The sequence below is a fragment of the Chrysoperla carnea genome, chromosome 3, assembly GCF_905475395.1.
Source record: "Chrysoperla carnea chromosome 3, inChrCarn1.1, whole genome shotgun sequence".
NCBI lineage: Eukaryota > Metazoa > Arthropoda > Insecta > Neuroptera > Chrysopidae > Chrysoperla > Chrysoperla carnea.
In genome coordinates, this window is record NC_058339.1 from 70,802,617 (window position 1) to 70,874,705 (window position 72,089).

At 29.0% G+C, this 72,089-nt stretch overlaps 8 protein-coding genes across 11 annotated transcripts; 6 read left to right on the forward strand and 2 right to left on the reverse strand.

Moving 5' to 3' along the window:
- Positions 1–9,827: 9,827 nt before the first annotated feature.
- On the reverse strand, positions 9,828–27,643 carry LOC123296220 (coiled-coil domain-containing protein 170). Its single transcript, XM_044877682.1, has 10 exons — positions 27,554–27,643; positions 19,386–19,472; positions 18,895–19,326; positions 16,232–16,544; positions 13,673–13,845; positions 13,397–13,597; positions 12,414–12,557; positions 12,203–12,274; positions 10,965–11,237; positions 9,828–10,364 (listed from the first exon to the last, which is right to left on the reverse strand). The coding sequence occupies exons 1-10, from the start codon at positions 27,641–27,643 to the stop codon at positions 9,828–9,830; spliced, it is 2,322 nt and encodes a 773-aa protein (XP_044733617.1).
- A 642-nt stretch (positions 27,644–28,285) lies between these two features.
- LOC123295625 (cytochrome c oxidase subunit 7A, mitochondrial-like) lies at positions 28,286–29,031 on the forward strand. Of its 2 annotated transcripts, none has more exons than XM_044877038.1 (2): positions 28,286–28,446; positions 28,678–29,031. In XM_044877038.1, exons 1-2 carry the CDS (start codon positions 28,375–28,377, stop codon positions 28,969–28,971), a joined length of 366 nt encoding a protein of 121 aa, XP_044732973.1. In that variant the 5' UTR covers positions 28,286–28,374; the 3' UTR covers positions 28,972–29,031. The 2 variants fall into 2 exon arrangements, with proteins under 2 accessions (XP_044732973.1, XP_044732974.1); XM_044877039.1 differs by having other exon boundaries at positions 28,744–29,024.
- Positions 29,032–29,972: 941 nt separating this feature from the next.
- On the forward strand, positions 29,973–34,185 carry LOC123296221 (polyphosphoinositide phosphatase). Its single transcript, XM_044877683.1, has 6 exons — positions 29,973–30,154; positions 30,226–31,725; positions 32,048–32,409; positions 32,491–32,841; positions 33,679–33,864; positions 33,927–34,185. Exons 1-6 carry the CDS (start codon positions 30,080–30,082, stop codon positions 34,183–34,185), a joined length of 2,733 nt encoding a protein of 910 aa, XP_044733618.1. The 5' UTR covers positions 29,973–30,079.
- A 958-nt stretch (positions 34,186–35,143) lies between these two features.
- Positions 35,144–35,986, forward strand: LOC123296411 (ubiquitin-60S ribosomal protein L40). Its single transcript, XM_044877876.1, has 2 exons — positions 35,144–35,280; positions 35,497–35,986. Exon 2 carries the CDS (start codon positions 35,507–35,509, stop codon positions 35,891–35,893), a length of 387 nt encoding a protein of 128 aa, XP_044733811.1. The 5' UTR covers positions 35,144–35,280; positions 35,497–35,506; the 3' UTR covers positions 35,894–35,986.
- A 3,363-nt stretch (positions 35,987–39,349) lies between these two features.
- LOC123296410 (leucine-rich PPR motif-containing protein, mitochondrial) lies at positions 39,350–44,619 on the forward strand. The gene is made up of 4 exons (XM_044877875.1): positions 39,350–39,513; positions 39,587–40,126; positions 40,283–43,239; positions 43,695–44,619. Exons 1-4 carry the CDS (start codon positions 39,377–39,379, stop codon positions 44,174–44,176), a joined length of 4,116 nt encoding a protein of 1,371 aa, XP_044733810.1. The 5' UTR covers positions 39,350–39,376; the 3' UTR covers positions 44,177–44,619.
- A 3,622-nt stretch (positions 44,620–48,241) lies between these two features.
- LOC123295014 (syntaxin-5) lies at positions 48,242–51,404 on the reverse strand. The gene is made up of 3 exons (XM_044876213.1): positions 50,782–51,404; positions 49,796–50,163; positions 48,242–48,613 (listed from the first exon to the last, which is right to left on the reverse strand). The coding sequence occupies exons 1-3, from the start codon at positions 51,194–51,196 to the stop codon at positions 48,242–48,244; spliced, it is 1,155 nt and encodes a 384-aa protein (XP_044732148.1). The 5' UTR covers positions 51,197–51,404.
- A 366-nt stretch (positions 51,405–51,770) lies between these two features.
- On the forward strand, positions 51,771–52,384 carry LOC123295682 (barrier-to-autointegration factor). The gene is made up of 2 exons (XM_044877103.1): positions 51,771–52,043; positions 52,105–52,384. The coding sequence occupies exons 1-2, from the start codon at positions 51,918–51,920 to the stop codon at positions 52,249–52,251; spliced, it is 273 nt and encodes a 90-aa protein (XP_044733038.1). The 5' UTR covers positions 51,771–51,917; the 3' UTR covers positions 52,252–52,384.
- A 1,305-nt stretch (positions 52,385–53,689) lies between these two features.
- LOC123295248 (striatin-3) lies at positions 53,690–58,841 on the forward strand. Of its 3 annotated transcripts, none has more exons than XM_044876517.1 (3): positions 53,690–54,155; positions 55,556–56,288; positions 56,427–58,841. In XM_044876517.1, the coding sequence occupies exons 1-3, from the start codon at positions 53,922–53,924 to the stop codon at positions 57,518–57,520; spliced, it is 2,061 nt and encodes a 686-aa protein (XP_044732452.1). In that variant the 5' UTR covers positions 53,690–53,921; the 3' UTR covers positions 57,521–58,841. The 3 variants fall into 3 exon arrangements, with proteins under 3 accessions (XP_044732452.1, XP_044732454.1, XP_044732451.1); XM_044876519.1 differs by having other exon boundaries at positions 55,556–56,209; positions 56,420–58,841; XM_044876516.1 differs by having other exon boundaries at positions 55,556–58,841.
- The last annotated feature ends 13,248 nt before the right edge of the window (positions 58,842–72,089 follow it).

The following is a 72,089-nucleotide window of genomic DNA, read 5'->3' on the forward strand; positions in this document are numbered from 1 at the left end:
TGGAACCATACTTTGTCTCTCATTCGCTACGGAACTGGCCTGTGTATTGGTATAAACAATTTAAATAATTAATAAATTTTAATAACATTTATAATTATAAAAAATCATAATTATTTTTGATTACCTTATCCATCTTAAACATTTTAAATTTTAAGACATTACAAATTATAAACAAATCAAAAAAAAAACTTAAATAATTTTAGCAAATTAGTTATTTTTCATGTATTTTTAAAATATATTGCAGTTACCAATGTTAGAAGCATGTCCAGCGGTCAATTTCTAACATATTTAAATCGGTATCTGACACGAAAAACGTGTCTGGAATTTGATATGGACGCCATTTATGTCAATTGTTCGCATTTTGTTCACTATTATATGAGCTTTTTTGGCGATTTCTTCAGCTTTTGGGTAACTTGTTGTTTGGCTTTCTGGTTTCCTTGGAAATCAAGGCGCCGTATTGGTATTTCATGAACAAGATTTATTTAAACATTTTCTCCAAAAAGCACCCTTCATTTTATTAAAGAAATTTCCTCAAGGGTAATTTCATTTTTAGGCTATAAAGATCGAGGACATTTGGTCCAGACACCACATATATGTACAAATTTCTATGCCACCGTGTCTAGTTAAGTAAATTGTTATGTCACATACAATAATATGTCACAAACATGCAATTGTTATGAGTATATCGGTATGGTTAGAGACCGTGTGCCCACGATTTTATTCATTATACTATTATTTTCGTAATAGCCAGTACATTTCAGCGAATATTTTGAATTTAATAATAATAATTTTTGTAATTTTGTATCATTAATTTTGCGAATTATATAAATTCGGTTAAAAGAGTTTAAATAAAAATATCGAGTCTGCCGAATTTTTACCGATTCTACAGTTTTATAAAAGTACTATCTAACTCTTTTTGGTCGGACAACATTGGTGCCCATAAATAATCGAATTTCGAGGAATTTTTTGTTTTCCATTTGGATGATCGATAAAGGTAAGTTAGGTAAAAAAAGAAGTGGTTTTAACCGTAACTGAGTGTTGAATTCATGGAAACCGAGTTTTTGGATTTTTTTGTTTCAAACTTCATATTTCGTTTATATTAAAAGAAGTCGGCCTATTAGCTCTGTTGGTTAAATCGTAACCAATTCCGCAAGCGATACGCTTAGGGTAGCACAAGCTCGATTCCCACCGTCGCAACGAAATTAATTTAATTAATAGTTGTGTAGTGCATGTTATATGCATGAAGGAGGTACACTCAGCCTTTGAAATTGAGGAGCTGATAAATGAAATTATCAGCAGAAAGGTAAAACACATATATGGTATCACAATGTTTGTCCTTCGTGGACAGCCAATAAAACCTAACCTAACCTAACCTAAAAGGTCATTGGCAATACATTACATCGAAACCACTAGCTATAATTATATAACTGTTGGAGGATTTGAGTTCTGGTTATCTGTAATTTTTTCGCTTCTTTTCGATTCAGGTGTACAGTCTTCTTCTAATATGTTAAGTGGTATAATGTATTGAGAAAGAAAAAGCTATTAAAAGTATCATGTATGAGAAACGTATAAAGTTCACACAAAATTTTAAGTAAATGTAAAAATTTCGTTTCATAATAAAACAAGTGTAAACAAACAATTGACTGAGTTAATTGTTGAAATACCATGTATAGATTGCGTTGATTACACTGTCACATTAGACATGCATATATGTTACACATACATAACTGATATTCCCATATAATACATACTATATAATTTGCGCCTAAGTTGGCTCAATAACACTGATGGTTACGACCTCACTTTTTACGTTCTGAGCACACTGTAAAAATTTCAGCTTGATTTCATTTTTCGTTTTTCGAAAATGGGCCAATTAGATTATTTTATGAACACCTATACCAATATTTTGGTCGTAGCACCAATATTTTTAAGCGTTACAGACTTGGGACTAAACTTAATATACTATGTATATTTCATATATGGTATAAATATGTAACTGAAAAATTGAGTTAAATTTTTCAATGTTCCTAGCAAGTTGACAGTTCAAAGCAAACTTGCATTCGTTTCTCGTGTATTTGTTTCAATGTATTGTGATTAAACTCTCATTTTTCTGTATTACTAAACTTACTTTTACTAATAATAATACTCCAAAAAAGGCAGACAAAAAAAATTATAAAAATTTCGCTTTATTATGTGCACACGATCTAACATTTAGTAAATAAATATTGCCATACACGGAATTAGATTGCTATTTCCGCAAACAATAACATATAAACAACGTCCTTTTGTATTTTATTAATAAATAATTTAATTGGTGGCTTTTATAATAAACATACTACCCACTAATACCTACGACTACGATTTACAAAATGTTCATTCGATTACTCCACTTGTTATAGTACTACATATTACGATTATTGTGTTCACCTAAAAAATGTTTTTAATATTTTTATGGCCACATGACATATTGATATAATTAGATCCGTTATGTTTTGTTTTGCATACAAAAGTGTTGGTTACAATATGATCCAGGATAATATAATGGGGAAGACGACTGATATCAAATTTGGTACATTACCCACAAAATTGTAAAAGTAAACTTGATACCATAACAAAATTGGAAAGTTAAATTAAAATTGATTAAAAAGCGAAAAAGCTATGAGCTAATATTTGCAAATATCTTTCTTGAAAAACAAAGTTTTATATGCAATCTCTATGGTGATACTTAACAATGACGTCACTTTTTCAGCATCCTTATCTTTGTTTAATTAGGAATTTTAAACGTTCATATTTTGCGTAATATTAAAAATTTTCAAAAACTTACTTCACTTTTCTGTCCGTGCTGTGAGAATTCTTCACTCTAAGCAATAAAAAATTTTTCTCATCATTCCAAAACGGGTAAGCTCGGATCACTCTCGGATTGATTGTCAATGTACTTTGTTTTCGAATAATTTTAAATAAAATTTTTTTCGAAAAAAGTAGAAAATTAGACTTTTTAATTTACAAGTTGGACCATTCCATATTGTTTTATAAATTAAACTTAAAATTATTGATAAGTTGTTATACCATATTCCAGTTTTAAACATTCAATTTTGAGTAGATTAAATTTAGAAAATACGCAAAGTGATGTACCTTGAATCTAACCACCATATGTACCTTGAATATACCATTTATACATGTTTGTATATGTAGACATTAAATTTTACACTTACATTCTTTAGTTTTATTGATCTCCTGGTATACCAAAGCGAAGTATAAGTAGATAACAAAAAGTCCCATCCCGAATTATTTAAAATACCATTTGAAGCTGTTGATGAGGAAACGTTTAGAGTCTTGAATAACACAAGAGAGTGGCATTTGAGGTACGAATGATGTGAATTCTTTTAAAACTCAAGTGTATAAAAAAAGTGTATGCAAATTGTATAAATTGTTGACTCCAGAAATTATCGAAATTCTAAATTTATTAGGATTCAAAGGAATTTACTTTGCTGTTTTCTTGATATCTCCTGAAGACACTTCCAAAAGTTTTTCAAAATGTATTGTTTACAGGCGTCACCAATTTTTACCTCAAGAAACGCAAAAACCTTAGCAAAAAACAATTAAATTTTAATATTCAATTCGGTTCTTCTTCACTTAAAAAAACACTCATTTACAAATATGATCTAACTAATAGCTTATGTTTTTTCCGCAATGATTATAATAATGCTAATTTTTTTTTTACTAAACAATTAGGTCACCCGGTCGTTTATTTCAGTTTTTTACAACTTTTAACCTTTAACACTTACATGATTTAGTCATACATATGATTAATTTTTAAATTAATCGTGGTCGTTTTAATGTTGAATACAAAAAAAACTATTGACATTTCATGGTTTTATTTTTTCAAAAACAGCATATTCAAAAACAAATATTATAATTTAAATCATGTTTTCATTTTACTTTTGTGTGGTATAAAAATTCTTAATAAATAAGAAGTTTGGTAAAATTTACAAACCCATATAAAGAAATTATGATAAAATTTTGGCCTTCTTTTGACAATCCAAAGTAGAGCACCGTTCTTATTATACAAAACATAATTTAATATTCTGAAGGCACTTTATGATTTTGGTTTATTTATGAATTTACCAAAATAACCATGTCACTCACCGAATATTTCTACTATATGGGTCATACTTCTGCAGTTAAAGTTTACAAAACAAATCAAAATTATTAAAGTAATTATAAGAAAAAATTTTTATATTTAATTAGTGGTATTGCATATTTGGCTTATTAAAATAGAATAAAATTTGAATGTGATAGAGCAAATTCAAATTTTTTGGATTTTAATGACTATAAAAAGTCAAGTTTTTGGATATCTTGTCCAAATTTTCATCAATTTGAATGCATTTTTTGTTGAAAATACTAACTTTGGGCCGTATTTTTGTGTTATTAATTCGCTTATACCACTCCTTGGGCCAAATGTGGAAACTATGATAGTTAAAATTTGACAAATATTTCGGAAACGTTAAATTTGACCAGTAACTTGAAAAGTATAGCCCTAAATTAGTGGGATTACATATTTGGTTTATTAAAATAGGATAAATTTGAGCGTTATATAGCAAAATAAAATTTTTTGGATTTTAATGACGTCATAGAGTATAAAATTCAATTTTTGAGATACCTTGGTCAAATTTTCATCAATTTGAAAAAAAAAATTTTCAAAACAAACTAGCTCTGGGTCGTATGTTCTATTTTTGTGTTAGTAAGTCGCTTATGCCACTCCTTAAGCCAAATGTGGAAACCATGACAGTCAAATTTTGACAAATATATCAGAAACGTCAAATTTGAAAAGTATGGCCCAAAATTAGTGGGATTACATACTTGGTTTTTAAAATAGGATAGGGTGTGATAGAGCAAAATTATTTATAAAAAATTTTAAATAATTTTCCGTGATTTCATCATCACCACAAAAAATTTACGCACATTTAATTAGACATCAAATTACATTGTATCATCCTATAATTATTTGACCACATTTGTATTAATAATATTTAACAAAAATAATAACATATTAAGTGAGAAATATTTATTTAAAAAAATTAAAAATGAAATAAATAGGTAATAGAAATTAACCACACGCGATATTTTTTTAATAAAGAAATAAACAAAAAAAAAATTAAATTACTAAAAGATTTAATTTATTTTTTTAATATGATGTTAAATTTGTATATTAATTCATGTATTAAATTCATTAATTATTTAATTACGTATAATTATGAATTAAATTATTAAATTAATACCCGATTTTAAATGCGAATAAATATTCGCTCACAATATTTCGTAAATGAAGTAGACTAAATATTTGAGTTAGAGTCAAATTATCTTTATTTTATTCAATCGAGTTTTTTTTTATATCTGAGAGATGATTAAAGTAAAGTCACCTAAATCTAAATTTATATTCGATAATAAGAATAATAATTTGTGTCCATAATTGTATTATTTAAATTCTTCTTCTAGATGTGAAAACGGAAGCAGAAAAATCTCTAGTTTTTCTTTCTAATGTACCTTTAATGATATGATCCTTCATTGAGCTGAAAGAGGGTATCTTGGATCAACTCAATTTCTGCTTCTGCATGTTTTCTATCCAAAAGATTACTTTATTACCCGAACGATCATAAAAGGGCGGGCACTCAGTAAATAAGGATAGAGCCATTCGGTAGTATAGCTGTACCGAGGATAAAAGTTAACTACTTTTTTTTTAATTTATTCGAAAGATGCCTTAGCTAAAAGAAAAAAATATTTGTTAACTTCCCTCAATTTCGAAATCGAAAATTTCAACATAACTATACGTTTCATGGTCAGGGCAAGGCATTAACACCAATTTGGAGAAGAAGTATGTATGTGTGTACGTAATTACATCCGCTCGAAGTCATTTTTTTCGTCATCGATATCGCGCGAATAAAAATAATATTGACTTCGTAGAAGTGTCGATCGAAGTGTATTAACAAAATGATCTGAAAAGAATTTCATAACATTCGAGTCATTTCGAGTCGGTCGAGTTTTTATTATTTTTTATAACTGATTATTTATGCTGGGAAGTTATCCTTGTGACCACAGGGGTCGCACCAGACCGTATCCACGAATTAGTATTATTTGTTTTCATTAGCTGGTAGACTGTTTCCTTGCAATAAGTCAACTTTTACTATTTCAAAACAGGAAAAGTATACTTTGCCTGGGTACAGTTAACTCTGGCTAGTACATGTTGATCAAATTTCAACACTTTTCGGTTTTTGTCAACTTTTACTGAAAATACTAGTAACAGTCGACTTTACATAAGAAGAATTAATTCTTACTGGAGTCTCAACTTTTCCAACAAATATATAGATTAGATTATAAACACATTATATTATACACACAATTAACTATGTTAGTTATTAAGGATGTATGAGCATGGTAGTGGGGGCACAAATTTAAAAATAGATATTTTCAATTTTGATGATAAATTTATATTATTACTTGACGATATACGACGAAAAGTAAGAATAAAATTTTTCGATATCTGACTTAATTTTCAAAATATCGAAAATTGAAAATTTTGTTTAATTATTTAGCTTTCGATATTTTGAAAACCGAGACACACATCGAAAAATTTTATTCTTATTTTTCGTCTACATTCATGAAGTTATAACAAAATTCATCATCAAAGTTGAAAATAAGATAAAAATAATTTCAACCCTTAATCTACCCTGCTCTTACATCCCTTATATGGACGGCGACACTTTTTTTCACAGTTTTTTTCTTTTCTAATTCATTGCTAATAAGTTTACTTTCTATTAAAAAGTTTTTTTTTAATTTGTTTTCATTAATTCCAAATGAAAATTATCAAAAACTTCCAAAATATGTCGTTTTTTGAGATTCCTCCATAAGAGCCAATGTATTTTATATCGATCTTTAATGACTTTTTTCTTAAAAATTTGCACGGATACCTAAGCTGAAATTTTAACCACATATTCTTTGAGTAAAAGACTACCTACAAACAAATTTTGAGCCTTTAAATCAAACATTGTTGTCATGCTCATACATCCTTAAGTCCTTTGTTTTCTGTTAAAAAAAAAAAGACTTAACGAAGTCATACAAATGTTACGGAGTCTATTACTACATCATTTGGCACACAGATGTGATGATTTGGCTTCACCTAAAAATGTTCATCAAAAAAATTATGAAATAATATAATATTTCTAAGAAAAAATCAATTTATATTATGTATGGTTATATGGCGTATCAAATTTAATGTCTAGAAATTTGATTTTACTATGCAAAAAGCATCATCACCGATATTATATTTTGTTGAAGAATAATAGAATGTTTAAACTTGACATTGACCTCACAGACATAATATATGGTTACAAGATTATCGTGGTTAATGTCTTGCATATTATGAATTAATAATATTATCCAGTTAATATTTAACTTAGAATATGTTAAAATGTTACTTAATAAATATACACGTTTGAAAAAGTATAAAATATTATTAAAAAATCATTTTTTGTCAAGGATGAGTGTGGAATTTTATTAAAGCCTTCGAGTCAACCTTACCAAACAACTAATGCTACTCCAAAAGTTGGAAATCCTAACTTATATTATAAATGTGAAATAAATGTCTGTCTGTTACGTTTTCACACCTAAGCCGCTCAGCCAATTTTAATGAATTTTGGTATAGAGATAGATGAGACCTTTGGAACGAACATAGGTTAATTTTTAACGTTAAAAGACACTCCAAAAACACACCGTTAAAACTACTCTTTGCTTTTCTATTCACTTTGGAATGGTGGAATTTTTTTTCATTCTACTCATAATAAAGATAAGTTAATGGAAAACTTTTAGTATCTACGCCGCAATACCCAGAAAATGGGGAAAACACCCCCAAAACTATTTTTCCTGCATATGCTAGAAAGATGCTTTGTATGTTCAACATGAAATTCCATAAAACTGATGGTAAAATCGAATACCATTAAATTTTTAACGCAATCCATATCCTATCTCTCCTCCCCGAAAATCGAAAAAACTTTCCTTAAAATTATTTTTGTTATTTTATTTGCTGTTTTTCCTCATTTATTGTTCTTTTTTATGATTCGGGGCCATACATTCTAAATTCATGTATTAAAAAGGTACGAGCGCATTGAGCTCCGTGTTTGAAAGCCGTAGGCTGACTTATTGTCCAAGAGATGGAAGTAAAGTCGGTGTTTATGGGGCGTGGGGCGAGTAGAGCCAAAGCAAGTGGCTTCAAATAAAGCTCGTAGTGGATTAGTCTTAAAGAGGGAATAAATGAAGACAAGGTCCGTATTCTAAATGAATCAATAATTCCTTAAATGAAATAATTTAAAGAATTTAGTGAATTCATTGAAATGAATCATCGCGAACTAGTTGATAATAAACCAATAACCCCAGCTAATTTTTAAAACAATCCTTATTATTAAAGTAGCAGATTAAACTAGATTACAGTCTTTATCGTAAGTTTTAAAATCAAGTGTTAGAATATGTTTAATCTAGAAAACATTATAATATCTAACTTATTGATTTGCGGGTAATGAGAGAGCCCAACTTTAAACCAAAAATAATATAAGTACAATAAAATGAAACACCAAGGAATCAAAAAGTAATCAGACAAATAGAAGAACCTAAGACATATTTGTCAACTTTAAATCACCCAATTTTCCAAATTCAAAGCTTAAATTACAAAAATAAACTCCATTCTTAAATAGTATTCAGATTAATAGGGTTATCTTTTTTAAATCATATTAAGCCCTGTACAAATCAAAGTGCAAATGTCGTTAATGACTGCTTCTCCAAAAATACGCCGTTGTATTTGTTGTTTTTAATAGTTAGAGGATTTATTTCGCCTCGCATAACATAAGTTGTTTTAGAAAAATATCCTGGAGAGACGTCAATACAATTAATTCCCTGAAAATAAAAGTATGTCGGGAAAATAATGCAAAAAATAAAGCGAAGTTTGGTTATAAGAAATATAATATATTTTCAACAAAATTTTATATATAAAGTGTTTTTTAGTACAATTTGTTAAAAATTTGTTAAAATAATTATTATTGGAAGATTGAACAAACTTCTTCAAATACATAAGTACTTTGAAGTGTTTATGGCAGTGATATTATCTTTCAATACAATTCCACAAGAATTTATGAAATTAATTCTGTAAGCACTTGAAAAATATGTTGAAATAGAAAATAATGATTAACTTAATTTTGAAAAAAACATTTCTAATAAATTTTTAACAAAAATTTTTGCTAGAATTGGTTATCTAATATTAACTTTCTATCAGAATTCATAATAGCTCAATAATTAGTGCTTCAGTGCTAACATATACTTCAAATTTAGCCCGAAATACAATAAGTCCATTTTTTAGTCTGAAGAGTAATCTAGTACTCGCATAAACCTAACCAGACAGATATAATAGAACCATGTAAACAATATTGTCCTTGTTTTATGACCTTCTTTTTAAGTGAAAAGCCCGATTAGAAAACCAGGATAGCATGTTAGACACTAGGTTATTATGGCTTAAGAAACTGGACTCATAAAAAACTTCCGTGGGGGATCCGTCCTACATCTCTTAGCAATTTCATAAACTGCGATTAAAAAAATAATAACAAACGAAAAGAGCTTCGGATTTTTGATTTCCTCAAAGAATTTTTCTTATCGTCTTCAGTCATCAAAACTTTTCCAATATTTATCTCAAAACTACCAATTAATATAATTCCTCATTCAATATTCCTTGCAATTTTTCCATCATAATTCCAATACTTTTTTTTCGATTACACATTAAAATGTGGATGTCAAATTGATGGTCGTATTGGTCTTTTATACAAATCATCGTCCATAAAATCCAGTTCAGGTGCGTCAGCATAACCAGAATCATCATATCGCAACGATCGATCCGGAGTTCTTGTACATCGACTCCCACCCGTCGGACTTCTCGACGTCAATCGTAATATTGGATCATCATATCGACGTGATACTAATGTAAAATCATGATGTGCATCCACCAACTTTTGTAGACGTGATATAATTTCAAAATCTGGCAAAGCTGGTGTGCAACCAAGAATTTTCGCTATAGATGTTTTGAAATTTTGCAATTGACCTTCACGTCGTGAGCAATCATTTAACTCATCTTTTATACGTGCTAAATCATCACGTAACACTTGTATTGTATGCTCCGTCATTGATCTCTGTTGATCAGATGTTTCCGTTGTGGTTCGTACCTGATCCTTTAAAACAGCAACTTTACGATTGTACCGTGTGCGTAGCATTTCTGATTCAACTAAACGTTTCTGTAATTCATCAATTTTTCTTGCACGTTCTAATGCAGTTATCTAAAATTAAATTGCTCAAATATTATTTAAACATCGGCATAATAATTTTTTAAGACAGAGAAGCATATTTTCATAATCAAAAATTTTCAGTTTGTCTAATAATAATTTTTTGTTTGTTTTAGTACGAGCCGTGGAGCTATTATGTGAGTCGGGATAATGTATGGGATTACATCGCCCACTAGGAAGATTCGACTTTTGCGAAAAGAAGAGTCTTCAATAAGTAAAACTGGATTCGGAGTCGGCTAAAAGAAACTATCACGCAAAATCGAGGATTATCAAATCCTACAATGCAAACACTTTCAATGCTCGGTTCTAGGCAGATTCTGCAAAGCAAGACGACTATACCAGAAGAACAAAGAGTCTCGATAAAAAGTCTTTGAATCCTCCTTTTAAACAACAATATACTTAGACTAGAGGAAAGTGCACGCGAAATGAACATACATAGAAAAAAGCACCTCAACGTTTGGCGAGACGAAAAGGTAGGTAAACAAAAACTCGTATCTAGTCTATCTCTTTAAGGTCTTGATTACTGTGAAACTCTTAAAAAAATTACTTAAAACGAAATATACTAAAATTTCAAAATTTGTTTCGATAACATACCTTATAATCAGCAGCCTCGGCTAATTGTGAATTTAAATCTCGAATCTGTGCTTTTGCGTCAGTCAGTTGTAGCTGTAAACGATCCACTTGTTTTTGTAATTTTTTCGCACGTATATTGGCTTCGTCACGTTCAGTCTGTAGCAAACATTTAACTTTTAAATTATCTTCTTGCAATGACAATTTACGCCGTAACAAATCTAAATGTAAATCTTTACGTTGAACTTGTTCTCGAAGTGTTCGAACACGACGTTGCAATTGATACACTACTGATGTCTAGAATAAAAAAGAATGAATACAGTCAAAGTTTGTGTAGCTACAAAAATTAAAAGAAAATTGATGGTTTAACTTAATTTTTAAATTTGCAAAATTAATACTTTGTGGTGTGCCAAGCTTTTTTCAAATGAAGACTATACCACGTTTAATGAACTGGAAGCAAATTTCTAAAAGAGGTCTATCAATGAATCCCAAATTTATTACTAAACGGGGAAATGATTATTTAATAAATGAATTAATTTTGAGGCCAATTGATTTGTTTAAATTACCTAAAAATTGTGCTCTTTTCTAAAATAACAAGTCATTGTTCTCGAAAGATATGACTGGATAAGAAAATTATTAAACAAAATATACATCGCATTTGGATTTTCGATACCAAAATATAAAATACGTTTTCTGAAAAAGGCTTTATCCTTTTGCCTTGTAATGAGACCTATTAGAGACAAATTAATATCCAGGATTAAATTGAGGAACGCGGACCTATCACAACCAAACATTGTTGGTGATGGACAACAATCTTTGAATGCTTATAACTTCTTCGTTTTTTAATTCCGCTTTCAAATTACGTGATGGTATCAAGTCTAGTTTTACATTTTTATGCGAAGTATGACAAATTCGACATCAGGCAACGATCGTATTGGTCTAGCTTTATTCGCTTGGTGCTGTTGCGTGCCGTTTTCGAAATCCTTACAATCAAAGGGAACCTATCGTAGTCACTCTCTTATTAGAAACAAAAAAATGAAATGATTTGGATCCGAAAACGTCAGTGTTTGTCTAAAAATGGTAAGTACTGAAATTATGTGTTGTGGAAAATGAAAATATACTACATTTAGTGACTTGATGATTCGTGGTGATAATATGATTGATAAAATCCTTTTCGGGTGCAAAAAGCGTATTATTATTGTGCCCTACAAATTCATTGCAAAATAGCATCTAATTCATCTAATTTCGTGTGGCATCCTTACTTCTCGTAAATCTGGATATGATCTTTCTCGTCGTATTCTCGGCAAATGGCCATAATAACCACAGCAAAGCAGCTTTTTAGATCAGAAGAATGAAAAACATTGAAAAAAAGACAAAAAACAAAAAGAATTCTTACATTCAAAAAAGAATCGCACATTTCATACAACCAAGAAATATGTACAAAAAATGTATAAAATTATTTCACATAGGTACCTTATCAACAAGTTTATCACTTTCTTGGCGAGATAATTGTTCGGCACGCACTAACAATGATTCCGTGTGAAGATCAACACCAATTTCTTGTGATATTTCATCCATATTTAATGCTCTACCAAGTCGTTCCAAAAATGACATGAACTAAAACATATCAATTAGAAATATTGTGAATTCGAGCTTCTCCATTTTTTGTTTACAAATTTTTAAGCAATTTTGACGCGTCTTGCTTCCATTAATCCGTTAAATCACAACCTTAATGATTTTTATAATGATCGAACGTACAAATTAATATTTTTAATAAAATATTTAATAATAAAATTAAAAAGAGTCCAAGAAAGAAACAAGCCCAATAGTTTACATAGCGACTTTAACTGTTGGGGCCCATTATTGGGAAGATTTGAGTCGGTCTAGACTTTAATGGGCCCCGACTGTTAAAGTCGCTATGTAAACTACAAAACTTGTTTCTTTCTTTTCAAATTTTATTTAGCACAGTTGGGTTTTTAATTTTATAATTCTTCATTTTATTTTAGATTTTTTAGTGTCGTAGCACTAAAAAAAATCGTCTTATTATACTATATTAAAATTTTTAAACCAATTTATTATTCCTAATTAAATTTAAACATGTAACTTATGTATACTTTTGTAATTTCCGTTTAATTTCCTTTATCTTGATATCCTTCGCGATAGGTTCAGGCTAATTTTTTTCTAATAACTTATTACTATTTCGCTCCAAAAATCCGTCCTTTTGTTTTGTTTTTTAGTCACATATCTAAGAACAATTGTGTTTTTTAGACAAATATAAAGATACCTTAAATATTGAATTATATTGAGCCGTTCGGAACAAAATACGCGCGAAAAACATATTCTTCTCCACTTCTTGGCAGTGGGGTAATAAAAAGATTTTACCAAAGATTTGTGTTCCCCTTCTCAAAAAAGATCCTTTAAAGGCTCTTATTAAAATTACAAAGAAATATAGATACCGTATTTTTATCACGCCGTAAGCCCTCTCGTGATATTTCCAATGTTTTAATTTCATTTTCAGCTTTCATTAAACGTGACTCCAAACAATTTTTCTCTTCTTCCAGTGCTCGTATTCGAGCCGCTGCTTGTTCCTGTACAACCATTTGACGATTGATTTGTTGATTTTCCACACATAATTTTTCCTTTAACGATTCGATGTGCTAAGGAAACAAAGCAAATACAAATTTTCATTTATTTTGCATTTGAAAAATTATAACAAAGTTGATAGATCTTACTGCAGTTTTATCCTTGTTTTCATTTAATATTTCCCGAAGACGGTCTTTTATTGACGCGTCAGTAGCTTCTACATAGCGTCCCGATGAACTGATTATTCCAGCTAATGCTTCAATTAAGTGTCGAATTTCATGATGTAAATGTTTACATTTCTCTTCTCTGGATTTTAGATCCTCTGTAAAAAATTTCTTATCAAAATTAAATTATGTATGCTAAAAATTCTCTCTCTTTGTGGCCTAATATACTACGATGTATAAGAAAACGTTCCTATTTTTGGATCGACAAAATTTTACGATTTCTTCAAGTTGCACGATATTGGGATGGATTTGCTTGTTTTGCTTTAGACTGAATCATTATCACTTCAGTGTTTGTTAGGGCTGCCGCTTCTCCACATTTGGTCGGGAGACTCCCGAAATGATGTTATCTCTCCTGACTCCCGAAATCAACATAAATTCTCCTGAGTTCAGTAAAAAAAGGAATTTTTTATTATTTATTTCATTATATTCAGATAATTTCGACAATTTTGCGAGGAGCTTTTAATTTACAATTACTTGAAGAATATTTATTTAAATTTCTATTTAATTATGGAAAAACTGAGTACTCAAAACATCAAAAATATCGAACAGTATTATAATTCGGTGGTATAATTAGATTAATTTCACTATCTTCCAACTTTCTAGTTTCTCTCCTGACTTCTCGGAACTTGGAGGTGGCAACTTTATTGTTTTTGTTACATCAGCAGATAATTTATAAAACTTTCCACAAATGATACGTTTCCGTCGGCTTTTAGAGAACATTATAATTAATTTTTATTTTAAATTTTTTATAAATAAAATTACAATTGATAAAAGACCACCCAAAAACTTATGACATTGGCAAAACTCACGATCAAAACATTGTATGTCTAGCTGAGATACTAATTACTATTTTTATTTATTCAAATCCATTACAAAATTCATATGATATCAAAACCGTGGAAAAATTTGGACAATATTCATTTGTCTAGAGACATATCATGACATGTCTAGACTAATGAATACTGCCCAACTTTTTCCAAAAGAAAGGAGATCAAGAAATTTTTTTTTTTTTAATCAGGTTTCCATTGAGCTAATGAACATTTATGAAGCCGGGCTATTTAATAAATTCTGTAAATTGTTTACTCCTAAAACATAATAGAACTATGTACCATGTAATTTTCTGCATTACAAAAACAAATTTTCTTTGTTGAAAGATTAAAAAAAAACACTAAGTAGATAATAATTAAAACAATTATATTGAGAGCTTAGAGATTTTTTTATTATGAACTATTATTTTATTATCAATTATTCCATGATGCATTTAGAAGAATTACAGTTAAAAAATTTTTATTTAAAAAATTTTGATAAAAAAATATCTGAATATAATTATAGTTTTTAAATACACTCATCCATTAGCAAGAATGACTCATTATTTCTAAAAAAAAAAAGTAAATAAATAACAAATATCGTTTAAAACTTTAAATAAATAATTAGTTCCAAAAAAAAATAAATCATAAATTTTTTAAAGAAAAATATTCAGTTGTAAAATACAAAAAAAAAAACTATCAAGTCAGAGAATAAGCATACTTCAATGTACCTTTTGAAGATTCGGTAATGCATGCAACTTTATCATACACACTAAGAATTAAATATTAATAAATTATCTTTTTAGGAAATTTAGTTCCTGTGTACTTTTGTTTAGGGAGTCTTAAAACAAGTAATATTGACGAAAATCTTAAAATTATTTTTTTCATGATTACTATACTTTACCTATTGTATACTATATATGTATTTGCAACGTGCATGAATTTTATTTCAAAAGTTTCTATGGTAAAGGCCCAGTACTTAACAATTGGTACGTCTTTTCTACTGGCAGGATTGACCCGACTTGTGTCTATCAGCACTTCCTTATGACATCTTCGCTGTGTGGTTACATATAGTATCTCCTTTCTTGATTTGTTTGATAAAATAATATGATCTTGAATCATAAACGACTGAACTAGCCGAAATTCAAGACAAGCTCTATGAACAGGCAATAGAAAAAGCGAAGTATCTAAGTTAAAAATAGGATATTGATACAAAAATACGTGAAAGAAGATGCCGCAAAATGCCCGGACAATTGGCTAGAGATAAATAATCGATATCTTTGAACTGATTCTAGATGATCAAATACATTTCAAAATCTAGTCTTGTTTTCTCAGCTAAATTTTTCTCAAATTTAAAGCCTAGCTTAAGACTATGAATTTATTTATTTTATTTTATTTATTAATTTGCATAATATGATATTATATGGTTTTAAAATGAGAGGTGCTATAAAGGTATTTTGCCCCAGGTGCGAACTAAGCTCGCTACGCCACTGTCAATATTAGGGGTTAAATATGCATTGAAAAGAAGAGAATAGAACTTTCTAAATCAAAAGCAACGGATTCCTGTCAATAAAAACATATACACAAAATAAGACGAATACCTACACATATACCGAATGAATAAATGATACATTTTACTGCTACAGAGCTACAGCTACAGCTACAATACGATACAAACCTCTTAATTGGCATATTGTCGATTCATGTTGTGCTATATTAGTACTCGCTGAACCTAAACTTCGTGTTGCTATTGAAACTTTTTCACGCAAATCATTCAATTCACGTTCCATTACTCTTTGATGCATTTCTAAACATTCCTTTTCTTGACGTAAACGATCAACTTCTGATAGATGTGCCGCACATTGCCTTTGTAAATTTTCTTTATCATTTTGTGCACGCTCTAAAGCTTCACGACACGAACGCAATTCAATTTCAACACTCGCTAATGTATCATTCATATTACTTGAACGATTTCGTAAACGAGCTGTTTCCTGAATGCATACAAAAAAAAAATAGAAAAAAATATACGAGAAAAATAGAAAATATAAATTTCAAACATATATACAAGATGGGGTAGAGAAGTGTGCGATTTTGAAAACACTATAAAACAAAAAATCATCAATTTTTCGAAATTATTTTGTTACACTCTTCAAATACACAAAACAAAAAATCAAACATTTAAGAAAATAACATTATTTTCAAGCGAAATAGAAATTGTGACTTTAACTTAATTATGTAAATTGTATTTTTAAAAAGAAAAATAGTTCAAAAAAAGTTAGTTAATAAAAGTAGTTATTAACTCCAGTAATATTATGTTCATTCAGGAGTACCCATTTTTGCAGGCGGTCAAGTCATTCATCACATTTCGCAGGATTTGAACGACCTATTTTGTAAATTTATTTTTTTCCGTGTTTTCACTGTTGGTGGTGGGTAATCTTGGTACAGTTTCTACAGGTAAACTCGCAGGAAAAAGTTTTCAGATTCAAATAATTTATAACTAACTTGAAATCAAAGACTATCGCGTTATAGCCGTCATTTCTTTTGGTTTCACTTATCCCCCTCCGCCTTTTGTTCACAATTTTATGTTTTTTTTTTTTTTTTTTTTATGTGGATCTCTGATTTTTTCTTAATGGAATACAGCCTGTATTATTCACTGATAATGTAGTTTTACCATGACGATAGTTGAACCATAATGGATTCAAAAATGAAGGCTTTTTCTACAAACCTTCATACCTTTCTTCAGTTATTTTTAAATATTCTCCGTTCCCCTAGGAACTTGAACTTCGGCATACAAAGTATGTAAACATTTTTGGGTAAGAGTGCAAAAGAACTGTCAAAATTTCAAATCATTCGTCGACTACTTTTCAAGTTTTGCGATTTCGTGGAAGACTAACTTTATATAGAAATCAATACAATTTATAATTTGGAAAAATAATTTGGAAAAAATTGATGGGTTTTGATTTTATATCATTTTCAAAATTTAACACATGTCTGCCACACCTTGTACACATATAAATAATGATTAAGGCTGTTGAAAGGCAAATACATTAAAGGCTATGTGATATTAATTATAAAAAGAAAAACATGAACCTTTATAATGAATTGAAAATTTTTAAATTTCGAAAACTAGTCAAGCTCGTGTTTGCATGTTCATTATGATATCTGAATTTGTGACTAAAGCATTTACAATTATACGGTATGAAGTGTACTTAGACAAAATTATTGGCTGGGTCAAACCGTGGCTTTTAGCGTGAATCAGACAAAAATCCATGCCTGTTATAGAAAAGTCTAAAAAAATCACTTTTCGGGGTACATTTCCATTGACCATAATAACCATATGTACCAAAATATACATACAAATCAGTCAAAAAACGAAGTTGACTTTGAAAAGGCATATAGACTGTGGGGCAGAAAGAGTGGCTTCTTTTTGGTGAGCCTACCAATGTTCAAATGAGGCTAATAACGACATATTTAAATACTACCGGTTTGAATTTGTCGGACACTATGACACTTGACAACATTAATAATAATTATTAAACAATCAAATAAGAGCCCGACAAAAATACTGCACCGCTCGAACTTGCCATACTTAAGTATTTATGTTTTTGAATAATTACTTAATTAATAATGTTATCAAATTATTTAATTAATAATGTTATCAAGTGGTCATAGTGACCGACAAATTCAATACCGCATTTGAAAACGCAGCACTTTCGACCAAAAAGTAGTAGAGGGAAGTTGGTAAACTCGCCAAAAGGAAGTAACTCGCTAAGTTGCAAATATGTGTTAATCATTTAACAAAAAATCCTTTCTGTCTAATATTTTAACGATCTTATATTTTTTACAAATACTGTATACCTCCCGCCAAAACTGACGGTTACTTCCAGCCAAAAATTCTAATGTATAATCTATATGTATACGCGGTAGTTAGCACATTTACCATTATAAAAATGGTTTGGCACTGACCGAAAATTATTCTCTTGTAGTGAGTACTTGAAACTCAACGATCATTTTCCGGAGCTATTTTCTCAGCGTTTTATATGGTATCCATTTTTTCAATAATCGAAAAATCGAATATTTTTATATCGATTATTTACAAACGTTTAATTGACATTTTTGTTTCGATTGTTGCAGTGTTAATATTGCATTGACTCCTTTCCAAGGAAGTATCCAAGAATGTTTCTCTATATCAACCTGACAATTAAAATTATCAATTTATCAAGCAAATGAATGCTCATTATTAATGTGATTTCGTTAAAAACCGTTTAAACTACTGGTATCCATTAAATTTCGCTGTCATTTGATTTTTGAAAATGAATAATGTATGAAATACTACCATACTTGTACTAATTCAGCAGCTTTATGTACCACAGCTTCTGGTGACAAACCATGCCCATGGCCAGTTTCACAAAAATCTGTACCCAAAGCTGATGCCAATCGACGTAATAAATCATTTAACTGATTCCGAGCAGCATCTTTCATTTGTGTTTCACTCGATAATTCCATTTCAAGTGCACGTAATTTCTTTTCCATTTCTTTAACTTTATCCTCATTGTATCGACATTCACGTTGTAACGTTGAAAATGAGATTTCTTGACGCCCTTGTATTGCATGTAAATCACGTTCATGTTCTTCTAAATCTTGTATTTTTTTCTTCAGCGAACTAATTATAGCACTTTGTCGCGCTGATTGCTCTCGTAATCCATCGGCTTCGATTTGAAGCTCCATGACTCGCTGTTCACGCTGACGTACTTGGCCTTTCATGTCGTCCAACTAAATGCAAAAAAATACTATGTTAGAAATTTTCTAATTTAAGTAGCGGATAGAATTACCTCAGTTGATAACCGATCACGTTTGTATTGCAGAGCAGCTATTTCACTCTTCAGAGTGGTTGTCACATCAGTGTCAACAGCATCCATCTGTAAAAAGAGAATAATGTTAAGTTCCGAAAGAAATTTTAAGGATAACGTCATGTAACAAGAAGTCTCTATAATGTTATTATCCTTATCCTTATCCTTACTACTATTAAAAATGCAAAAATAACTCTGTCTGTCTGTTACGCAATCAGGCCCAAACTAATAAACCGATTTAAATTAAATTTGGTACAGAGATATTCTAGAGTCTGAGAAAGGACATAGGTTAGGTGCATCATACGCCAAATTCTTAGATCCGTAGGAAATTATCTTAAAAATTTTCCTTATATAAAAAATAACAACTTTTGTTTGCAAACATCACCCTTGAGGGCGCGAATTAGGATAAAATTCTAGTGTCCATTTTTGCCAAAACTATAAAAGATATAGGGAGTTGAAAATTCGAAGGTAGCTTCAACCACCAACCTTGTGAAACATTCTCGAAAAACGGAAAAAACTTTCCAAAATATTCGAAATTTCCAAAAGGCAAATAAATGGCCATAATTATATTGGTTTTATAAACTCTTCCAATTTTTAAAAAATTATGAAAGGACTGATATTCAACAATTTCTATAAAGGGTATTTCGACAATTATCTGTTTATTTTTATGCCAAAACATGTATCAATCAAAAAATTTCAATGGTTTGAAATTCTAAATTTTTTGAAGTGTGGTCGCAATTTTTATTACACAAATTAACACTCATCCATAACTCGACAAGAATTTGAAATTTCTCCTCTTAATTTTTCAAAATAATTTGATTTATTCAGTATATTACACAAATTAAATTACAAATTTAGCACAAAAATGTTTAATACAACGAAAACACTTAAACAAGTTTCACAGAAAAATGGACAAAGTTAAATAATATTCTACAAATAAATATAATGATTTCTTACACATCCTTACAGTCCAAAAATGGTCATAAACACTAGCCATAATTATTTTAATAAAATAACTAAATGCATTAATATACTCCATTAATAAAAATTAATTAATTTACAATCAACAAAGATGGAAGTATGTTTTTCTCCTTATTTAAAATTTGCATAATAACTTGTAACAATATACAAGTATTGTCTTAATATGCAATCAAAGTATACTCTGACGATGCGCTTCCTACATAGCTATAGGTACAATTTGATTAACCTTAATAACGACCTTTGTACCAGTCTTCCTAGTATAAAAGTATGAAGAATTTATTATTGGTACATTTCATATCATAAGAATCAATGATGGATATGACTTTTTATTAGACCAATAATTTATACTTAAAAACATACTCTTTGCGAATTAGAACATTATAATCGTATATATTCTTATAAATATAAAACCTACGGAAATGAGCCGAGAAATTTTGTGGTCAAACATATAAATGGTAAAATTTCTTCCTAATAATAAAGCCACAGAAAATCGGACCATGTCGTTATACGGAGGAGTCAATGGCTGTACATCTATCTGGTAAGGGGGCTTATGATCAGGAGTTGATTCATCGTGGTCAATATGCAAAAGTTTTTCAATGAAAAATTTTTGTTCTGTTAAGAAGTGCTCAGTTTTGTAACACGAAAGGTTACACTATAGGCATATATCAGCATGTTTTCTGATTGTAAGGTCTTACTTTGAGCCCTTAAGGCGTCAAAACTTCAATCGAGGAAAGTATGAAAGCTTCGAGGAACTGAACTGTCGAGCTCTAAATAACACAGCCAATCTGAATTGTGTTCCGGGACACGCTGTCGTTAAAGGGAACGAAACTATAGGAACGTTGACACGGGAAGTATCGTCTCAAATGCCACTTTCACCAGAGCCTGATATTCCTATAGCAAGATGCTCGGTAATTTACTGAATCAAGTAGTGGCTACGACAAACCCATCTTGATTACTAGGACTTTGCATAACCACAGCTAAGCCATTCAACTGTGTTCGGTTGAAATTCACTTTAACAAAGTTGAGAAGGGTGGTGGGAGTTTTGACAGAACAATATCGATTAAATTACCACCTTCACAACTTGGGGATCTCTGATCATCCCACTTTTAGAGCCTGTATGAAAGACGGCGAAATCTACATATATGTTATTTGCGCCTGCATAAACCTCCAGGGTGTCAAGTGTGGAATGTTTGTGCCCGAAACCGTGGATCTATCAATTTTGGAAGCAATCCCGGTGGAAAAGCTATGGGAGCTCTGTGCGGCGTCTGGCCTCGATAGAATTCTATAGCTTTTCCTGTCTAAAATAGCCTCTACCGCCTTCTCTAAGGACTCATTTACGGTAGCCTAATAAATTGTAGAAAATATGATTTTCTACAATTTGGCTTATGATAAACATTTCCATTTTACTATAATAAAAGCTTCAAATTTTATGTTTTCCCCTTTCCCTAAGTTCCTTTTTGCTACGTTCCAATTTAACTATATATATACCTAATGGAATTTATTCGCCACCGATCCTTAGAATTAAATAGAATTTCAAATTGATCAGATTATTTTGTTGCTCGACAATAATTAAAAATAAATAAACAAACAGGATTTTTTTGTATTGACAATTTTTGTGGAATTGTATTTGTAGATATGTCTTTTTTATTTCTTTTTTCAGTAAGAAAACAACAAGTGTGTATCAAAAAATTTTTTAAAACACGGATTAGTTAAAACATTGTCATCTATGAAACTAGGTCGTTGCCGTTGTTGGTTTGCTAGTAAGAAGATATTTTATAAATGTCTGCATGCAACCATCAAACAAACTCACAAATAACAAACTAAAACCGCTTATCAACATAAAATGATCAATTGGATTGTTTTTAATCCTTATAATAAAATTCCCGTTCCATTATCAGAAATTTTTAGTCCACTTAGCATTGGCACAAGTGTACGGAAAATATGCGAATAAAATCAAAAACTATGAAATTTATATAAATATTAAATTAAAAATTTAAAGAAACCTCCGACTAAAAATAAGGTCTAATACTTTGAAGTGAACGGCTGAAGCGATTTTATTTTTATTTATTTTTGGAGGTAATTTGATCGGGAGTGTCCATGGCTATGTTTCAAAAAAATCTATTCAACCGTTTGAAGATCATCGCCTCTTTTTTATTTGTTTTGGAAACGTAACCTTAAACCCGCACTTAAATATAGCTAAGAACCCGAAACTACTATGCCACAAAATTACGTCTGATCGCTTTGTTTGTGGCATCATAGTTCCTAAATGAATGAACCGATTTTGTTTTCTTTTGTTTAAAATGTAATTTGATCGAGAATGTTCTTAGCTATGTTCAAAAAAATCTGCTCAGCTGGTTGAGATCATAACCTCTTTTGTAATTGTTGTAGGTTACGAAACTCTAACTTGATAATATTACCATTCAAATAAAAGGAAAATCAAAATCGATTCATCCATTCAAGATCTACGATGTCACAGACAAGCACGCAGATACACAGACACGCCATACTTATAACACCCCTCTTTTTAGTCGGGGGTTAAAAATAAATGTTTGTATATAGGCTTTCTTATCTATGCGTTAATTAATATCAAAAACAACGTCTTCTAAGAACATCTACGAGGATTTCTGGCTCAAAATTGAAAAATTAATATCAACAAAAATTTTATTTTAATAAAATTGCCACATGGACAACTGTATCTGGCTTACTTACGCGTCTGGAAACCCACCAATAAGATTGTGTATCAAAAAGTTTAATTTATGTGGCATTGCAACGTATACCGGATACAGTTAGTATAAAAAAATTGTGTATGACATCTCCGACGCACAACTAGAGTTTACTCCTTAAGTGCCGTATAAGTATGCTATCAGTTTCAAACAATAGATGCTTTGTCTGTTATACGTACTATGTAGTTTAATTTAATATGGTAACCCGAAATAACCCGAAGACTTACGATTCACCTTGGCTGAGTAGCTATGTAATCATTCTTTATCGGTGGGTAACAAAAAATGGTTTTTAAGTAGATCAGCTTAATGCAATGTTTCTTTAAAGTTCAAAATTAATTCAATCTGTACTACGCCAATACGTACTAAACTAACAATCAAAGGTTTTATCCTGTTATTATTGTATGATAGGTATATTAATAACAAAATATAGGAATCCATGCGTGTTTAGGGATTGATATTGTACCTAGAAGTTATTAATTTATTATATTTTATGGTTGAATACATATCTGTCTGTGTATGTTGAATATTGTGCAGCTTTGAGCTTTTATATTTACTATATTTAGATTTTGTAGACACTTTGGATATTGCAGGTAATCATGAACGTACCGAAAGAGGACAGATCAGAGCAGCTGCCCCTCTCCGAACGTGGACTTGTTAGCTAACTATGTGTACATATGACAAAATACTATTGCTTTTATGAAATTTTTTGTCCAAAATTTACTGATTTGATCCCATTTCAAAAATTATACTAAATAATTTTTACTTTATCTCTTTCATTATGGATTGTTTTGAAATTATTTGCTTATCATATTTGTTGAGTCGTTTGTAGTATTATTATCTCATAGTCCCGGCAAAATTCTTCATTGAGCATGATTAATTTTCGCATGGAAAATTTTTGCAGGTAGTTTAAAACACGTTGCTGAACCTAAAAGTTCAGATTACCGGTGGGTAACCCGATAGGACATTGTTTGAACTAATTTTTTTTAACAAATAAGTAATATTGACCTAATCGCTTCGGATAATTGGGGTCAAAATTAACAAAAAATATTCTTAGACTTTTTTCTAAACCCTTTAGTTTTCGAGTAAAAAATTCGTAAAATTTAAAAAAACGCGATATTATTACAATTTTTATCCCTCAATTCAGATTTTTAATATGTATAAAAAATTTTATTTTATTATGAATTCTTTTGTTTCACAATATCAATTTTTTGTACTTTACCGTGAGATAATATAGTTCCGGCAAAAGAGCGCGGGAAAAACCACCCAAAAACAACGATTTTCTATTCTATACATGCTAGAAAGATGGAATTTTCCAAAAATATAGTCGAATTAACAGAGTAGCTTGAAAAATATCATTACCCATATGACAACCGCTTGGAAAATCGTAAAAACAGCTTTTCCTCAACTTTATGACTCAAATCTATTCGAATATAAGCTTAAAAAATTAAAAATAAATATTAATACTTGATAACAGGAAATATGAACAATATCCAAAGTTTTCAGTAATAAAAAAAAATTATTATGATGATGCTTTTTTATAATAACTTTGAAGTGGATGACTTTAATGTATTTATGAATCAATGAACCGGGAATGAATTATCCTGGTACCGTATCCATGGCATGCCTTACAGTACCTAATGTATATTATGGTATTGTACACTATTTGTTTCGTGCAAAACCGAATTTGGCGATGCTTCGCTTAAATGTTTATAATATGCCAATTTATTCATTATTATAGTAAGATATGGCAAATTTTTAATATCGATTATTTAAGTAATATCCCATTATCTTTTAGGTTGAATTACTAGGTTATTATTTAAATATGATTTGCCAAAATTTTTCGAATATTGTACCTAATTATTTAATTGTAATTATCATGTAATTATCAAGCGTTAAAGTAAAAAAATTAATTATTTTTGTAATAGAGAACTTGCACTAATTTTTTTTTTTTTTTTTTTGCCACATATTCATATATAAATGAAAGAATAAGTCATTTAGAGTATATACAAGTAAGTTTTTTTTTTTTTTAAATATTACTAAATATTTTTTTTTAATAATTCTAGTTTTTATTAATTATTAATGAAAAATAGATATTTTTGGAAAAAAAAATGGTAGTGACGTATTAACAACAGCCTCAACTGTGAGTAAATCGGTTTCTATGGAAATATGCGTTGTAATATAGTAAAAGCCAGTTTAGAGACAGACCATTTATCATTATTCATATTATTTTATCATTTCTTCTATAAAAATATTTTTTAGTTTTTCTTAGTAAACTTTCGAAAAAAAATAAAGTAAAAAAACATGCAACTTCTCTATTGTGTGAATCCTAAAACTATGAGTTTTTACACAATATTTTCAATAGTTATGTAGTAATTTTGCCTATACTTTATTAATAAATGAAAATTTCTTTATAAATCGTTAAATTAGTAAAGCTACCACTGACGGTATATCTATTCTGCACCCAACCAATAAAAAAAAAACATTATCATGAATGAAGCAAAAAAGAAGGTATATTAAAATATTGCTATTATTAAAAGTTTATTACACTTCGCAAAAATAAAAATGCAACACTTTTTATATCGTTAAAAATACATAAAGTTTACTGAGACTTTATTATCCATGGGGCTTTTGGGGTCTATTAAGGATCATTTTAAGGGTACATTTTAAGCCTACAAATGCTTCAAGAGTGAGCTTGATGATGCGCTACAATATACTTTAAAGCTCGAAGTGTTTCCAAAGCAATCGAATTCAAGACTATTTATAAAAAGAAAAAAAGTTCTAATGTTTGTCCTGGTGTTTCAGAACAAACTTAAAAATGACTGAATCAACAAAATTCACTGATTTTCTTACACAATACTGACTTTTTTATTATTTGCTTTATATTTGGATTGTAGCTATACTTCTATTTTTTTTCGCCAGTCAATTTTTGTTATTTTTGATTTTTTTTATCTTGTGAACCCCTCCGGAAAAAAATTCTAGAACCGCGCCTGATACACAGGTCAGGTTTTTTATGAAAACAGTTGCATTATTAGCATTAACATGCTCTTTAGAAGACTGTTTATATCTCATCCAAATTGATGATATGCGTTTCATAGCTGTATGAATTTTCGTTCTCAAGTTATGAACACATTTGAAAACGGCAAATACGACACATTTTATAAGAGGAGTTTTATCATATTTCGCGCCTATACCTTTTTTTTTTTTATATAGAGGAGTTTTTTCATCCAATTATGTATTATTAATTTATTAGCGTGTAATTTACGCGCTGTCGTAACATTTGATACTATACATAATACAAAACAATATAATAATTTAAATGCTGTAATAACATCGCCTGAACAGCCATTTGTTTAAGTATATAAGAGTAATAATGACCCATACCAATAACTATATCCCAACGGGTAAGTCAGTTTGTCACGGTATGCAAATGTTCCTTCGTCTGTATCTCTGAAAAGGAGCGTTTTCGGACACATTTTGTTTCTACCAAAATGCTTGACTTGGCGTACCTTATCAATCCCTAGGTTATTATTGATCATTTATTCTGATACATCCGGTTTAGAAACTTCTTTCACAATTTAGTAATTAAATTACGTTTATATCGTAACAATAAAACCATTGTTAAATATAATTGGAAGTCAATTTTGAACAATTACTATGATTAATGATTTTAACATATGGTGATTAGTAATTAATCACAAACATTAATTAACTTCGTTTGATTCGTGACGTACGGAGACAAAAAAACAAAAGCTTGAAAAAGAAGTACTGGAATATTTTGAAGTCCCGCAAAGATTTCACAAATCCTGCAATATAATTTTAACAAAAATATTGTTATCAAAAATACCTATAATGCAAAAATTTTCTTAGAAAAATAAATCGAATTATTTCCCTGAATGTGAAACAAATAATTACTCTTTATTTACTGAACTCATATAGGAATTATCTTGATATTGGGATACAGGAAAAACTGCACAATTTCTGAAGTCTCCCGATCAAATCTGGATAGGTCTAATCAGGAAATCCTAATTCATAGGTAGGTAGGAAATATAGAAAAACAGTCCTAAAAAATAATTTTGGAAAAACTCTAAACTGTTCGACAATGCAGCCAGAAACTCAAGAGCTATTTTGATTGACCTTTATTGTTACCAAAATTACATAGATTATTTATATCGTTAATGTTTCCATAATTATTTTCCGAGTACAGAAAATTATATTTTTGAAATAGTGTAAAGTCTTTTGAAAAAACCTTTAAATGGTCTTAAATAAAAAGAAATCTGTATAATCTAAAAAATTTCTTAAATAGAATCATAAAATTATTTTAAATTTTCGTAGTAAAAATTCAAATCAATAGGTATTTTATTTTTTATTGAATCAAAAAAAAAATTAATAATTTAAAATTAAGAAACCTTTCCCCAGATTACAAAATATATAACAATTAAAACCTACTTCTTTAGCTGGTGTTATACACAATGCCTCAAATATTTTCCAATCCTCGTCACTATTCCCAGGCGATGGGGGTGGTTGTTCCTCAGCCATTTTTAAAGATCATAATTTTACCAAACATTTTTTTAAAACAATAACATATTTACATGAACTTTATTAACAAGTTTAATATAAAATTAGTAACTTTTAAAAAACAATAAATGTAACTTTTAATGTATATAAACAATAAGCTATTATTGGAAAATCTAGATACAATGAAAATGCAAGATTTTACTAAACAAATTGTTTATGTTAGCAACGATCAATATCTTTTTAGCAACTATTGTTGAAAATAATTAAGAGTAATTTATATTAAAAATTGAAATCTATTTTAACAATTGATGACCTTTTCAAATATTTTTAAAATGTTAATCTTTTATTATTAACGAACGACCTGATATTTAAAAAGTAAAAAATGGAACGCGTTAAAGAAAAATAATTAGTTATTTAATAATAATAAATATATAATAATACTTTTTTTAATCAATCTAAATCAGATTAAGATACAAAAATTTTGATGATTAAAAAAAAGGCATTTAAAAAAAATAATAATAAGAAAAGAACTAAATTAATTTTGCCACCTTTAATATTTTAGTATAAATTTGTCTCGATAGAGGCGGCAGCTATCAAGTGGGTAAATTAAAAATTAAATATATGGCGAAAAATTTAGAATTTACATCACTTGCGCATTTGATAAAAAAGTATTCTTGAAAGATTATTATATTTCACGATAGTACGACAGCCATTTTATTAGCGAATATTTACATAATAGTTAAATTTCCAAAATGCATTACCAATTTAGCAGTTTCACAAACCGATTAGTGGGTACAAATAATCCACATGCTTTATATCCAATTGTAAGAATATTTAAATTTTCATTTTTTATTGTTTTTATACATTTCTCAAAATCAGGGTTAGATATTGGTTATCTTAACCGTAAAACAAAAATTTTGCTTCAAAAGATTAAATTTCATTTGTTTTGTCTTATTTTAATGACTAATCATGATTGTTTATTTGTTTTTGAATGTATTTTATGTGGCTGAAAATGTCACGCCTAAAATTGTTAGATAATGTTTATTGTATTACAGAGCCCAGTACCACTTAGTAAAAATGATCCTCCAAACGTAACATACGCTAATGCACATCTATCTAAGGTTCCAGAAAAACGAGCGATGTCTTCGGCACAAGGTGGAACCAGTACAGTACCAGCTGGATTACTTAAGAAAATGGAACAATTCCAAAGGAAAGATGGTTTACCAGTATTTTTAAAAGGAGGCCCAGTTGACAAAGTTCTTTTCGGTTTGACAATGTCACTTTGCGCTGTTGGTGTTGCTTTATCATTCAAAGTATACTACGACTTATCCTACCCCAAGAAACAATAAATTAAATTTATTTATTGAAATGTAGTAAATTTGTTAATGAATTATTGTACAGTTAAATTTTAATTAATAAACGAGTAAACCGTAAATCCGTTTCTATTTTTCACGAAGATATTCCTACAAAAATGCATTTGAAAGGTGTTTGTACAGCGTGACTCACACAATGATTTAAATTTAGGTAGATCGAATTAATCGTAACTTTCAAATAGGGTTGCCACCTCTCCAGATTTGATCGAGAAACTTTTGAACCGAAATCCTGTACTCTGCCGATATCAACATAAATTCGATAATTATTTTTTGATTATTTGTTTCATATTCAAGTAAATTTGACAATATTGAGTTGCTTTTATTTCAAATTGCTTAAATTTATCGAATTATGGAAAAACTATGGAGTACACAAAACATTAAAAATATCGAACAGTATAATAATTCGGTGGTATAATTAGATTAATTTCACTATTTCCGGAACTGGGAGGTGGTAACCCTACTTTCAAAAGTGGCTCACATTAGAAATCCGCTATTCAAAACTAGTTTTTACTTGATTTTTTTCATTTTTACCGGTACTTGATTTATAGGAATTTATCGGTTCATTTTTCAAAAATGTACAAAGAAATGCTATTGTCTCTTTATTTTTTAAACATGTAGGAAAAAGTTGATCTAAAAACTTCATACAGAATTTTGGGTGTTATGTTACTGAATATTTGACCAATCGTCAAATGAATTCGATTTTTGGATTATTTGCCAATTTGGGTCAAAATTGCAGTATGCCTGGTTTTATCAAATTGCGTGCGAGATAAAAGGATTATAGTTTTTATTTCAGCTCTATCTATATATGTGGGTAAGATTGTTCACCATTTTGGTTTTATAAAAACAGTATTTGAGAACATTGAGTGTATCATATATTTAAAATATATGGAGTCTATTTGACATTAGCATCAAAATGGCGAACGATTTTACCCACATAAATATGTAATAATAAAGGTGTTGTTTTGACACCTGTCAAAGAGTCAATTTCATATGGACATGAAATGTATCGTAAAAAGTAAAACATGCCAAAAAGGGTTCCATAATTAAATAAGAACTGTTTTAAAGAGAAATAAAATAATTCAAAATGACTGCCCCAAACGTAATATTTCAACCCATAGTAAGCAACATCCAGAAAATTGTTGTTTATGAAACTAAAAATGTAAGTACTTACTTATCCAAAAACGGTCCATATAGTCGAAAAAATTGTAATAAATTTCAACAAATTTTTAGCAATACATATTAATTGGTTCAATAAACACTCAAAATCGATTTCGTGTTTTAAAAATCGATCGGACTGAACCCAAACAATTACTAATTTGTGACGATAAAGTCGATTATACACAAGATGAAATCCATAAAATTGTTAATATGATCGAAATGGGAAATCGTTCACGATTAGGTCAACGATCGAACAGTATAACTGGTAGTTCGAAAATTATTTCGGCATTTGGTATTGTAGGATTTATTCGTTTTCTTGAAGGTTATTATATAATTCTCGTTACAAAAAGGCGGCGAATTGCTGCAATTGGTTTGCACACAATTTATAAAATTGAAGACACTTGTATGATATACATTCCTAATGAAACTGTTCGAATTGTACATCAAGATGAACCGCGATATGTAAAAATGTTCCAAAATATCGATTTATCGAGTAATTTTTATTATAGCTATAGTTACGATATTACTCATACTTTACAACATAATATGTCCCCTCCACGATACGTTCAACCAAATTATTTAAAAAAAGACGTAAAATTTTCGTCTGGAGATAATGAAAATAATAACGTAGAAGATGCTAACGAACAAACAAGTTTAGACTGGATTTTTCCTCAAGAAAAACCAAATGATTACGATAGAATCCAAGTTTATGGCATTAGGCATAAACCAAATAGAAAATTTGTTTGGAACACATATCTACTTTCAAATGTAGAATCAGAATTGCATCCTGCTTGGGTAATATACATCGTACATGGTTTTATCGACCAGTCAAATATATCGGTTTTTGGACGCTCAATTTACATAACATTAATAGCACGTCGATCAAATAAATATGCGGGGACAAGATTTTTAAAACGGGGTGCAAATTTTGATGGAGATGTTGCAAATGAAGTAGAAACTGAACAAATGGTACATGATTCTGGTGTTTCATCTTTTGTTCATGGCCATTTTAGTTCATTTGTCCAAATGAGAGGTTCAATTCCAGGTCATTGGAGTCAAGATACCACTCGAATGGTTCCGAAACCAACAATTGCCATTGATTTAAATGACCCGTATTGTGAGACAGCCGGAGCTCACATGAACGAATTATTTAAACGTTACGGAGCCCCCATAATTATTTTAAATTTGGTTAAAAAGAAAGAGAAAAAGAAACATGAAAGTTTTCTGAGTGAAGAAATGAGTGGAGCTGTTGAGTATTTGAATCAATTTTTACCACCCAAACATCATATTCAGTATATTAGTTTTGATATGGCTAGGAAAAATAAAGGGAGAGTTGCGAAAGTTATGGGAATGTTAGCGACGATAGCTCATGATGCCGTTATGAAAACTGGAATTTATACGAATCATCCTCCTTACTATAGTCAAAAAGCTGATACCATAATTGGTAGTCCGAATCAATCGTTAAATAATGGACGTCTTCAAATGGGAATAATTCGTACAAATTGTGTTGATTGCCTAGATCGAACCAATACCGCGCAATTTGCTATTGGAAAATGTGCTTTAGGATTTCAGGTATAAATTTTTATTTATTTAAAAACTTCTATTCATTTACGAACACCAACCCAGACCTCAGGCCAGTAAAATCTGCTCGAGTACTTATTTACGCAAGAGTATATAGGACCGGTTAAGAAAACTTGAAAGTTACCCTTTATCTAGCAACAGTTTAATCCATTAAAACTTGGTACCGAAAAAAGACTGCCATAATCTAAACCTGAACTTTCCATACATTTAGTAGGATAAGAATCTTTTTATAGAGCAATAATTCCTGATTTACCGTTAGATGAGTCTTAAAAAATTCAGTTTAAAAACAACTATGATTATTTTATGTTTCTAGCTATGTGCGTTGGGTATTTTGGACACACCAAAATTAGAATTCGATTCAGATTGTGTACGAATGTTAGAATGTTTATATGAAGATCATGGTGACACTCTTGCATTACAATATGGAGGATCACAACTAGTCCATCGAATTAAAACATATCGAAAAACTGCTCCATGGACATCGCAAGGAAATGATATAATGAATACTTTAAGTCGATATTACAGTAATACATTCTCCGATGCTGAAAAACAGAATACAATTAATTTATTTTTGGGATTATTTATACCACGAGAACAAAGTCCACCAATTTGGGAATACATTACAGATTATTATATGCATCATCGTCAAACTATCAATTATACTCCAAATTTTACGTACGTACTTAGGCTTATTCAGAAACGGCTAAAGATGTTTCTTGGGATGAGACTGAATTTGTTTAAATTATTATTTTACAGAATACCAAAAACTCAATGGTGGGAACCGGATGTTTTAAAAGGTTTACCAAAACCATATAATGATATAACTCGAGGTGTTATTGAAATTATACAAATTCACAATCGAGACGCTGAAATGATTGACGCTTATATTGATTATCATCGTTTAAACGAAGTTACTCCGATGAATGAACATTTCGCGTATAAAATGAGTAATTCAGTACGCGATTTTATGCCCAATTTAACCGTCGATTATAGTCCATTTACACCACGTGTGCGACCCGGTAGGCGTAGAGAGGAAACAGGAAAGAAAGGTGAAACTATGAAAAATCCTTCTTTAACTGGACAAAGTTCACAACCATCCGATTCAAGGTATAAATATTTTCTTTAAATTTTTATTTTTAACTTTTTACAGTTATTTGTTTATATTGCCGAAATTATTCATCAAATTTGTTTTTTTATAATGTATATCGGATTTTTAAATTTAAACTTATCGAAAATAAATTTCTTGGTTACGACAAGATTTATGCTTTACAAAACTTGAGAACAATCTACCACCCAATCTCTTTTAAGCAGAAAAGTTTGGCCCAAAATTAGTGGTTTTCAAAAAAAAATTCCAATAAAATCGGTTCAAATTGCCAGTGTTATAAAAAAAAATAGAATTTTTTAACTTAATGACGTCATCAAAATATAAAAAATTTAATTTTGCTCTATCTCATCCAAATTTTATCCAATTTTGATAAACCAAGTATGTAATCCTACTAAATTTGAGTCATACTTTTCAAATTTGTGGTCAAATTAACCTGGCTATAATAGGTTTCAAGAATGTTTATTAGTGGTCCTGGAATTAAGCATATAAATGATAGTTAGCGAAAAACTACCACCACCTTTCCCAGCTGTGTTCTAGTGAGCTCCGCTGAATGGCCTAGCACACAGCCTGGTCTGTCGTAGCCATTCCTTGATTGGGTAAATTACGGAGCTTTTTCCTGTGGAAATAACATGCTCAAATTAAAGCGGCCTTTGAGATGACCCCCTCGAGTCAATAATTCCACTGCTTTGTTTCCTTTAACGCCAGAGTGGTCCGGTATCCAGATCATTCTGACTGTGTTATTCAGTACCGCGCTATGCGGTTCGTCAAAAAATTAATTGACTTACAATTACAAAGGATCTTAAGAATATAAAACTTTGAAGAAATGCTTTTGATTTCAGTTCAAGTGAAGATAGCGAGATAACAGACGACGAGACAAATGGAATTCAAACAGAGTCTCAAAATAGTGGTTCAAAAAGTAGTTTCTCAACAACATTCACATTTGAGTCATTATTTCCATCAATGCGTCAAGTTTATGGAACCGAGCCGGAATATCCTAAAAGACCGGATATATTACTTTACAAACGGTATTCATAATGATTTTAATTTACGATTGTCAAGTTTTTAATAACGAATTTTTAATTTTTAGGTATGTGCTAGTTGGTCAAAAAGCAAATGGAACAACACATTCAAGTAGTGTACACCTTTCGAAATCAATTAAATTGTTTCAAAAAACTACCTTACCACCCGATTCATGTTTTCAAGTTAGAACTCCTGTTGTAACAACGAATGCTGTAAATATTTACGAACAATATGTTAATAAAGGGAAATTTAGAGGGATTGTATGTAATCCTACAGATTATTCTATGTATTCTAAGTATGCTCGAAATGAATTTACATGTAAATAAAAAATTGTTAAGTTTTGTATAAGTAATATAAAAAAATAAAAATTATTAAATTATTATTAAAAATACTTGGAATTTGAAATTAATATAGTTCTAACGTGTATTCAATATTACGTTATCCTTACAACTCACGTTAGACACATATTTACCCTTTGCCTAATCATTCCGAAAGTTATATTGATTGACAATATTTTACCTTCTTTGAAATAAAATAAATAATTTATTAGCTTAACGCTCTCTTAAAGAGTTTTCGATTTAACGAGATGAATATTCTTTTTGAATTTTATTGCTATGAAATTAGATAATTCCAAATAATTCTTCATTATACATACATATTTTACTAACTTCGACTTGCGGAGTCTGTTTTTGAAATTCGAATTATCAAGTATAAATATGCACTAAAGAGGGAAACAATATTTTGTTCGAGTTACAGAAGCTGAACAATTTGAAATATTGCGTATTTGGGCGTTCAGCGGAAAAAAAGGACAATTTTTTTTTGTCTTATCGGTGGTTTCGTTTTACCCAGATTCTGTAAAATTATGTTGCACTGAATTTTTATTTCATAATCCCTCATTACATCTGAAACACGTTGGCTTTTAAACCCCTATAATAAGACTTCTTGAACAGAAAAAAATATATTGAAAAAAATGCAAAATTAATTTTGAATAGGGAAAAGAATTACTTTCAAATTACACCACAAAACGATTTGTAGACAAAAATTGTGACGGTATAATATAATTTTAAATGTTATGAAAAGTGGTTTTTATTTGAATTCAGCGCTTCAAAACCTATTTCACGTGACAAAGCTAATTCAAAATGTCCAGATTACTCGATTTTTACTATATTTAATAATTATTTGTACATTTAATAATTATTTGTAATATTTGTACAAAGATTTAATAGATTAATCATAATTTATATGAAATTATAAATAGAAAAAAGAGTAACATAAATTTCGCGCTTTATTTTAAAGGATATTAATTGTGAACCACAAGAGGGCTGTTAAATCAATAGTTATTTTACCGGAAACAATTGAATTAGCACCATAGACTGTTCTTGTTCTCTTGTTTTTTCGTTTGTGGCAACCACGTTCTGAAAGTAAGTAATAAATTTTTAATTAAAAAATTTATAGTATTAATAAAATTACAGTTGATTTTTCGTTTTCATTAAAAATTACATTATTTCTAAAAAATATCGTGTAATTTTCAAAATTTATTATTATTTAAATGTGTTAATTGCAATAGGTTATATACCATCATGTCAATGACAAGTTTTAAATTTTGAAATTAATGAAATATTTTTTTAAATTTTTAGGTGAGCCACAATGCAAATTTTTGTGAAAACCTTAACCGGTAAAACAATCACCCTCGAGGTTGAACCATCTGATACTATCGAAAATGTGAAAGCTAAAATTCAAGATAAAGAAGGCATTCCTCCAGACCAACAACGTTTAATCTTTGCGGGTAAACAATTAGAAGATGGACGTACTTTATCCGATTACAACATTCAGAAAGAATCCACATTACATTTGGTACTTCGTTTACGTGGTGGAATTATTGAGCCATCTCTTCGTCTCTTAGCTCAAAAATACAATTGCGACAAAATGATCTGCCGTAAATGTTATGCTCGTTTACACCCAAGAGCAACAAATTGTAGAAAAACAAAATGTGGACACACCAACAATTTACGCCCCAAAAAGAAGTTGAAGTAAATAATATTGTATTTATACAATTTTTTGGAATTAATACTTTCATTAAACCTTAATGTAACAGAATTTGCAAATATAAATAAATTATAAATGTAATTCTTGGTTTTATTTAATGAGCCCTTATTGAAATGGTTTAGTTTAAGCGAGTTTCGAATCTCCTTTGTAAGGGTATCGCTGGTTACTATATCGAAAATTTCCGATTTTTTTGTGTGTGACCCAACATTTTAATTTTTTTACAACATTGAAGGATTATTATTTTGTTAAGGGAAAATTTTAAGTCTAATTGTTTCTGAGATATTGAATAAAATTCGATTTCAGAATAGCAGTTAAGCAATTTAAGAGAAGTGGGATCTTGAGTTTATATCAGAAACATCTTATAAGTGAGAAAAAAGATAGAAATGGTGTATGAAGCAGGAAATTCTAAATCGAAAAGTATTTCGATCTAAGTTAATGAGTTTTAATTTCTAAAATTTTCGACTATTAGGAAAATTGATATTTTTGTAATGAGCAAAGTTGGAAGAAATGAACTTTAGCATAATAATTTATCAGCAGCCATTTTCACTTTTAATTTAATATTTACAGCTATTTCGCAGTCTTCAAATTTACTCGGAAAAAATTTTTCAAATTTTAAAATTCAAATCTTGTAGCGTTGATTTGAACATTCCATTTATCCACTGTTCAATACTTTTGGAGCATCCTGCATAGGGTATAAGACTACAAATAAACGGTCATCAAATATTCGTTGAATGATATTCGCCAGCTTATGTAAAGCCACACCTTTACATAGTAAAAAGAGATAATGGTCTTTATAAGGCCATAAATGTTTTTTCTGTTTTTGATCCGTAGGTATACATTGATTTTTGATAATTTTACATAGAAATTGATCCCTTTCTCAGATAGTTTTAATCGAGACATAGTCCATTTCATATATGGTTTTTGATTCGTAGAAGCGAGTTGATCGATTCTACGATTCAAAAATCATAGAAAATGACCTATATATCAAGCAAATTTTTCAGTTCGTCCACAGAATCTCGGCCAGCGCTTAGAAATATTTCTAAAAGTTGTAAATATATTTCTGATATTTTTGACATTCCCGAGCTGCATCTGTATTCGATGTGTAAAGAAAGTGATTCTATTCATACACAAGAGTATCTAACTAGACATCATTAGAGTCGTGATCAACCGTAAAACGCCTACGAATTTCGCCTCAGGTCTACCGTAAAGGGTAACTTTCGGCACGCTTGAGTTTTTTAAGGATATTCGTTTGCAAGCCTCTTAGCCTAATTTTAATAGAAAAGCAGAATTAGAACTGCCAACACTGATTTTGGACCGGAGTCACCCTGTTTTTTGGATATTTTCACAATAATCTATGGTAGCGACTTATGTATAAAAAGTATGATTTTCCAAAAACTGGAGATTTTAATAATAATTCAATACCTTGATAATATGAATAATTTGTTAAGAAAATTGTTTATTCTTCGTAGATGTACAAATATAAAAAAAGGTAATCTCCAGTTTTAGTGGTACGATCACCGATTTTTTAAATTTTGATTTTAAGCCATAACAAGTGAAAACAAACAATTGACTGAGTTAATTGTTGAAATACCATGTATAGGCAGAGTTGATTACTCTTTCACATTACACATACATACATGTCACACATATACCACTAGTTCGATTTACATCTAGGCATATAAATATCGCGAGTATGACAAAGTACATGCGTTAAGCAATGCATCTAAGTAAGAGATATTATAGATGTTATATGAAATTGCAAAAAAACTTCGATGGCTTCGATGGTATCGTGGCTTCGATGTCTTTTCAGCTATACAACAGTTCTTCTGTTGTGTGCCTGCATAGAGTGGGAGAGAACACATGTAAATAATACTGCTCACTAAGATGCATTATATAAAAATTTCAGCTTGATATGTTTTTTCGTTTTTTAGTTATCGTGATGACAGATGGACAGACGACAGACAGACAGACAGACCGAAAATGGACTAATTTAATGATTTTATGAACACCTATACCTAAATTTTGTTCATAGCATCAATATTTTTAAGCGTTACAAACGTGGGACAAAACTTAGTATACCTGGTATGTTTCATATACATAAACTAAAGTACATAAACAAAAAATTGAAAAAAATTTATGGTTTCTGATTTAAATGAAACTTAGTATATAAGGTAATTTTGACCCAAAAAATTCAAAAATCGTATTCATTTGTTGATTGGAAGCATAGTTTTTGAAATATCACCCATTATCCCATATTTTGGCTCGATATCTCCGAAACTAGTTTCCTAATCGTTATATAAATACGATTTTTGTAAATTATGGGTCAAAATTACCTTATAAACAGAGTTTTATCGAAATCGGAGCCAACATTTTTTTTTCGATTTTTTCGATTTTTGTAAAGGGGTACCCCTTAAAAAAATTCCAAAAAATCGAAAAAAATTTATGGTTTCTGATTTGGATAAAACTTAGTATATAAGGTAATTTTGACCCAAAAAATTCAAAAATCGTATTCATTTGATGATTGGAAGCATAGTTGTTGAAATATCACCCATTATCCCATATTTTGGCTCGATATCTCCAAAACTAGTTTCCTAATCGTTATATAAATACGATTTTTGTAAATTATGGGTCAAAATTACCTTGTAAACAGAGTTTTATCGAAATCGGAGTCAACATTTTTTTTTCGATTTTTTCGATTTTGTATAAAGGGGTGCCCCTTAAAAAATCCCAAAATTCGAAAAAACCAATACTTGTAATTTTGGAATAATTAATAATTTTGAATGGAATACGCAAAGTTAATTTTTGATAAGGAACATTTTTACATTTAAACTTTTGTTCTATCTCTAACGGTTTACAAGATGGGTCCTACGGACCCAAGACCCAATTGACCTATGATGCTCATTTACGAACTTGACCTCACTTTTTACGTCCTGAGTACGCTGTAAAAATTTCAGCTTAAGATATCTTTTTTCGTTTTTGAGTTATCGTGTCCACAGACGGACGGACGGACGGACGGACAGCCGGAAATGGACTAATTAGGTGATTTTATGAACACCTATGACAAAATTTTTTTCCTAGCATCATTATTTTTAAGCGTTACAAACTTGGGACTAAACTTAATATACTATGTACATTTCATATATACATGGTATAAAAATTCGATACTTCGATAAAAATTTTTGAATTACCCTTAGAATTTAAATTTATTTCATGTAGTCAAAATTATAAATTACTATCAAAAAGTTTTAAAGTAATAGTAGTTTTAGTAACAAAATGTTAACTTATATTCGAATCAAAAAGAATTAAAAAGTGGAGTTTGGCCCTTTATTCCATAAAGCTTTATTCCTAATCATTCTAAAATGTTATAATATATAACTCTATTATTTCTAACTTTCTGCTCGCATGCTGCTGAGCATGTGAGTATTGAATATTAGTGTTGCGCTCTAGTACGCTAAATATAATTGTTGCAAAATGGCTTCAATATTACGTTCATCAAAATTTGTTCGATATATCGTTGGTTTTACACGAAATGTAACAGTGAATCCTGTTCGGGATTTAGATACCACAGCCATACAAAATGGTCAATGTCTTTGCAGTATTTTAACCAGGTAAAATTTGAATCATACATTAAAATAACCTAAAAACACACCGGTGGTCTTACGCAATTTTTTCTTTACATAGATCGCTTGCTTCACAAAATGCAACCCAACATTCAACAAACGATTTATCATTAGAAAAGAGTATTAAAAGATTAGATCAAGATGTACGTAGATCGGGACGAATATCTAGACGTGACATAGAAGATATTCTAGATGAAATACGCCATTCTCAGTCTCCTTCAAGTTCACAATCGTTGTTAATTATACGATGTTGTGGTAATTTAGTACCTGAAGAGCAACCAGAAATTCGAACAAAACTCGTACAAGAAATATGGAAGACGTTAAATAAATTAAATGTTCCTATGGATGTGTCACATTATAATGCCCTGTTGAGAGTGTATTTAGAAAATGAGTATGAATTTTCACCCGTAGAATTTTTAGCTGAATTAGAAAAACAAGGTATTGAACCGAATCGTGTGACTTATCAGAGACTTATATCTCGATATTGTCAAAAAGGTGATATTGAAGGTGCTACCAAAATTTTGGAATTTATGAAAGAAAAACAACTTCCTGTTAATGAAAATGTATTTAATGCACTTATTATGGGACATTCACAAGCTGAGTAAGTATAATTTTATATTTTGAGATATTAGAGTTTATATTCGATATTTATACTCGAATTCTCGAGGTGTATAATTATTATAGAGATTTCAAAAATTTATGCGCTTCAATTAGAAATTAAATTATAAAAACTGAAGTTTTTTTTTTTTTAATTAAGTGATATGGAATCGGCAAAAGGAATATTGGGAGTTATGCAACAAGCTGGCTTAGAACCTAGTGCAGATACATACACAACCCTATTATGTGGATATGCTCGAAAAGGAGACATCACTTCGATTAGTGATACGATAAAAAGTTGTGAAGAAAAAGAAATAACATTATTGGATAAAGATTACATGGATATAATTTATGCACTAGCTACAAACGGTCACGGAAGCTACGCACCAGAATTATTAAGTAAAATGCGAAAATCGTTTGGCTACAATCAAGATTGTATTAATTTAATTCTAAAATTAATCAATAAAAATCAAGAGGAAGTCGCTCTAGAAGTCTTAAAATCAATGACACGTGGTACTAGTGCTGAAGAAAAAGCACCAGTTGGTGGATTTTTTATTTCACAAATGGTAAAAAGTAAACGACCTGTTGAAAAAATTATATCAATTGCTAAGTACTTAGAAAATGAAAATTTAAATCCTCGTGCTTTATTAATTGCGGCTGATTCCGCGCTAAAAGAAGCTAATTTAGATATGGCATTACCGATTTTAAAAGAAATACAAAAACATGACTTACCTGTGCGATCACATTATTTTTGGCCGTTAATTATCACGGAAAGTAAGAAAAATGGAAATGACGGTGTACAAAATGTTCTAAAAACAATGATCTCGACTTTTAATTTGTCTGTAACCGGTGAAACAATACGCGATTATGCAATTCCACATATGAAATTTACTACACCGGATCAGTGTATTTTAATGTTACGAGATACAGGTGTTTCAGTTGCATCGGCTGCTTCAAATTTAGTTTACCATTATTTGGTAAACAATGATTTAAAAAATGCCGCAGATGTTGCATTCCGATACTCGTCACATTATTCCCCAGTCTTGTTAAAACGACCACTCGCATTAACATATTTAAGAACAAAAGATACGGAATCATACATAAAATTAGTTCGACAAATTCATGATAATCTAAAACGTGCTGATACTGCATTACAAAGTTCACAAGAAGATAATGAAACTGTTGAAGATGCTTCAAGTACAACCTCAAATCGTTTTGATCCCCCACACGTTGTTGGTCAATTAGTTCTCGATATTGCAGTGATTGGGAAAAATGACCGTGCTCAAAATTTGTCAGATGTACTTTTGGGTCTTATTAATGAGGGTTTAAGTATAAGTAACAAATCTGCTGAACGTTTACAAGAATTACTTGGTGAAAAAATCACTCCGGAAATTACAACATATTTAAGTAAATTAACATCCGGTGAATTAACACCCATTCCATTAATAAAATCGGCATCGAAAAATGTAACTTCAATTCCAAATGCAATTCAATTAGAAAAATCGATTAAAATCGCCGAAGAACGCGGAGAAAATGTAAATGGTTTAAAACGACAATTATTGAGTATTTATTGCAAAAATAAGGAGACGGAAAAAGTTGAAACATTTTTACAAAATTTAAAAAGTGATTTTGAAATAACAAATGGAATTTACGCACAATTAATCGATTTGTATTGTTCTGTTGAAAATTTGGATAAAGCATTGCATTATAAACAAAAATTATACGAACTAGATCCTAATTTTTGTATGGACGATGTAAAAGTTATCAAATTAGTTTCATTATTATGTAAAAATAATCGCATTGACGATGCAATTGAGTATCTTAAAATTCAGTCTCGAGAACGGAAATTAGACGAACGTACTTTTGGATATAATAATCAGTGCTGGAAATTGTTGATGACTCTAGCTGAAGAAGGAAAAACTGAAGATCTTAAAAAATTATTTAACACGCTAATTGAAAAAGATTACATTGAAATTTCGAATGTTATGTTAGGTCCTTTAATTAAAGTACACTTGGTTAACAACGATTTACCGAAAGCAATTGAGGAATTCGAAGAATGTTGCCAAAAATATCGATGCACACCGTTTAAAAATGAACTAACCTGTAAATTAATTCAAAATGAGGACGCAACCAATTTACAAAAATTGACCGATTTAAGTACAAGTATTCATGGAGAGGTAAACAGTCTATATGATCTAGTTTTTGCATTTGTTGAATGTGGACGCGTTCGCCAAGCACGTAAAATATTAGAAACACCTGGTTTACGAAACCGCCAACAAAGAGTTAATTCCATATGTGAGCGATACAGTTTAGAGGGACAAACAGATCCACTTGAAGGGTTAATTGAAGCGACGAAAGATTTACATCATATTGATCGCTCGAATATATTTTTACATTTATTGAACTCTTATATTAAGCAAGATGATGTTGATAAAGCTCTAGGATTATGGACACGTATGCAAGAAGAAGATACTCAACCCTCTGATGAATTTTTACTTAAGTTAGGCAGCTTTTTGAAGACCAAGGAAAGAAATGTACCATTTACAATTCCTCAAAAAAGTGCAGTTAAAAAACCAGAAAGTATATCTCCACAATCATCTCAATCAAGAAAAGAAGATGAAGCAATTGCTTCAAATGATTTAAAAGCATTCAGAACTGCACTAAAAAATTTTGAAATAGATAAAGCGTTAGAATTAAGAAACAAAATTAATCCCAGTCAATTATCGTTATTAGATACATCGTCAGTTATCGAAACTCTAGTACAATCCGAACGATTAAACGAAGCGAAAAAAGAAGTTATGAATATGATTAATACAAATGCATATCCAATTCCACGTGTATTTCGATTTTTCTTAAATAAATTGGCCTTATCCGGTGATGTTGATACGTTAAACGCTATTGGTGAAAAATTAAAACCGGAATTGAAAAAATTAGTTTCATTTGATAATCGATTATGTCATGCAAATATCGTTGCAGGAAAATCTACTGAATTTTTATCATCATTAGATTCAATTATTGAAAATGCGAAAGATGAACAATTACCGGACATTGCAAATCAATTTCCAAGAGGTGGTGCAATGGGAATATTAGAATCACATCCAGAACTTGTACCAAGATGTAAGTAAGCTATTTAATTAAAGAAACTCACAAACACAAAAAAAAAAAATAAAATGTTGTAACATATCTTGTAAAGATATGTTGTACACATTATGGGGTGAAGATATAATTTCTTAGAATGACAAAACTTTCTTAATCAGAGTGAAAGATAATAATTTATTATGTAGCCTAAAAGACGCTAGTCGTATTCTGACCGGCAACTTCTTAGCAAATGCAATTGTCACCGTTTTGATTGCCATGCCAAATGTTCACTAACGCGTTTATTGATTTAACACATTTAAATAGATGTATGTTTGTATTTTGGAAGCTACATTCGTTATTTAGAAAATAATTATTTTCCAAAATACGATGGGGCGAATAATTTGTACAACATTTTTTTGTATATATTGATCACTTAAAAATGTTTTAAATATCAATTTTTTTAATACATAATTTCCTAATTTATATTATTTCAGTTGAAGAAATTGCCATAAAATACGCAAATCGTGGAATCATAGCACCAGCAAATGTACTATGGATGAAATATTTCATAAGCAAAAATACAGAGGATGCAAATCGTATATGGGAAAAATATTTAAAAGACAGTCCCAGAATTATGTTCCAGCGTATTGTACAGTATGCACGTGAAAGTAAAGATGATGAACTCGCACGTCAATTAATACAAGTTTTAAAATCAACTAAAGTTACCGAGGGTGCGTTTGGAAACGCTTACAGTTGTTTATTAGACGTGTTAGTTGCCAAAGAAGAATATGAAGTCGGTTTAAAAGAATTACAAAACGCTGTAAATGATGTATGCTTAGAAAATATCAATCGTACAGCTTTAACACGATTAAAACAAGGTTTAACACAATTAGGGAAACCATTCCCATATGAAATTCCACCAAAAAATGCTAAATCTAGTTCGAGTAGTAGTAGCGATGATGAGAAAAAGAAGTAAAAATGTGTTCAGAAATGTCTGTTGTTACAAAGTCTGTTAGTATTTTTTTTTGTTATGTTTAGTTTTTTTTGTATTCTTATTTTAATGTCACGTGATAATTTATAATTTTATTAAAAATATTCATTCTTTGTTGAAAGCATTGAATTGTGAATCATATTATCATCCTTAGTGTTTCATAATCATCCTATCCAAACGCTTATGCATGAGGAGACAGGTCTAATCCACATTTGAATACGTTTCGGTTTCTGTTAGATAAAGTGACAAACTTTTATAGTGAAGAAGAGGGGTAGTTTATCCATAAAAATGCATGAGTACACATTTGCTTATGGGTTTTTAGATCAAGTTGTTGTTCAGCCAGTGTGGAGTCTATAACTCGGTTTAATAACTTCGGTAATAATATAGAACTCTAGTTAGTTAAGTAAAGTCATCGATGTATAGCGCGCTGACACAGATCGTTCTTATGCAGCTCTTGCGTTTTAAGATCGCCATGTCAAATTAAAAAATTTCTCCCGAAAAAAGGGATATCTTTCGAATGAAAACATAAAAAATAATTGTCTTTAAAAAGATTGAGTGAAACGAATTGTATTTGGATTTCGAAATTAGGCAAATCATATTGCCTAATTTGAATTTAATTATCAATACAACAAATTTTTGAGTTGCTTTAGTGATGGTATTAGAATTTATGACTTAATTGAAAATATTGTCAAATATTTAAGTGGGAAAGTGAAGTGTTAGATAAAAACCTGAAATCTTTCTTGACAATAATCTCATTAATAATCATTGTAAAACTAATTCGAGTATTAATAATCATTGTTAGTGCAATAGTCTAAAAAAATTATACCACAAAATGGAAAATGTGACTTTTTTTTTTAAAAATATGTTCAATATTTTTTATAAGTTCTTCATTTTAAAATAAAACTTCTTAAAAAAATTATTTATTTATTTTTATTTGAAATAGAATTATTAACAATTTTGTAATTAACATACAAAATAGTTTAAAATAGTTTACATCAACGTTGTGTCTAGTGGCTCGTTGCCGAGATAATAATTTGAAAATTCTACTACGTTCTCACTTTATGTGTACGCTAAAGACTAAGTTAAACAGAACGACAGCTGCTCGCCCGAAATTCTACTCTACAATATTGGATAAGCAGGATAGTTTACTGTTTCGAATCCTTCAGACGATGCACCAAAAATGTAAGAGCTTGTTCTTACATCTGAAAAAGATGCAAGTTAAAATACGAAATAAAAATCAAATAACTATATCTCAAAATTTATTCCGCAATAATGAAGTCCAAACAACAGGCGTTGCTGCAATGTCGTTACACCCTCTAAAGTATCTATACTGAACGAGCAGATTACTTTCTCTTTAACTGAGCTTAAAAGCTACGTCTACACTTAGTTAGATTGTGGGTTGATTACAATTTTATATTAGTCGATCCATACGGAATTCCGCAGTATCCGTTAAGTAGTTTTGTGTGGTATTCTATTCTTTAAAAATTTACCTTAGATGATTTTAAATCTCTTTAAGAGAAGCGGTACATTTTTAGACCTTCGATCTATTTTTCGTCATTAATCTTTGAAATGAGAGGTAAACCATGGAATTTGATAAAAGAATAAGGAAGATCTCGCGACCAGACAGAAAGCAGGCTAGAGAAATAATATGTAGGATACGAAACATAATAAAAAATGTATTTGGATTCGATTTGAATTTATAGATAAAATACATATCGATATATAGGGTGTCCCATTTTATTATCTCCAACTAAATTTTCATCAACAAAGCGATTTGGGATGATCCGAGTAAATCCGAATTTGATATTGATTAAAAAAAATTCAACTCATGTATGTTCGTAAGTAGCATCTATTTACACTATTTACATCTCTAAATTAAAAAGACATTTGAACTACTTATTTACACCACACTGCACCAATAAAAAACATTTTCTTTTCAAACTGTGGCGTTATAATTTATTCTCTACCTATAGTTTTTGCAAATTAGAATAGAAGTAATTTACACATATAAGAGCAGAAGTAATTTAATGTTCGAAATTTTGATACTTTCCGCTAGGAATATAGAAATATTTTTAATAATTTACAATAATAAATAAATAATTTACAACACCCACTAATATTAAATAATTATCTCGCCAGCGTGTGAGTAAACACATCGTTATTAAAACGAAATCCCCATCAAATAAAATTTATCACATATTTTGTATTTTTTTGCAATTAACTTTTTTTTGAATTGAACGTTTCAAATTTGATTTTTTTTTTGTACCTAAGAAAGAATAGTTTTGTTTTGTGACCAAGTTACAATTAAAAATCGATTTAAAAAATATATTTTTTGAAAATTTTTGCTAAATAAATTATCTGTTTTATTAGGAAAAAAATAATAAATATGTAAAAAAAATAATGTTATAATAAAAAAGTTGTTCCAAAGAATTTTGAATTATTTGCTTTTACTAATCATTCACAAAACACGTGAGGAAAAAGTAGATTTTTTTGCAAATACAGACTTTTTAATGCATTAGTACAATTCCTCGGTTCATCAAGCGATGGCTATACCAGACTCTTTACTCTAAAGATTTTCAAACGAGTTTTTCGTTCCTCTATGATTGGGCAAAAGTAGCATTTTTTAGCAATCTCCATCTTACTGACTTCATGTATTTTGTGAATAGTTCCTTACAGAGTGAATCATGTAATTTCAAAATAGGAATGTTTTTTCTTAATTATTAAATTTGTTAAAATTTTTTGAAATAAATTAAGACCTTTATAGGAGGCATTTTGGGGTATTTATGGCTACAGAATCAAGTCTCCAAATAAAAAAATATTATATTTAGATTTTAAACGTTTCATACAATTATTGATTTTTTGATGGAATGTTTTCAATTCAACACAAATACATGCTTCTCATTATTCTTGCAGTCAATTTCACTTAAATTAGAAACAAAAATGATTTATAAAGACGCATTATTTCTAAAACTAAAATTAATTGTTAACATATTGAGTCCGAAAAATGGGTTGGAATCCTCACACTACTCAACTTTTTATTCACGATTATTTTGAAATATGACGACTTTTTTTAACCCGATAGCTGGTTATATCAATACAAAATCTAAAGTGCTTGATAAATAGTGTATGGGTTAAATATTTTACCTAAAATTGGGTGGATGACTGATAACGAATGTGCCACATTACCCATAAAAAAGGAAAAGTAGACTTGATACCATAACAAAATTTGAAAGTAAAATTAAATTGATTAAAACACGAACAAGCTATAAGCATTCAAAAATTGCTGCCGAGTCTTGCAGAAGAAAGTTGTATATCTAATCTCTACGGCGATACTCAACAATGACGTCATATTTAAAGTGCCTTGCTCTTTGTTTAATTAGGAGTTTTAAACGTTCATATTTTGAGTACCTTTAAAGATTTTCTAAAAGTCATAATCCCAATTTGATCACTTCAGGTTCATAGAAATTACATATAAACTCTGTTTTGCAAGAAAGAGGCGAGCAATAATCTTTGAATGCTTATAACTTTCTCGTTTTTTAATCAAATTTAATTTAATATTCAAATTTTATGATATCAAGTCTACTTTTACATTTTTGTGGATAATGTGGCAAATTCCGACGATACTTTCACATATCACCTTTTAATGTTCTTATTTTCCCACACAATGAAAACAATAAAATAAAAGGAAAATATTTTTCCAATATTTATCTGTAGCTAATGAAAATTTATCTAAGAGTTCGGTCAAAAAAGTTTTTTTTTTAAATCAAACGTGAATGAAAATTATTGGAGCAGTCTCGCGTTGTATGAAAGAACCTCGACAGTTATTAAATGACTAAAAGTCGTGTTTCTTTACTTAAATTCCCAAACATCCTAGTGATTATTCTGTATCTATGTTGTTAGGGTACAATAAAATTGCATGAGTCACCCTGTAATATTTCATTAAAAAAACAGAATTTGAAAAACAATAAAATTGTAAAAATAACTTTCAATATATTGTGTTTAAAAACAAATGTATGTAAATAACATATGAATAATAATAATAATAGTATACTATGCAACAAACACTACAAAGAAAATAAAGAAAGCTATTAGCACTGCAAATATTTTTATCATTAGCCACCGATTTGAAGTCACTGATTGAAAATATTTTAATATTTCACCATGTGCCGCTTCAATATTTAATTCAGCATCCTGTACATTTGTATCAATACGTTCAACCATTTCCTCTTGTTCTTTTACCATATGAGCTAATTGTTGAAAAATACCACCTAACTCAACAATTGTTGATTCAATGTTTTGCATTGTTTCGGCACGATTTTGTAAATAATTATCTGTTTCATCGTATAACATCATTTGTTGCTGTTGCTGTTGTTGGGGTGATAATAATGGTGTTCCTGGTCCTGAGTCCATATTTATACTAACCTAAAATTGTATAAACATTGCTTTAACAAACAAATCACAAAAAATAAATTTATTTGATTTATCGATCAAATAAATGCATGAAATTCTGAACTTTTTTATCTCTATTTTCGGAGTACATAGAGTATTTAAGACCCCAAAAACACATAAATCCAATTAGTTTGACTAATAAATAATCCGATCTCTAGATATGACGTGAAATTGATCCAAGAAATTGATTTTCGTATGGGATTTTGGGCCATTTCCCGGAAACTAATCACTCAATTTACAAATAATATCGATTTTTGTTTTTTTTATCGTCAAATTGCTCTAAATATCGAGTTCGAATTCCAAAATAAAACGCTATTTTCGATTTTTTTTCAAAGGAAAAATTACAAAAGAGAATTGCAATTGCTATACCCTAAAAAAAATCGAGACAAATTTTTTGTTTCCAAACTCGATAACAATCATTAAATAAGGTAATCATAAAATAAAATCGAGTCCATTCGTTATCGAGCCAAAATATCATGTGATACTAATTTTTGGATAACATCAAAAACTACGAAAATATGAAGGATTTAATATATCAATACTTTCATGTTAATCAATCATTTTAATTTTAATTTTAGATCTTGTCATCTATTCTCACACATTTTCAAATTTTAACAAAAGACATATTGAAATTATTAATCTAATGGTTAAATGAACTGGGTTTTCGTACATTTTGGGTCATAATTACTCTAGAAAATCAAAAAATTCAAGATAATAATTGTTCTCTTTATATTTTTTAAGTTGATTGAACAATCATTAAAAACCAGATGGGTGATTCCATGTAAAAGTACTACGAATGGAAAAAAAATTGTTTTTGATGGTAAACATACTTTAATTTGACGTAAATTAAAGATTTTTTTTATCCCCCCTCCCTCCACCTAAGTACATGAATCAATTTTTTTTGAAACCCTCCTCCCAAAGTGCTTACGTAATTAATGAATTGTACTCAAAAATAGCATTTTAGTACTTTTTTATATCTTTAAAATGGTTTTGAAGTTCCTATCTTGTGTCCTGTAATATTAATTTCTAAGGTTTCTTTTAAAATGCAACTCAAAATATAACTATTTGGCAATCCAAAGTGACGGTAGTGTCATTAGAATTTTATTAACACATTTAGAAGTTGTCTCATAACCATAAATACAAATAACAATATACCTGTTCATTAGCTAATAACACACTTCCTTGATAATGTCCTTGTACAACAGATGGAGGTAATGTATTTGATATAGGCCCTTGTGAAAATTGATCCCGTCTATGTTTTTGTTGTTTTAAATTTTCAGTTCGTACTTCTAATACCGATTTAAAATCTGTTGACATTGAAGCCAATTTTGATTGTAACGCTAGAACCACACTACTTGTATGTGATTTTAAATGTTTCCCAGAATGTAATTGATTTTGTGATTTTGATATTTCCTGTAGTTTTGCAATTTGTTGATTTAAACTACCTAAATCACCTTTAATGATATAGGTGAGTTCTTGGATTTCAGATGATCGATCATTGAAGAGTGATTTTTGTTTCGCCACTAGAAAACAATTTTAAACATTATTTCTTGAAAAATCGTTTCAATGTAATAAACTCTTTCGAAATTGGCTTTTAGTGAATTTTAAATACTATGGAAAGTTTCTTTCTTAAAAAGGATTACAAAATCGGCAGAAAATAATTTCACGTGTGACTGTGGAAGACAAAAGAATTTGGACATGAATAATAGTCGGCCATTGCGTAGTTCTGCAGTGCACGTCAAATCGGTGCGGTACATTTATAGACCGAGAGTTTACTTTTCGTCATTAGTCGGTACGATAAGCTTTAAAATGAGGTGTTAACCATGAAATTTGATAAAGGTATAAGGAAGATCATGCGGACCGATAGAGAAATAATATATAGGATAGTGATTTTATTATTATAGTGATTATGAAGATTGGTTAGGTTTTTACTTCGATTATCGTGATGTTTATTTCAATAACTATGTCTCAACTCAAAGTCAACGGAATAAAAATGTTCATAAACTTTTCAAAGTTGAAAATCGTGACTGAAATACTCTTCGTATTTAATAAATAATCAGAAGGTCACCAACTACAAATTTCACTAAAAGACATTTTCCATAATTAAGTGAAAGTTTCTTTCAGTTAAAATATAAACTCACATAAAGTTAACTTTTCCAATTTAGTATACGTGCTTGCAATATTCTTCCCAATTGTTTTAGCTATTGACATAAATTCCGAATGACTTTGTATAAATTTCGCCTTTCGTGGATCACGTACAGTTATTGCCCGATTATTGTAGCTTAGCAAATACCTAACGGCATTGCCAAATTCATTGGTTCGATCCCGTGATGTATTCATGTCGTCGTGTATGTTTAAATCTGGTTTCAAAATGTCTTCAAGATCACTTGGTTTTGTGTTTACATTATACGTGTTATTGATTGGAGATTGCACTAAAACTTCGTTTGTAAATGGTTTAGAATTATTATACAATAAATTTGGATTTTTATCGCCTGTTATGACCACAAGTGGTTGCTGTTCTGTTTCAGAACCAAGACGTCTTCTCCTAGCTGGCATTGCATGTTAGAACTGTTATCACGGACGAAAGTATTTTTCGTCAATTATGTAGGTTTCTTTTAACACTCACTCAAAGTTCACTTTTTTATTGTTAATAACTTTGATAAATTTTTTAAGAGATGACTGTTTTTTTAATCAGATGTTCAATAACACAGCTAACACGTATGTTATGTGGCAGAAACGTCAAACTAGTCATCTTTTTTAGACAAATATTAGTTACATTTTTAGACAAACATCTAATAACAAAATAACTAGAATTTGTTTGCAATATTTTTTTTTCTTTTAATTTCTACCTTTCTACTATTACTTTGCAAATTAAAATAATTCGAAATAAATTTTATACATAAATTAAATTGGTAATTAAATAGAAGAAAATTTCATGAATACTAAAAATACCAAAAATTTTAATGAAAATTATTAACAGAATAATTTTCCTTACATAATTGCTAAAAATAAATTATTAATCATTAAAAATAAATTTACTATAACGAAATAAGATAATTTAGTACAATTTTTTGTATTTACATAACGGAAGTTGGTACCTAATATTAAACTGCGCAATATCTAAAAATTGATGCAAATGATTCAATTGGTTAGTGAAAAATATTTGCTGTTAAAAACAACTTGAAAACCGTATTGTCAATGTTTTAAGTAGAAAATAAGTTATTATTTATTTTAAAAAACAGAAAAACAAGTGGACATTTAATAATAATTTGCAAAAATGTCAAGTACATCACAAAAACATCGCAACTTTGTTGCGGAACCAATGGGTAATAAACCTGTTACTGATCTAGCGGGAGTTGGAGAAGTTTTAGGTAAAAGATTAGAAACTGCTGGTTTTGATAAGGTAAAATTTTATTATACTTTTGTTTTTATTACATTTTAACCATGGATTATTTTTGGTACAGGCTTATGTGGTTCTCGGGCAATACTTAGTTCTTAAGAAGAATCAAGAATTATTTCAAGAGTGGATGAAAGATACCTGTGGAGCAAATACTAAGCAATCGGCGGATTGTTTTCAATGTTTAAATGATTGGTGTGAAGAGTTTTTATAATCCTTAACTTTACTTTTAATTGTTTTTTATATATTTTCTAATTTTAATATTAAAAACGAAGTTGAACCTCGAAAATAAACCTCTATTTTTAATGTTTCATAAGTAAATGTATATACTACTATTAATGTACTACATAAAAAAATTGTATATTTTAATTACTTTGAAAATAAAATCATTTAAATTTTATAATCGATTTGTAGTTTTGAAGACTTAATAAATCAGACAATATAAACAGTAAAATGCAATGGCAAATATAGCTGGCCTTTTGAATCCTCCAAACAGTTAAAGAATGCATCAGGTCCTAACGCAGAATGTGAAATTTTATAATGTAGGCGTATATCGCGACGGTTTTCTCTATAAAGTAACACAAAAACTTTGGTGCAGACCTTTTTTGCATTTAACTTTGATTTCTGCAAAATTTATTAAGTTATATCTACAGAAAAATGATTTGCATAAAAGTTGTTTGTTGTCTTCCAAAGTATTTGCCACTTTCTCTTCCCAAAAAAAAAAAATGCAGATACGAAATAGCAGTTTCATAGCTGATCTTAAGGTGACTGAGACAAAATCTTAGCGTAGTTATATATAGTTTTTGAAAAAAATGTTTCAAACAAAAGTTCTTTAGTTTTAAACTTTTCTTAAATTTCTTATTGCTAACTTTTGCGACTTACAATTACAAAAGACTTCAGGCCTAAATATGCTACCATAGGTTAAACTCGTTGTCTCTTTTCGTTTTTAATTTGGCGTGTTCACGAACAGACAAGCAAATGGAAATGGACTAATTAAGTGATATTTTATAAAAAACTAAATCAAAATACGTTTCTTCATATTTCTAAACGTTACAATTTACAAACTTGACTTTTATAAAAAAGTTTACCTATACTATATAAATGAAGAGTATATAATTATTACTAATAGAAAATTCATCAATTTTCCTATTGTTAAAAATTTTTTTTAAGTAATGAATTTTTTTAATAAACTTCATGAGTCGAATTTTTAAAGAAAAATGATGAATTTAATGTAATTTATTTTAAATTTATACATTTTGGTGAATCGCAAATATATCAATTTCATTAACAATCTTAATTCAAAATTTTTTCAATATTCCTTCTTCTACAGAGCATTTAATCATAATCATTTAAATTTCCTAAAATATTTAGTCCGCAAAATTTTCTTTTTTGCAGCCTACTTAGAAAATTCTTACCACCTACTTGAAATGTATTTAAATTTATTTTCGAATAGATAAAATTAAATTGTTTGGTAATAGATAATAAATGTTGGTAAGATTGAATTTTGAGTTATTGGATTTAAGTACGAATTAGGTATTCTTATTCCAGACAATCAGTTCAGTGGGGGGAGAGAGTGAGTAAAATGCATAACAAATATATGGATGAAAAAGAGATATAGCTGCCTGCCAGATGCAGTCAAATGTGTTAAAACCTTTGTGTGACTGTGATGGAGTTTGTTGACTGTACAAGAAGAGAATACGCTAAATAAAAATATGTTTTTATGAAGTTATTTATTTTAAATGTATGTGATTAACAATAAATAAAAGTGTTTAATCGATTTATAAAAGTGTTTTTAATGATCATGATTGAAATACATCCACACGGATACTAACAAAAAATATAAATAGTACTTGGTATTAGTAAATCTGTAATGGAAGCCATGTCATGAAGATACCAAGTCAGTGCGGTGCACCCACAATGGAAGATAATTCTGTCACAAATCAAAACGGAGGTCAATTAGGACCTCAAACAGGTTCTATAATTAATAACAAACAAAATGATGAACCAAATCAAACACCACAATATTCAATACCGGGAATATTACATTTTATTCAACATGAATGGGCTAGGTTCGAGTTAGAACGATCGCAATGGGAAGTTGATCGAGCCGAATTACAGGTATTTAAAAATTTTTTTTTGTCTTTATACTTTTTAATGATTTAAAAAATATTTTATTATGTAATCTTTGAACAAATTTTTGAGTTAAATTTTTTTGAATATGATGTTGGATTTGATTAATTTGTTGAATGTATGCAAAAAAAAAAATATATATAGGACACAATTTTTTTGACAAGTGATTTATTTGTTTTTTTTGTCGGACCGATTAGTAATTGTATAAAATTTTTTAAAATTTTTTTGAGTCATTTAAAAAGTTTACAACTGATCATTTTAGAATTTATTAGAATTATAATTTTATTTACCTTTTCGAGTTCATTAAATTATTATAATTATTTAACGTTTTTTTGAGTAAATAAATTTCAATTTTGAAAATTTCTCTTCAGTTTTTAATTAGATATACCAATATCAAGAATTTCGGATTCAAAGTTATAAATAAATCTTTTCGAAAAATCCATTTGAAACTTTTTAATTAAAAAAACCTAGGAAACCTAGTTTTTCGTAAAAAGAACTTAATAAAAACAGTGGTTTCTGTAGCATTAAAACATCGAAAAATGGTTTTTAGTTAATTCTTATCTCGAAATATTCATTTAAATCTTTTGTACGAAGTTTGATTTCTAGATTTTCACTGTTTCTATTGATTTTTCTCCATTTCCACCTTCCTTTTTCGATTGCTTGGTACCAAATGTTTTAGACAGAATGCATATCAAAACAATTTTTTTAAATGAAGTTTTATATAAAAATTCCTAAACTTCTTCATTGAGACTCAAATTCATACTCAACTTTTTGCGTTTAACTCACGTAACTTCTTTTCATATATTGAACGGATTAATGAAAATTTCAATTACGACAGTTTCCCCGATGGTTATTTCACTTAAGCTTTTATTTGTCACGACTTGTAAAACGGAGCATTCGGAAGCATTCAGTTAATACAGACACCCTATGTATTTAATAATAAGATTTATCGACGAATGGGGTGCCGATAGTAACTGAAAGCTACCGAGGGCTCAGTTCATCTAGACGATGCTCTTAACTACACCATAAATGAAAATTTTATTGTTGGTAGTATATTTGAACTAGTAATTTTGATAGAGAAGATAACGTTAACATTCGAGAACCACGATCGTAAGAAAAAAGCAGATTTTGATTTCTACGTTTTATTTAACATAATTGCAAAGTATTCTTGAAACGCAGTTGATGAAATTTAACGTTCGCGTCTCCTTCGTTTAAAATATAGATAAAATAATTCCAAAGCAAATTAAGTTGAGAATATAATTCGAAAAACTCGACCAATATTTGAAACTAAATTGAAATGTTTTGCCGAGAGTGTACTACTGACTTAAGAAAATTTTCATTTATTCATAAATTTGTAACTAAAGAAAATATTCTTTTCTATTCTTTAGGCCCGAATTGCATTTTTACAAGGTGAAAGAAAAGGTCAAGAAAATTTGAAAAATGATTTAGTACGAAGAATTAAAATGCTCGAATATGCTTTAAAACAAGAACGCGCTAAATTTCATAAACTAAAGTATGGTGTCGATTTAAATCAGGGTGAAATCAAACCTCCTGTAGATGATCCAGTAAGTGAAATGCCTGGTGATTCCGAAGCACCATTTAGTTCAGTATCGAATGTTACTTGGCGACAGGGTCGACAACTTCTTCGCCAATATTTACAAGAAATTGGATATACTGATACAATTATAGATGTACGCTCAAATCGTGTACGTTCCTTGCTAGGTCTGAACAATAACGCCGAGCAAGAGGAAAACTTAAATGGATCCAATATAAATAGTAATGAATCAAATAAACGAGCAAGTGAAAATCCAGGTCGCAGAACACCAGCTAAAAAAGCACAACCTAGTTCTTTAGCGGAAGCAATGATATTGGATACAGAAGCTGCTGTAATGGCAAATTTTGAATTCTTACAACAACAAGATGTTGATATGGAAGATGATGACGACATGTCCGATGATTTAGACCTCGATACAACCGAAGAAGTTGATGATGATGTACGCTCAGCAAAAAGTCATGTTAGAAACAAAGGAAAATCATCAATTATTTTAAATGAAGGCTTAGCTGATGACGTGGATGCCGAAGCCGAAGAAGTTTTAAATGAACTAAATCTTTTAACAGAAGCAGAGGACTCAAATATAAACAGAGGATACAAAGCTGATATTAGATCACAAGGTGATGCAGCACCCCCAAATTGGAGTCAAAGTATAGTATTTGGTGATGTTCCTGGTCGACCACTTGGTGAGCTTGGCGACGATGAAAACATGGATGGAGGCTTGGGTTTAGGTGAGTTGGCACAATTAACTGTAAACAATGATGCCGAAGCTACATACGATATTACAACTAATAAAGAAGCTTTTAGAAAAACTTGGAATGCTAAATATACATTACGCAGTCATTTTGATGGTGTACGAGCGTTAGCTTTTCATCCTACCGAATCTGTGTTAATTACTGCTAGCGAAGATCATACGCTGAAATTATGGAATTTACAAAAAACGGTACCCGCTAAAAAATCTGCATCGTTAGATGTTGAACCCTTATACACATTCCGGTCACATAGTGGGCCTGTTTTATGTCTTGCAATGTCTGGTATGGGTGATCAATGTTATTCGGGCGGATTAGACGGTATAATTCGGTGTTGGGCAATGCCCCATGCTAATATTGATCCTTACGATTCATTTGAACCAAGTGTATTGTCAGCAAGTCTCGAGGGACATACAGATGCTATTTGGGGATTAGCTGTGCATAATCAAAGACTACAATTATTATCAGCTTCAGCAGATGGGACTGTTAAATTATGGTCACCTCAAACCAAAGTGCCCTTGCTGAATTCATTTACAACAGAGCAAGATGCAGTGCCAACATCCGTTGATTTTGTTCGAGATGAAACAAATCGTATTATATCTGCTTACAATAATGGATATTGCATTATTTACGATTCAGAAAGAGCGACGCCTGTTGTGAAATTTGAAGCTACACAAGATATTACTAGCAGTGCGACGGGTAGACAAATCAATCGAGTTGTTTGCCACCCAACATTACCGCTAAGTGTGACTGCACACGAAGATCGACATATTCGATTTTGGGATAACAATACTGGCAAAATAGTACATTCGATGGTTGCACATCTCGAAGCGGTGACAAGTCTAGCAATTGATCCAACTGGTTTGTATTTATTATCAGGTAGCCATGATTGTTCAATTCGATTATGGCATCTAGATAATAAAACATGTGTGCAAGAAATCACAGCGCATCGTAAGAAATTCGATGAATCAATATTGGATGTGGCATTTCATCCTTCGCGACCATTTATTGCGAGTGCTGGTGCTGATGGCTTAGCTAAAGTATTTGTTTGAGAAACAAATTGTACCAAATATGTACTATCTACGCCTTCCGTCATCTCGGTTTGCTGCAAGATGCCTACGGAATGTCACATCTCATAAACGTACTAAATACATTTAACTACTGCCACATAATACAAGTTTGAAGAACAACCCAAGTGATTTTTAACTAAGTGTTTTCGACCTAAATAAAACAGTAGATGACATCCCACACAACACACTAGTCGTCGAATTTTTGGATATTGTTGGAGCTCTATACTTTTTTTTTGTTTTGAAGATTTTGAGTATTATATATATATATAAAACACACACAAACAAAAAAGGATACTTTTCTCTCGGTGCGTCAATCATCGTGTTGTAAATATTTTTGAAAAAAAAAAAAACAAACATATATAGGTTTATTTATTGTAAATTTAAAAACACCATTATTACTCCGCGCCCCATGGTGCTGCAGCTGATTGATTTATTTTTTTAGGGACTTAGTGTTCAAATATTATTATCAATTCTCATTTTTTACTGTAGACTGATTTGATATAAGGTATCAAAAAACTAGAAACTAGCGCAGAGTGATTTAGAGAGATTATATTTCAAAGAAATTTCCTTAGAATTTCTCCATTTGATTCTATATCACTTCTTCTAAAGCGATAGTTTCAAGTACACCTTGTATACAGTCTGGAGTACACTTATATTTATGAAATGATTACACATTTGATGAACATAAGTGTGTTATGGGGTGGAGCGTTTAAAGATTATTTTGAAACGAATATGAAATATCATTATTTTAAAACCGCTTCCAATTGGAAATCTTCTTAATACATCTAACTTGTGTATAATTTTTATGAGAATCTCTATTAAACCCACATGACTGGTTAAAAGATTGATTAGTTTTCTAATTCGACTTAATTAGAAAAAGCGTTGGCTGTGACTGAACATCGGAAATACTTTGGGTGGCAAAATTTATGGAACTATTAAGAATTTTTTCGAGTGACGAAAGTCAGCAATGTTTATTTGAAATATTTTCAGCTAATTTTTTCAGAAATTTCTAAGTCTGACAAAGCTAGCCACCGTTTGCTTGTAATAATGAAAGTTTTTTTAGAACGTATACAAATCGTGGTATTGGTTTTGTTAAATATGATTACGGGCTTTATTGACTCGAGCAAAGCTCAATTTAGAAATCCTATTTTAAAAACTCAATTGGGGCTGTGTATATCAAGAATTTTTAGAGCACTTCGTTGAATCAAAACTCGAGTTCTATATTGAGCTTTATTCAAACCAGTATCAAATGATTGAAATAATTTTAAAAAGATTAGACAAAATAAGAAAGAAAACAAGGCAAGCTAATCAAAAAATTTAAAATATTTTTTTAAACTAAAGCCTAAAAACATTTTGATATTTTGTTTCCGTTTCAGAATGATCACTTTTTTAAAAATCGCTCCATTCTACATGGCAAAGAAATTTAATTACGTCATTTGCTTTCACATACGTCATTGTTATAATACTGAATGAACTATAATTAGTTTTAACAAAATGAATTATCGATGATAATATATATATAAATAATTAATTATAAATAATATATTTATTTCATCCTTACGATGTATTATATTTTAAACATAAAAAAAAAACACAAATAGAGACAATATTATTTAATCAGCTGGTTAAAAAATAAAAGGATGAAAAATGTGTTGAGCACATTTTTTCTATATGCATAAATGTTGTATACATCTTCTTCACCAATTGTTGTGTTGTTCAAAAAAAACAATCTTTTATAAATTTTAATTGTTGTCGCTACCATTTGGTTTACAATTTGGTCCCGACAATTTTTCATAATTTTATGTACTTTTTTTTTGTTTTTAAATAAATTAATTTTTTTTATTTTACGATATGGTATCGCATACATGCATACAGTTAAAACTTTTGTTTGATTAGATTCATTTAGTAATATAGTCAAAACCGGTTATAACGATATTAAGTAGTTCTACAATTACGATATTTATATATGATAGTCATTATAAGCGATATACATTATTTTTGATTTTGAGAAAGATGAGGATTTAATATGGTTGATTCTTTTACAAAAAATCACTCGAATACGAAGAAAAATGAAAGCCCGGCCAAGGGACTGGAATATTAAAAGGTTGAACTGGGTAGATAAAATTAGTCCTCCATTGTTTTATTAGGTTCCAAATAAATTGAATACAACTGGGAATTGGGATGAAGACTAAATTACTTTTTATTAAGTTCAGGTTAAGAATTTTTACTGCATGAGCAGAAAAGTGAAGTGAATTTTAAAAATCTTAAAAGTACGCAAAATATGAACGTTTAAAACTTCTAATTAAACAAAGAAGATATTTGAAGTCGATTGTTGAGTATCAGACTACATATAAAATTCTGTTTTGCAAGAAAAAGACAGCAACAATCTTTGCTTATAACTTCTTCGTTTTTTAATCGATTTAATTTAATTTTCAACTTTTGTTGTGGTATCAAGTCTACTTTTACAATTTTATGAATAATGGGGAAATTTCGATAGCAGTCATCTACCCAATTATGTTATTTTGTTCAAAATAGTATACGTTGGTCATTATAAACGACTAATTTTAATGATGGTTGGTCGTTTAAACCGATATATTGTTTTATATCCGTTATAGACGATATGTTCACATATGTGTTTATATTTGGACTTGGTTAAGACCTTGCCAATTCGGTCTAACAACCGATTGGGTATTATAAACGATATCGTTATAACTGATTTTGACTATAATTGTGTAGAAATATCTACTTGAATTTCATTTCTTTTAACTGTGTAGTGGTTGAGTCGCGGATCTAATTTAATTTTTTTTAAGCTATGTGACTGATAATTTCATATTTTGAATTTTTCATGTACGACCAAGTCGAACGATTTAGTAACACGAATTTATCTAATTAGTATAATCTGTTAAACTTACAGAGACTAACCATGACATAAAATATGTGGATTGTCTGTAAAATAATCCTGCTAGAGCGCCAAATTGTAGCTTTTTGTATATAGATCTGGTGTAAGCTAGAAATTTTAACGTTTTTACACTCAGTTTCAAAAACAAGAATACGACACCGGTGTATTATAAAAAGTAAAACGTTAATAGTATTTTGCGAAAAGCTTAATATGGTTTTTCACGTTATAGACTCTGCATATCGAATTTAGTACAAGCGACTCAACTTCCTTTTGTATCAAATCATATTTCAATATATTTCAGTAAAATTATTTCAGATTTCCTGAACTTTACTTTGAAAAATTATTTTTAAAGCTTAAAATAATGGTCAGAAAAATAATTCATTATTTTCGTATTCAGCATTTCTGAATTCAACTAAATTATGACTTGGTCGTATTCGATTTACTTTTTTAAATCGGTTAAAATGAGTGAATTTTTTTATTAAACGGTAGGTAACTTAGAATTTACTACTGTAGAAGTTCAAATACTAACTTAATCGATTAATTTTTGTTATTTTCTCCAATTGATTCGATGTGTCGGATAAAAAAAATTTCTTCTGATAACCTTTTCCTATTTTTTGAAAAGTTTATCTTAATAATGATACTGTGGAAATTTGTATGAATAATATTTTTAGAGGCCAACTTTTTTTAAATAATTATATAATTTCAGTTAATTTTGTATAAGATCTTTGTTATTACCGTAGCATAATAAGAATTTAGTACAGAGTAACAGTTTGGAGAAAATAACGTAAACTTTGCTTTATATACACTTGGTGAAATTAACAGTTTCGCATAGCCTAGAAGAAAAAAACACTTTTTTAATGCAATCTAACAAAAAAAATTTATTATATTTTTTTATAAACTCACAAAAATTGATAAAAAAAAATAAAATAAAAAACAAAAAATCGCATGCATTTGGTGATTGGATATCTAGATTTTAGGCTATAATTATATTTATAAATAAATATATATAAATAGGTGTCACACTCGACGCGCCTTTCATTGTACACGGTGTTCTTATTTTAACATTCGAGTTTAAATTTTATTCAAATTCAAGGAAAACTTTGGGATAGAGTTGAAGAACTTGAAAGGAATCGACCAAGGTAATCTTGTGGTAGATTTTCAAGATTATTGCCATAAATACTTTTTATTCGAAATTCACCATTTTCGGTTATGCAGTGAAAATGTGCGTTTTTATGACAGAGTATATGTAAAGCTTTACAAATATATTATCAAAGACAATAATTGAGAGCCATAAGATATTTCGAATTGAATTTCGATTTTTACCCCAATAGACCAATTTTTGTATTTTATAAATGTTAGTCGAAATACGCGTTTATATAATACCAAAATTGATCTAGGAAAATGGGAAAAATATCTAAATTTAATAACCTTTCGTGAATTTCATGAAAAGCGAGTAATAAATTGGTGACCGATGAAACGCAAATTTTTATAAAAAAATATCCATTGATTCTATTTGGTAGGTATCGAAAATGAAAAATTTCAAACTTGATTCTATGTTTGTAGAATTAAAATTTTAAATTTTGTTATAAGCAAAATTCTGAAAACAGTTTTAGGGCTCCGAAAAACTTTTAATTATCAGGGAATGTGTTTTGATGTAATCATAATTGATAAAACTTTTGATCAAAACATATTTCTTGCAAATTAACGTTCCCCTTTCTAAAAATGTCATCAGATATTATTAATATGCAATTCTGCTGATAACAAAAATTAAAATTTTAATTTACCTGAAATTCAAATTTGAAATTTTGTGTTTTTAATACCTACAAAGTAAAATTAATTGCTAATACAAAAAATTTCAAAAACTTTCAAAATCTAGGAACTATGATAATAATGCTGAGAACACAGGAATTTCGAGCTATTATAGAAATATAATTATTGTGGCTACTTGTATTTTTCTGATAATTTTAATGTTATACTTCTTTGAATGATTTACATTATTGCAATTATCCTTGTCGTAAAATTATATAATATTTTTTTTATATAATTTCCTTTGCGAATGAATCTTTTTAAAATAATATCCTAAAAATCTGTTCTTCAACAAAAAGTACCTATTATTTTGTAATAAAATAATGAAAAATGAAGGTTTTCTTTTTTCAAAATAGGATTCTAAAATAATTATTAATAATACGTAATTAATATGCCATCATGCAAATTCTACAACTTTTGTATGAAACTTTTGTTCGATATAAACAATTATAAGAAATTTTATACCCGAAGTTTAAAATAAAACACCGTGTACAAAAATAAACAAAAGAAAAATGTAGTTTTCAATTATTAAAAAATAAAAATTACTGAAATAGAAAAAAAAATCATAATAATAATATCTTCTCTCTTGTGTGTGTGTGCGTGTATGTTTGTTTATTTACTATCTCTCTCTCTCACTGTAATATATTGTATTTATATAATTATAAAATAGTATACTATATTATTATACATATTATATATATAAATGACTCTACTAAGTAGCGCATAATAAATTATAATAAATAAAAAATTAATTGCACTCCATCATTAATAAATAAAAACAATAGACCACAGCACATCGCTCTTTTTATATGAACGGATTACTAACACAATGAAGACTTTGTAAGTGGCTTCATTGTTGTGACATTAAAATATTTGTTATTTGGGTAATTTGTGAAAGATAGGATGTTTTTCTTTGACGGAGCTATGGAAACTTTTCTGCGATATAATCTTAAATTTAAAAATATCTGTTTAAGATAATAATGTATCATATAGGAAAGTGATTTAGTCCGACATTTTATAAAGAGGGTGCTTGTTTTCCGACACCTGGGAAATTTTATTTTTTGTTTTGTTGTACGATGGACATTCTGCTTTGTAAAATGTCGGATCTAAACAGTTTATTTGTTATTTTATTATCTATTTAGAATTTTAAGAAAATTAAGTTAACAATCAATTTTAAGATGCTTGTTAAAAATTGTTCAATAATATGTTACCACTTTATAGTATCTCTTTGTTTAATAAATTACTATCAGTGTGTTAAACAAGGAAAAAAAAAGTGATAACATTCAGAACAACTATCCTCGTAAATTTTCAAAATAATATTAAAAGATATAATAAAACAATTTTGATTTTATAATGCAAAGCCTAAACCGCTGATCGTAGAGATCTAAAACTTGGAGAGCGTGTTCTTTGTATGACGTAGGCATCTGATAAAATTTCCGAAATTCTACCTCCAAGGGGGTGAAAAATGGGGGCAAAGTTTGTATAGGACAATAGGACAATGGAAGGCGTGTTTCGCATTTTATTGAAACTCATCACCTAACGGGGCAAAAAATGGTAGATAGTTTTTTTGGGGTGATTTGAATTGAATTAAATGCTTAACCAATTTTAAAAATTATTTCACCTGTAGAAAGTTACATTATCAGTATCATTGGCTAAATTTTATGTACAAAAAATTAGGATTCCGCATCAAAAAATTAAAATCCATAAAATTGTGGACAAATGGGAGGATAAGTGAGGTCAATTTTCATGAATTTAGTGCAAATATTCAAGTTTAAAGAAAATACACGTAATTATACAACTGTAAATAATTAAAACACTTTAAACAATAATGGCGAGAATCATTCAATGAAATCGATAAGTATAACATTAAGTTTTATTATTCTTGATTGGACAAGGAAAAAATTATATCAAGAATTTTGTTTAAATTGTCTTCTTGATTTCTATTCATAGAAATTCTTATTAGAGCAGTTAATTTCATTTGTGCAAACATTTAAAAAATAAAAGTTTTGGTTCAAACTCATTAAAAATTTTAGAGCTCTTCGAAAAAAAATCTCTCATTTTTCTGAATTTACCCAAATAATAAATGTTTTACAGTCGCCATAACCAAGCCAACGTACGATGGTCCAACCTATTAGTAATCAACTTGCTGAAAAAGGATGCTGTACTGTGGACTATAAATTAAAAACAAACAATATGACTCTCTAGCAATGGTACAACAAGTAACGTTAAATCATTTATTATTATTATTATTATATATACTCTTCTTATATCGTAAATTTATCAATTGAATCAAATTAACAACAACAAAAACGTTTAATTCGTTGTATTTATTAATTAATTAATTTAATTTAAGTTTATTTAAATTTAATATAAATGTGTCCACAATTCGGTTTCTTTGTCGCCTGTTAGACGTATTAAGTCGAGCGTAAATCGAGATGCATCTTGGTGAAGTGACGTCATATAGTTTTAAGTAGATGGAAGTCAAAGGGTAACGCAGTTATCTGATGTTTGTACGCAATCATGATGCCTGCTATATTATATAGAAAAGAATAAAGAACTCATCATATATAAACCTGTATTATCCATTGACCTACATCTGCATAAAACTGCGACACGTCTCCTTACAAGCTAAGTCTCAATTTGCGTTCGCCCTTATTTTTCCCTTGTCACATAATACACATATGAATCTAAATAAAAATGTATTTCTTTTTTATGTTAATTAGATGAAAAAAGTTCTTTTAACTTAATTAAACAAAAAAATCTTCATTTGACTTCAATATTTTATAAATCTTAAATGATTTTTTTCCGTTTGAGAATTACTAAAATATGATTTGAGAATTGGAGGGAGAAAGAGAGAATAAAATGTACTGATTCTGAAGATTAATAAAAAACACAAAAATATAGTTTATCACCTCTTCAAAATGTAGGGTTTTATATTCGCGATTTCGGTCGATACCATAGAAAATACTGCAACAAGCGTTAAATGAATCCGATTTTTGTATTGTTGTTCAAAAAGAATACAAAAATCGAATAAAAGCCCCCCTTGTCAATAAAAGACCAAAATTTATTTTTATGTCCCTTTTTTTTCTTATTTAATACTTACCATAAAATAAAGTTAGAAGTTTAAACATATAGAAGTTTAAAGATCGAATTCAATTTTTCTGGCTTTTAAGTTGCCAAAGTTTTTAATGATATCGTCTTTTATGAAATCTTGTTTCGATTCTATACTTATTAGGGGAAGATTTTGTCAATCTCAATCTACTGTCACAGGAATTGTTAAATATATTCGCAAGGATGTTATTTAGAAAACATGGATATTAAATTATTCGAATAAATATAAATACATCGAGTTGTGTACTTATTTATCAAAAATAAAGGCAACCATTCGAGCTTATTAGATAGATCTTTCCCATCAATATACAATCTATATTGAATCAAAACAATATGGGTGCCTATATTTTTCTGAGTATAATAAGTGTTAGGTAATTTTCATACCTTGCAGATTATGCTTAGTATGTGTAAAAGGCGATTGATTTGTGCCCGGGGGCTATGTACCCCTTGCATCTCCGGACAAGGCGGCCTTGGGCGTACTTTTAACGAAACTAAAGTAAAAATTGGGAATATTATAACTTTTCTTTTTGCTTTGTTGAATTCATTGGAATTTACACAATGACTGAATATGTTGTGCCTAGATACTAATTATTGAATGTTTTTTTTTCATCAACTTCTTTTTAATTTTTCCATTTGTTTGCTTCTAAATATAAGTAGATTATTCTTGAAATAACACTAAAAGGTATAAAAATCATTGACCTGAATTAAAACCTAACTACCTAGTATATGTTTTTAAAATTAGAAAATAATGGTTTTTGAATAGAGAAAAAATATGTTGGACAAATTTATATTGAAATTAAAATTAACGAATTATTATTATTTTTGAACTTTTTTAACTTTCTTTTGAGACTTTTAAATACCAAAGAGACACACGAAAAATTTAAAATATCTTTTTTAATAAAATTTCATATTTTTCTTTACTTTATTGCACATGAAAACTTTTTTTTTTTATATTAAAGAAAACTCTCCAAAGAAATGTTAAGAAAAAAGAAAAAAAGGGATAATTTGTTAAGAAAACTCTGAATTTTAGAAAAACTAACATTTTTTTTAACGAAATTTCTGGTTTATTTTTACAAGTAATTCCTTTTTCCTTTAAAAATTTTTTTTTATCTAGTAGATTCTTAGTTTTTATTTAATTGAATATTATTAATTACACTCAACAATATATAATTATAATAATCTGGCGATTTTAATATACGTAAAAAAGTGTTTCGTTTTTATATAAATAATTTTTTTAATGATTCATTTTGTGATTTATTCATAAGTCCCAGATTCTATGAAGTTTTATATGGGGTTATTTAGTTCAAGGATTTTTTAAAAAGAAATTCTATGAAATATTTATAAATTTTTTGCATTAAATTATCGTACTCGGAAATACTAAAATCTTCAATTGTTTCTTCCTCAATGAAAATTATATAAATTAACTGTTACTGATCAGTCATCTTTTCAAGTACATTGTACGAGATTGAAGTTTTCGCAATGGCGCTGTACTCGAAAATAAACTTCTTTGTGGGCAGCAAGAAGACTAGAAAAGAAGGATATTTAACTCTGAATCTCGGGCAAAGCATACGATGGGCCCATATACCTCCGGCATTTGTAAGTTCGCTTATCTCAATTTGACGGCGCTGATAGTACCTCACGACTATGCGTATTGATTCCGCGCAACTTCGCGTATAATTTTAACTTACAAGTACCGGACGTTTATGAGCCCACTTAAAATCCAAAGTTAACTCTCCTTCTTTTCTAGTCTTCTTGGTGTACAAGTAAATCATTGAATGTCGGCGACTTCAGTATTTTCATGTATGAAAAGGACTTAGAATGTGTTTAATTACTTATTCGGTTTAATACGGTAAGAATAAGTCGGATTAGAATTAACAGTTTTAGACAAACGGGTATTATTAATAGGTATTTGACTTTTTGTCAAAATAAATTTAAAATCGAAGCCGTAGATAAGCATGATGAAGTTTGATTAGAAACCGAATTATTTTTTACAATTAAATATATATTGAATAAAGTTCGATATTTTTAAGTCAAATACCTAGTTGAAATTAAATGTTAAAATTAATTACAAAAATTATAGTGATAATAAAAAAAAGGCAAATACAATGAATGTCCTTTGGCACAAAATTTTTCCTGTACGTCGATGTTTGAACATTTTTTTGCCTTCTCATAGAAGATAAAAAATAGACATTAGCAAATTTTATTAATTAATTTCTCATCGATTCACATATGAAACGAACAGAAAAAAATCTTGAACTAAGTATTACATAAATCAATGAAAACTTTGGAAAATTCGTGATAAACAATGATGAAAAATATTTTCTATTTTGCAAGAAAAAAAAAAAGATTTTAAAATCGATATGAGATCAAATTTTTTTTTTAAATATTTAAAAAAAAATAATGTATTTTAAAAAGTTCCAATATTTTCAACTAGTCAATTGTATTGCAAATTTTAGACTATTTTATGGCAAAAAAAAAAAATAATAAAAAAATTTACTATCTTTGTAGGAAGAATAAATATGTTAAATAAATAATTTAAAAAAATCTAGATGAAAAACAAATTTTACTACGTAGTTAAATGTTTTTTCGTTACATAATACGTAAACATGTCGTTCATTTTTAAGTTTTAATTTTTTTTTGGAAAAATTTCGAGAAATTATAATTTTTATTACAAACTTAAGAGATTAAGATGGCTTTATATCAATCGAAATCGAAACACATCAATTAAGTAACGATTCACAGAATAGCTTAAAAGCTGAAACTATCACGAAAAATTTTAAACAATTTTTTCATTATAAAAAAAGAATAACATTGTTGAAGTGTTAGTTGTTTATTTGGTTGTAACAACTTCGTATCGAAAAATCGACCTCGATACTCAGAGGGGGAGGGGCCTCTTAATAAAATCAGTTTTTACAAATTACAAAATAAATATGCAACTACGAAAGTGAGACGCGAAACCCTCCAAAAAAGAGTTTAAGCTCGCCCCTTGGTATTCGATTTTTCGTTATGAAGTTGTTACAATCTAATAAACACTTGTGTCAAATTTAAAAGATGCAACACTTTTCTTCTTATAAATATTTAATTTTATTGTACTAAAATGAAATCTTTCGATATCAAGCCTATCTTCAAAGAATTTTTTAAAATTTATTTAAAATTAAAAAAATACTAATAAATAGCATAAAATAAATTAATCTTTTAACTAAAATTTTTTACATTAAGTTGAAAAAATAAAATAAAAATAAATAAATAATGGTTCATTAATAAAAAAAAAACATCACTTTCACTTCAAAAAATAAAAAATTTATAAAAAAAAAATTTAATGTTTTTATAATTTTTATATTTGTGATAATTATACATAATCTCAGCTGATCTGGTGACATCACTTAAAGAAAAATAATAAAGTAAATAACTTATAATAATGTGTGGGCCCTATTTTTATAAAACACAAAGGAAAAAAAACGAACACTCTTTTTTTTAATAACAGTTTTTCCTTCAGACTCAACCTAATAAAAAATTTAGAAGAAAAATAATAGTAATATTGATATTTGTAAAAAAAGTCTAAATTTTCAATATATTCTCTCACTTTATGGGAAAATAAAACATTCAATTGTATGATTATAGTTTTTTTTCTTGTGAATCGTAAGAATCTAAACTTATTATTATTGGTCTAGGGCTAGTATTTGTCATTTCCTAACAATTTGAAAGAGATATTAACGAAAATTTGTATAGCTGGGAATTTCTTTTAGGGGCCTAGAAAATTTTTAATTGAGCTACAAGTTTTAAATTCATGATTTTTCATTTGAGATAAAAATTTAAATAAGAAAATCACAATTTTTAAAATGTTTTCGAGTGTTGGAATAAAATGATTTTATTTCTTATTTGGGTATCGCGCAGTTAAAAATTTTCTTAGGCAACTGAAACAGAAATCTCCGGGTATGAAAATTTTCTTAAATTAAAAATTTGTTGGCGTGACTTTGACAGCAGTGCCTGTCACATACTTCACCTGAACTAGACTAATTAGTTGTTTTGAGTGTTTTATTTTGTATCCCACTCAGTATACATTTTAAATTTATTAATTTATTGTAATAATCAATGTATTTAAAAAAAAAATTGTAATTAAATAAGGACATAATAATACAAAATAATATTTTATTGACAAAGGATGGCGCATCATTTTTTATAATTATACCGGGTGTCAAAAGAATTATTATACATCATTTAATTTTATTAACAGGTATGTTTTTGAACTCTTCTGTTTGTACTATTTACACCGAGTGTAAATGTAAAAGAATAGTCTTATAACATTGCAAAAGAATTATTCTTTTAAACTTTTACATTGAGTGTAGTACACCAATGCTAAAAGAACAAACTTATGTGACTATTTTTTGTGTAAGAAATCTAAAACAGATAATTTACTTACCGTTATCATATTTTTTCTTTTAAAACTTAATCCTCTGTATCTTGAAAAGGAATGATTTTGGTATCTACAATTTTGGAGTAAAATGTTTTATTGAATGTTCCCTAAAACCTCTAAAAATTGGTTATCATGTTTATAAACACCTAGTATATTTTTCCAGCCCCAATAAGAATGTGTAATAATTCGATTCACTCGGTATACACAGAGTGATTCCTGAAACTGAGTTTTAGAGTAGATAACGTTGATAAAGAAAAATACACTAAATGAAAGTTCGGAAAACCAATGGCGTTGCTAGAAATAAATACAGGATCTAAAATATAATTCAATTCAATTACCACTTTTTGTATTTTTCTTTTATTGTAGCGTTTGCTCTATGTTTTTTAGGAACAGAAGTATTTTCGAGGAAGTATTTCTAAGATGATGTATTGATCATTTTCCTTCTTACTGGCTTCCAAAAAACGTTAATTTCAGCCATTTCATTGAAAGTTATTTGTAAGTAATAAATTTTCATTATTTTAATACATTAAGAATTAAAATGTTGTGACTAATGGACCTGAATTTCCTTGACATGAATCAAGAATTGATGTTACTGTTCGGGAGTCTCGATTTCACGCTTTGCATTTAGGATCGCGTTTCATCTTGCTTCGCCTGTATTTTTTTCTGGATTCTTTTATAGTCATCTACCTTAAACGCGAAAGGTAAATATGCAAAAAAAGGATGTAATGAGAGTGAAAGTTGAATATCTTGAATTCCCGATTGAGTATTAACGATCGTGATCTGAATAAACTTAGGATTATTCAACATTAGGAATGCAAATCTTCCACGATTGACAATATCGAATATTTAAAAAAAAAAAGTTTAAAATTCTAGGAGAGATTCTCTGAGTATTAAAGATTATGATCCTAGAATCCGTATCAATTTATATTTCTTACCACGGGGAATGCCAATCTTTTCTCATAACTGATGAGAAGAGAAGTGACATGTCGTAGTTTCAGGAAACATTAAATGATTAATACATCGTTTGAAATATTTCACTTTTATAATATTGTGTGGGTCAATACCTCGAATACCTTTCGTTTTTCAAATTATTATTTTATTTGGACCTACGTAATAAAATATGTTGTCAGATTTTCATTTTGTTTTTGGTTTTGTGAGAAAATGTAAGAATTTAACGAAAAAAATAATATAATAATTATTTTATTAATAATAGAAAATATTTTTTAAATATATTATGAAAGTTAAAATTTTTTATTTTTGAACGCCCAATCGCTAAAACTAAATGTCAAAAAAACGAGGAATTTTGCTTCCAAAATTCTCCAAATTAAAGAATCAAATTTACATAATCTTTGTTATATTCTTACGCGAAATATTTTTAATAAGTTTTCCATTAATTTTTTTCAATGTTAATTGTTTTTTGATAGTTCGAGAATTTAAAAATTTGCTCAAAATATTTCGCATAAGAAACAATCAAGCCGAAGTTACTCTTTTAGCTTTTTAGAACAATAACAATTATTTTTAAAGTTTTATTACATTTTAGTTTATTCGGAAAATTTAGGGAGTTAAAGTTTATCTCTATTGTTTTTAACGATTGGGGACTCGGAATTATATTTACCTAAATTTTAATAATTATTGTACAAATTTTTCAGTGTTTTTTTCATTTTAGTAAGAAAATATAGTTTAAAGAATTTTTCGTTGGGAGTGATAAAAAAATCAAAATATTTCAATTATTTATTTTGTCTACTGTCATGACAATATCATTGGGAGAGGGAGTCTTATAAACAAATATTGATTTTTTTTATTACATCAATATTTTTTTTTATTTAAAAACGTTTATTTATTCGTAGTTAAATCCATACTAGTTAGCGGAAACATAACTTTTACAATTCTGGAAAAATTTGTTGGAAAATTATTTAAATTTATTCATAATTATAAAAAAATGTTTAATGTTTTTATTTTCAATTATGTGCGATTTTTTCAATTTATACTTTTTTTTTTAAAATGATTATATATTTTTTGCATTTTGTTAAAATATATCCCCTTAAGGACCCACAATAAAAATATTTAGATAAAAATAATTTTATAATCTAGCTAAATATTTTTATTATGGGTCCTTAAGGGGATATATTTTAACAAAATGCATAATACAGCCCACAGATGCTCACCTTAATTTGAATAATATATTTTTTAGTTATTTCGACGTAAGTTTATGGACTAATATCGATTTTCACTATTTTTTGAAAATCCTATTAACTTCTAGTGAATGTATTTTGTGGATAGAAATAATTTTTTATTATTAATTTGGATGAAAACAAAAAAAT

Excerpts from the sequence above, each read along its gene's own strand:
- LOC123295014 (XM_044876213.1), bottom strand. The coding sequence starts at position 51,196 with ATGCCAGCTAGGAGAAGACGTCTTGGTTCTGAAACAGAACAGCAACCA. Across the intron at positions 50,164-50,781 it reads ATTGGAAAAGTTAACTTTAT|TGGCGAAACAAAAATCACTC; the intron begins GTGAGTTTATAT and ends ATTGTTTTCTAG. Across the intron at positions 48,614-49,795 it reads TGTTATTAGCTAATGAACAG|GTTAGTATAAATATGGACTC; the intron begins GTATATTGTTAT and ends ATACAATTTTAG.
- LOC123296220 (XM_044877682.1), bottom strand. The coding sequence starts at position 27,643 with ATGGCTGAGGAACAACCACCCCCATCGCCTGGGAATAGTGACGAGGAT. Across the intron at positions 19,327-19,385 it reads GTGATCGGTTATCAACTGAG|TTGGACGACATGAAAGGCCA; the intron begins GTAATTCTATCC and ends TTTTGCATTTAG. Across the intron at positions 12,275-12,413 it reads GTGATAAACTTGTTGATAAG|CTGCTTTGCTGTGGTTATTA; the intron begins GTACCTATGTGA and ends TGATCTAAAAAG.
- LOC123296410 (XM_044877875.1), top strand. The coding sequence starts at position 39,377 with ATGGCTTCAATATTACGTTCATCAAAATTTGTTCGATATATCGTTGGT. Across the intron at positions 40,127-40,282 it reads ATGGGACATTCACAAGCTGA|TGATATGGAATCGGCAAAAG; the intron begins GTAAGTATAATT and ends TTTTTAATTAAG. Across the intron at positions 43,240-43,694 it reads TCCAGAACTTGTACCAAGAT|TTGAAGAAATTGCCATAAAA; the intron begins GTAAGTAAGCTA and ends ATATTATTTCAG.
- LOC123295625 (XM_044877038.1), top strand. The coding sequence starts at position 28,375 with ATGCATTACCAATTTAGCAGTTTCACAAACCGATTAGTGGGTACAAAT. Across the intron at positions 28,447-28,677 it reads CACATGCTTTATATCCAATT|AGCCCAGTACCACTTAGTAA; the intron begins GTAAGAATATTT and ends ATTGTATTACAG.
- LOC123295682 (XM_044877103.1), top strand. The coding sequence starts at position 51,918 with ATGTCAAGTACATCACAAAAACATCGCAACTTTGTTGCGGAACCAATG. Across the intron at positions 52,044-52,104 it reads AAACTGCTGGTTTTGATAAG|GCTTATGTGGTTCTCGGGCA; the intron begins GTAAAATTTTAT and ends TTTTTGGTACAG.
- LOC123296411 (XM_044877876.1), top strand. The coding sequence starts at position 35,507 with ATGCAAATTTTTGTGAAAACCTTAACCGGTAAAACAATCACCCTCGAG.
- LOC123295248 (XM_044876516.1), top strand. The coding sequence starts at position 53,922 with ATGAAGATACCAAGTCAGTGCGGTGCACCCACAATGGAAGATAATTCT. Across the intron at positions 54,156-55,555 it reads TTGATCGAGCCGAATTACAG|GCCCGAATTGCATTTTTACA; the intron begins GTATTTAAAAAT and ends TCTATTCTTTAG.
- LOC123296221 (XM_044877683.1), top strand. The coding sequence starts at position 30,080 with ATGACTGCCCCAAACGTAATATTTCAACCCATAGTAAGCAACATCCAG. Across the intron at positions 32,410-32,490 it reads AATTATACTCCAAATTTTAC|AATACCAAAAACTCAATGGT; the intron begins GTACGTACTTAG and ends ATTATTTTACAG. Across the intron at positions 33,865-33,926 it reads GATATATTACTTTACAAACG|GTATGTGCTAGTTGGTCAAA; the intron begins GTATTCATAATG and ends TTTAATTTTTAG.